The sequence below is a fragment of the Telmatherina bonti genome (assembly GCF_933228915.1).
Source record: "Telmatherina bonti genome assembly, chromosome: 2".
In the NCBI taxonomy this organism is placed as follows: Eukaryota; Metazoa; Chordata; class Actinopteri; order Atheriniformes; family Telmatherinidae; genus Telmatherina; species Telmatherina bonti.
Window position 1 is genome coordinate 24,610,003 of NC_136620.1, and position 72,089 is coordinate 24,682,091.

General features: G+C 39.9%; 3 protein-coding genes across 3 annotated transcripts; 2 read left to right on the forward strand and 1 right to left on the reverse strand.

Moving 5' to 3' along the window:
* Positions 1 to 20,453: 20,453 nt before the first annotated feature.
* nuak1b (NUAK family, SNF1-like kinase, 1b) lies at positions 20,454 to 36,450 on the reverse strand. The gene is made up of 7 exons (XM_079250279.1): positions 35,211 to 36,450; positions 30,828 to 30,948; positions 26,758 to 26,909; positions 25,541 to 25,606; positions 25,318 to 25,437; positions 23,712 to 23,844; positions 20,454 to 23,320 (listed from the first exon to the last, which is right to left on the reverse strand). Exons 1-7 carry the CDS (start codon positions 35,511 to 35,513, stop codon positions 22,227 to 22,229), a joined length of 1,989 nt encoding a protein of 662 aa, XP_079106405.1. The 5' UTR covers positions 35,514 to 36,450; the 3' UTR covers positions 20,454 to 22,226.
* A 14,314-nt stretch (positions 36,451 to 50,764) lies between these two features.
* mov10l1 (Mov10 like RNA helicase 1) lies at positions 50,765 to 66,721 on the forward strand (the record flags this gene model as incomplete). The annotated part of the gene is made up of 20 exons (XM_079257001.1): positions 50,765 to 50,921; positions 51,041 to 51,189; positions 51,449 to 51,557; positions 52,227 to 52,339; positions 53,706 to 53,893; positions 57,759 to 57,953; positions 59,691 to 59,805; positions 60,228 to 60,405; positions 60,494 to 60,564; positions 60,649 to 60,740; positions 61,932 to 62,010; positions 62,332 to 62,442; positions 62,736 to 62,882; positions 63,490 to 63,636; positions 63,811 to 63,984; positions 64,286 to 64,435; positions 64,636 to 64,743; positions 66,072 to 66,212; positions 66,326 to 66,417; positions 66,685 to 66,721. The coding sequence occupies 20 exons, from the start codon at positions 50,765 to 50,767 to the stop codon at positions 66,719 to 66,721; spliced, it is 2,553 nt and encodes an 850-aa protein (XP_079113127.1).
* A 3,608-nt stretch (positions 66,722 to 70,329) lies between these two features.
* Positions 70,330 to 71,602, forward strand: szl (sizzled; the record flags this gene model as incomplete). The annotated part of the gene is made up of 4 exons (XM_079257013.1): positions 70,330 to 70,610; positions 70,791 to 70,957; positions 71,087 to 71,179; positions 71,292 to 71,602. 4 exons carry the CDS (start codon positions 70,330 to 70,332, stop codon positions 71,600 to 71,602), a joined length of 852 nt encoding a protein of 283 aa, XP_079113139.1.
* Positions 71,603 to 72,089: the final 487 nt, after the last annotated feature.

A 72,089-nucleotide genomic window follows, 5' to 3' on the forward strand; every position in this document is an offset into this window, starting at 1 on the left:
CAAAGTAAAACTGGAACTAATGAATTCTCTTAACAGAGTAAGAGGACCTCATTCAAAATACACCCAAGTCTAACTTGGTCATGAAAAGCAAACTCTAAAGTGGTTTTGATTTTCTCATAAACATATGGAAAGGTCCCAGGATCTAACCTTTTTCATGTAGCAATCTTGATTGAGGCACAGATTCAAGTAGGATTTAAGAAAAGGGCCAGTGTTGGCATGGGTAAGATATTTTACTGCCAGTAACTAAGTACAACATTGATTTGACCATGTCCATGAACTTTGGCAAATGCCAATAAATTGTTAACTTACTTCAGTTCATGAGATCTGGCATATTAATAGAGTTTAGGCTATATTTAAATGAAATGGGTGCGCTTCTCACCAGGGTTGACTCTGACCTATGTTTCTTCTGTCTTTGTGTGTGTGTGTGTGTGTGTGTGTGATGTCATATTTGCTGACCTTGACTTTTTTCTTTCTTTCCTGAGCTTTACTTATATTTTCCACTCATATAGATGATTAGCCCCTTTCCACAGGTCTTGTGGATTTCAAGCATAGACTGTATTTAAAAGACTGACTAAGCCTCTGTGAGCTGGGGGTGGATGATTGACATCTTTCAAACTTTGACCTACCTATAACTAAAACCTAACAGGAGCTAACCTGAAGCTAACAGGAGCTAACCAGCTGACAAAGGTACACGTAGGTGGGTTATTAAACCTAAGTTACACTGTTAGCTTGCTAAAAACTACACTCTGTCCTACAGTCTGCCTCATTGCAGCTGGACATCGGCTACCTGTAAATCAAAAAGACACACCCCCAATCATGCCAAATTTTGAGATTAATTTGCTCTGTTTTGGACCCAGTCCCTACCAGAGAAGGAGTAAAATACCATTTTTATGCACCTTCACACAGACTTCACTTTTAACCGCTGGAGGTTGCCACTTGGTCACAAGATAGAACTTGTGACATCAAGGGCTATAGGAACGACTATCCAAGAATATTTCTTTCCATATTGAGATCTTTTGCAGTAAAATGTGAGCAAAAATTTGTTATAGAATGCAATTCTGTTCGAAATATTTTCCAAAAATCCGCTCCTGGTTCTTGGCTCCACTTCAGCACCATGGGGTCACATCAAAAAAGAAAATAAAGGTCTCATCTATAGATTCATGCCAACAGCAGGACACAATTTTCCCATAACTTATAATGGAGATTTTTCCTCAACCCTGTTCATCATGATAATATAGTAGAAACTAAACAGAGTTCCAGTAGGAACTTCTAAAAGGTATGCTGAAGTTGTCAGATTTCTCAACGACAAGTAACTCATTTACACCACCTAGATTAGACTAAAGCAAAAAATTTTTATTCGGTTTTGTTAGACACTGTTGCTCGTTACCATAGCAGCATAACATCCCTTTAAAATACACCAGCCTCGTTGTCACAGAAGTATATGGTTACATGGTTTACTGCAAGCTTTTAAAGTCACTGTAAACACCACCTTTTTATTACAGTAAATGCCAGCTTATAAAGCCTTCACCAATCGGCTTTAACACAACTAAAGGCCTGCCGTTTGCTGCTACTATGAGAGCTACAGTTCCACTAGAGGAGTATAACTCAATGTACGTTAACTGTACTAATAATGCGATGCAGTTTGCAATATTTGTGAAATCCGAACCACTTCAACAGAGTGAACACTTCATGAAGTTGGGATGGCATGGTTTCATCAACGTTGTTGAGGCTTTTTGATACATGGTGACTACTGTTGCAATAGGTTCCTACCATCGCCATCTTGGCAGGGGCATGCACGTCGTCTCGCCCAGAAAATACAAATATGGGCAAAGAAGTAGAGCTGAGAGCTGAGAGCTGAGAGCTGTAAGCGTTATGGTGGATGATTGACATTTAGCGAACTCTGAGCTGCCTGTAGCTAAGAGCTTACCGAGCTAACCCAGAGATAACAGGAGATAACCAGCTAAGGAAACTAAATGGGCTAAAGCTAAGTCACGTTGTTAACCGGCTAAAAACCATGGTTGTTCTGCGTTCTTCTTACTGGAAGCGGGTGATCGGGTACCTGTCAATCCAAAGGACATGCCCCTAAATATGCAAAATTTCGAGGTTAAATTACTGTTAAATGGGTAAGTTAAAAAAAACAATTCAATCACAGTTGTCATGAAGGTAAAACTTGACCTATTAAACAGAAAATGGATTTTTGAACAAGGCTGTAAACATTTTGGCCTTTTTAACATGGGAGTCTATGGGGATTTGCTCTGTTTTGCAGTCAGCCCCTAGCAGATGAGAGGGGAAATGCAGTTTTATGCACTTCTGCATAGGCCACCAAAGGTTGCCGATTGGATAATATGCATCATGGTATGTACTGCAGCACCAGCGGAACCATGTGGGATCATGTGGGACATGACTGAGACCCCAGTTTCTTTTGTTAAACTACTTGTGACCTTTTGAAGTTTAATTTCTCTTGATTAAACTAAACAATTTTATTTTATATATTTGTTTTCAGTTACCCTTATTTATGCATTTATCATATTCACTAATATTTTTTCATTAATTTATGGTAATTAATTAATTTAAGAATGAATTGTCTATTGTCTATATATGTAAACAAATCTATGTGTTAAGGGGTTAACATATAGCAACACAAAGACAAAATACCCCCACACCCACACATTGTTTTGTTATCATAGATATCCCAGAAGTTTCCCAAAAACAAGCCAACATGCCAGCACACTTCATTTTGTCTACTACCCACAATCCTTATCTGCAAAGAAAATAAGGGTTTCTGTACTGGCTGCAGGGGTTTTGCCTCTTTGTACACGCCACTGTGTTTGCCAACAATCATTAAAACATGGACAGCGGGAAGAGGGAGGTGGGATGCTTGAGGTGATTGGGAAGGAGTCAGAAAAACTATACATCTTCTACAAACCAAACAGAAAGTCACTGTCAGAGCATTCAGGATCATGGCCCTCATTAATAAAAAGACAGATGATGTTTTCTGGGAAGGATTTTCCAGGATTTTTCTATATAGAAAAAGACCCTGTATTCTTTGATACTTTGGAAAGATATATGTATTTGTCTCAACAGCTGTTAGCTGTCTGGCCTGAAGTTGGCTGCAAAACATGCTCACAAGAATAGGCTAAAGCACCACAAACCTATCATTCATGCTCAACTTTTTTCCTTGTAACTTTAGCTTGCAGTCTTAATGGAAAGGTTGTAGATTTCTGAGCTGAAATACTCCCAGACAAAGGCATCTATAGTACAAACCCAACCACTGATGTAAATAGGTATTTCTTTTTATTGTTTGTTTATAGAGAGTGGAAGCAAAACATAAATTTAGTTGCCAACTAAATGAACTGTAAACACTTGCATGCTTTTCATTTATTCAGATTCTGATTTGGATTGCAAGATAATAGTTTATTCGATCTTTGGCAAAGTCTAGAATGACTGTAAACTATGGCAAAACACACACACACTCACGCACACACACACACACACACATATATTAAGAGAGGGAAGATGAATTTGGAAAAATAAACAATGATTGTTTAAGAAAATGTGCAATGGAAGCATCCTCCCAGAGACAAAGGCAATATAAACAGACCTACTGCTAAAATATTAGCAGGGAAAACATCACTGATCAACTGTGAGAACCTATCGGGAAGTACTGTCTACTAACAAGGGGTGCCAGACAAACAGAACATGAGTATATGTAAGGGTGTGGAAGCTTGGATCCTCGTGAGTGAAATGTCAATATAAGAGTAATTGCTACCAGTGTTTAACAAAACCTCGAAACCCATGGTAATAAAGTTCTAAGACCTTTTACATGCTGAGCTGTTACTATCAGTAATTAATACAGAAGCTTTAATTAATTGTGTTTCTTTATACTTGTATCCCATGTAATATCTTCTTTACGCTGTATTTATAATGTTGTGATTTTATGTTATGACACCACATCTTAGTAAGCTGAGGCAGTAAAACCAAATAAGCACCATTGCTCATCGTTTCAAAATCCAAAACCCCGATACATAAAAGCTATGTAACTTGCATGCAAAGTGTAGCACAGTCCAAAAAGTAATACCTCAAGAAGCTTTTTTGGTTTTATGTGTTCAAACAAAATGCTATTACACAGTGTCATGGAAATAAATTAAGGTAAAAATAGTCCGGGTAAAAATAACCCATTCCTGCCGACTGGCAGATCAACATTTGCCTGTTTGCTTCAAATGTTGCTGTACTCCTGCGACTGGAAGGAGAATTATTGGTGGGAGGCATGTTCCGAGAAAAGTGCCTTTTTTGTGTGTGTGCTGAAAAGGATAATTGCTCATCTGAGCTCACACAAGATGCCTCTCTGCCTTTCCAATGACAACATAAACTTCTTCTGCATTCTTGAGAGAAGAGTTATGTTGACCTCCTCTCTTTCTTCCCGGGATGTTTGTGTGTGTAGGAGATAGACTGAGTATGAGGGAGCATAATGTGTGTGCAAAGTATGTGTCTGTGCTCACGTACACGCTGTGTAATGTATAACATAATATGAAAGAAATGTATAGTGTGAATTCCGTTTTTTTTTTTTTTTTTTTCAAATAAGGGGAAGAACAAAAAGAACTTTTCTGCAGTGTGGAGCATAATTATGGTAAAGGTTGTAGAGAGGGGTATTTCTGTACTGTTTGGATGTTTTGTGAGTCAGACTTTAACAATGAGGGAGTTAGAGAGGCCATGAATGAGAGGGGTTGTTTATGTGGGCCATTGGGCTTCCATTTAACCTCTTCAGTCTTTACTGCTTTTGCGCAGGAAGTAGTCGTTTTACCTCAGGTTGTGCCTGAATGAAAGACAGACCATGTGTGCGGGAAAGGAAGTCAAGCACACCACCAGTGAGATGAAACCCTTTATAGTCCATCTTTGCAAAGGGCTTTGTAGAAAAAAGCCCTCCAGTGATTACCATGTTTACACTGGGGATATGAGGCTTGTGTTTCGTCACATGTTCTGCACAAAGCTGCTATCTCCATCCACAGAAGGCAGAGGTTAATTAGAGTGAGATTGTCTTTCTATAGCCCACCCTACAATGAAACCCTTCTCTCTGCAGGAGAGAAACTGGTTTAAGAATGGAACTCTAACCTGTCGCTGATCTTTTACTGAGAGCCAAATGTGTTGGAGGAAACCCTGGCGCTCAGGGTTGCATGCACGCAAATTGCTTTTCCTGTTTATGCAGCTGCTTTATTCAGAGAAAAATCCAGATAAAACAGTTATCTCAGGATGTCAATTAGATGGAGGAAAATACCATGCCTAAATACTGTATGTGCACCTGGAAGACCTCAATCAAAGCTCTGTGAGTGCTGACCCTTGGGGAAAAATTCAAGATGGGAGAAAAGGCTGTTTAACTGACTTGGCAGATTTGGAACGATATCCACTGAATGTTTTGTAATGAAAGGAGAAAGAGATTTTATATTAGACCCATTACTTTTGCTATACTGCAATTTTATTTAGCATTACTACATTGTTGCTATTTGAAAATGCTCTTAAAGAGGCTGCAAAAGAAAGTTGCTTAACGAAAATCACCAACCAAATATAACTTTCCTCAAATGAAACATTGACATGGAGACTATCTGTAATAATTTTTCTTCAATACCAGTTCAACAAGGACAATTAAGAGTAATGGGCAGACCATTAGGAACCTTGTGACCTGCAAGGCAAGGGTCAAGAAGGCAAGAGAGGACACCAAGGATAACTTATTTATGGCAAACTAAATTATTGTCATTGTCTTTTAGAATGGGTTATGTTATTTAGCTGATTCGTAATATAACAATGTTTTAGTGGTATCAGTTCATTCAGCATTTTTATTGATGAGCATTAATAAAAAAGATTAACTTTAAAGCCCCACTACCAACACAAAGCCCTTTAGCAAAAGGATAATGTCATGTATAACCGTCTCTACTCTGAGCTCGGTCCAGTCAGTGAAAGTCAGTTTGATGTTGACTCATCTTTTATTCCTTGCTTGGTCACTTTCTTGATTTTTTTTCCACACTTTCTCCAAAAATGCCCTTTTGGATAGTTTTTGCTGAATGAGCCATAATGTAAATTCAAAATGCCAATGTTTTGTTATCTAGCTTACAGAAATATAAAACGCTGCTATAAAGCAAAATGCAGCTTTCATATGATGTCCCAGGCTGGAAATAAAAGGAAAAGTTTTAAATGATGGTTTTTCAGCAGTGGGGTACTGCATAGTAAAAAGGGTTCCAGGAAAAAAAAGAGACTTCTTCAGTAAAAAATCTATCCAATCAGATAAATGTGCCTATCATTTGCACACAGTTAGTTAAACCTCTGGTCAATTATTACAACCTGTTTCCCATTACCTTGGAGGAACAGCTTATAACATGCTATTTCAAATCCCACTAAGTTAACAACATAGCTTCATACTACTAAAAATAGTAGATAAAAGAGAAACGCTTTGTGTAAAATCTTTTGTTTTTCAGTGAGGCCGTTGTTCTAACATGTAAGTTTGAGCTCTGTTCTGTAGTTGAGCTGACCTGACCTTGAAAGTACAAGCTGTAAGACCTGTGGGGTGTTGAGTTATGTTTCCTGGTCTAACATTAGAGTCTAAATAAACCTCTGACTACGTTTAGATAGATGAGCTTTACAGGGACTCACACAGAGTGATTCACCGGAGTTCAAACCGCAGCAAGTCTGGAAGAGGCAAAGACCAGTGGTTTCAAAAGATAATCTGCCTTCTCTTTGACACCCCCCTTTAGCCACACAGGTTGTGCAAAGGACATCTGCCCTCTGTAAACTCACCAGGACATCACTGTCTTGGGGGAGAATGCTTGGAATGTGCCTTTGTGGTCAACATGTCCGGGAACCAGTCATTTTGGCTAGCATTGCTTTCAGAATGCGGTGATAAAGGCATCCTGGTCCACCTCTCACCTTTGTGGGGCTCTCTTTGGACCAGCCCTGAGGAATTTCTACCTCAGGAGTTATGATTCTGACCTCTAGGTCAGCCAGTTGGGGACCACCCTTGTCCAAACATATCAGCTCTCATATTGAGAGGTTCATATTTTGGTTCGTAACATCCCAATGAGTATATTTTGTGATAGTGAGTTGACATCAGCTGCTAGGAATTTCAGTCAGTTCACTAATCTTTTCCACCCTACTCAGTGCATAACTCACCACCATAGTGTGTCATTAGAGTATGAAAGATTTGTGTTTTGAGAATGAGACATGTGGGAGGAGTGTGTCTGTACTGTCTTTGATGTAGTCAGGTACTGAATGTCTCAGTGTAAGTGGTTTTGGTGGTCCGATGAACAAGTAATGGCAGCGCCTGGGTATCCAATGAAAAAATGTTTTATAGGAGATGTTATAAATGCAAAATTTCAGTTAGAAAGTATGTGAAAAAATGTCTACATTATAATAAAATGTCATCAATTTTTTTTTTTCCGACATAGAATACCAGTCATTTTTCCACAACAATTCAGTATCTATCAATTGGAGATTTGAATCCTCCTACAATTCTTCTGGTGCAGCCTGCTTTTGGTTAGCTGCATATTTAATTGCTTTAAAACTACAATTATGCCCTTTGGTTTCAGCAGCATTCTGCTTAGCCTGCTTGCCCATCAGCTGCCTCTGGAGACCCGCAGGCCAAAAAAAATCCTTATGGAACTCTGTCTTCAGCCTGACAGCATCCCTTATGGTGTTCATCAACAACTTTGGGGATTATCACCATGATGGCCAGCAACAACCTCAAGACCATAGTCCTGGTTGGCTGAATCAACAATAGCGGTGCAGAACACAGCCCACTCACACTCACAGTGCCCTGCCTTATTCAGGACAAGGTTGGGGCTCAGCTGGAGATGGGAGTTGGAACTCTTTCTGACAGGAATCTCAAATGTTATACATAAACACCTACAACAAAACTGCATTTGACCACATTTGACCCACAAGTGGCCCACTGTCAACCCACAACCAATGATAAAGGTGGTGGAGAATGAGTGAGCTAACATCCCGGTGGGACTTCCAGATTCAGACCGGCAAAATGGTGGTAGCTAACCAACTGGAAAACGTGATCATGGATAAGCAGTAAAGGAAAGCTGTTGTGATCAATGTAGCCATCCCCAACGGTGGCAATGTCAGCACAAAGGAACACAGGAAACTGGAGAAATACCAAGGTTCAAGGAAGAACTGGAGAATGTAAAAGCAACAGTGAAACCTTTAGTCACTGGAGCACTGTGTCCCCCACACTGGAGAAGTGGCTCCAAAAGGCACCAGGAGGAATATCAGACATCTCCATCCAAAAGAGCAAAGTCTGATATGCTTATGTCTTTAAAGATTGTTTTTATTTTCCTTTTCCCTTTCAGTTCAGTTATTATGTTTACTGGCTTGCATGTGTTTTTCATATCCACTGTGTTGTGTGTGCACATGTAAATAACATGCCCCCATCACTTAAACATTTAACAAGCCAGGTTTATGTTACATATTTTATTGGGTCCAGCCTTTTTTAAACATTATCTTTGACTTTTTTTTTTCCATGTACCTGGAGTATGTATTGTTTGTCTCACAGTTTTTTGGATGAATTGTTCTGTCCTTTACTTTTTTTCTCTCCATTTTAACCACTGCTATTTTTCCTTTCCCTTTAATTTTCTTGTAAACCACAGCAATGTCCTTCAAAACCCCACCCCTTTCTGATTTTCCTTTGCATAGTTCAACCATTTTAAAAGTCCTAGCTGCCCAACCAAGAACCCTCCACTCTTCCCCTCGTTTATATGACTTCTCCATTTAGTCTTTCTAATCATTTTTGCTATCTGCTCTCCAGCTGTTCTACATTTTTTTTACCATCATGAACCACAGATGGGTTTTCTTTTAACCTCCACTTTCTCCTCATCTTGTCTCCATGATTTCTTCCTCCTCAATTCTTTTTTTCTTTTGATTTTACCCTCCCCTCCCTCCCACTCTGTTGCGTGCGACAAATAGAGGTGTAGTCTTTCATCAAGTCTGCACAAGTGGATGAAGGAGGAGGTCAGACATAAATAGGGAGGTGATGCTGAAGGGTTGGTTGGACAGATCCATTTTCAAAGCGTTATCTTTTGATTTGTTTTTCTTCTTCATTTCATTGCTATCAAGGGTGAAGAAAAGAGAAACAAAAGAAAAAAATTGATCAAAGGGAAAGTATACACATGCTCATATATAGTGAGAAGTGACCTATATGGCTATTACTCATAAAGAGAATCTTTGGGGGCGACTCACCAGCCGTGGCAGGACACTCTCAGTCAATCCTTGCCCCAACAAACCACAGCTGCCAAAGAAAGATTTGTATCTTTGTCTGCAAGAAAGAGAACAGAACCTTCCAAATGTCTCCCTAAGTGAGCATCAAATACGACTCACCTGTAGTTGCAGAACAGTCGGCTTTATTTGAAACTCAATCCTTCCCAAAAGAATTTCCCCACCCGACGTCTTGGCAGGCAGTAAGGGCTTTAATATCTGTCTAGTTTATTCCTCTTTTCTTATATCAATCCAAGAAGCATGCATTCATCCCCCAAAGGCTGCTTTTAATCCCCTCATCATGAAAAGAACCGCAAGATCTCCACAAAGTTGTCTCCGATCCCACAAGCAAAGGTGAAAACACGTTTTTATTTGTCTGTTCGAATCTCTTGTCAGTCACAAACTATTGTCATAGCAGATGAGGAGAACAAAAAGAAAAGAAGAAGCTATGTAAAAGGATGAGACGGGAAGAGGAAGAGGTCCCTGCTCCGAGAGTGATTACCTCAGTGCGTAGCACTTCATTACCTTGTGTCTCATGTTGTTTTATGTGTACTGCTGTGTCTTAGGTGGGCTGTAACGGGATAGCCAATGTCAGGCCACACATACTCCTGGGAAGTTTTTTTTTCTCTTCCTTTTAAAAAGACACAGCGGTAGATGGACCACCCTGACAGAGTTTAATGTGAACTCGGTCCTTGGAATTAAATGCCAATTTATAAGAATGTAGTGAAGGTTCAGAAAGGTCACATAAACAGAATCCTAGATTATGTTTGATCAAACGAAAAACAGTGAGTGGACATTTCCAGCCAAACTGCTGCAAGTTGGTGTTGGGTTCCTTTGCTCCTGTTCCTTTCTCTCCCAAAGTGGTGAAAGTATTCTTCTACCAGAATAAGGATAAAATTGATGGGGAAAGACAATAAAGCAATGACCAGGTGCTTTCAAATCTCAGAGGCCTCCGGACAAAACATAATCAAAAGACACAGGAAGGTCTTTACAATGATCATTTCTAAATGTGGATAAGGGTGAGGTAGCTCTGTACTGGTGAGAAATGTAAAAAGCCAACAGGAAATCATTACATTATCCACCCAAGCCACATGGGCAAATCTTGAACCAACATATAAAGATGGACATATAAGCCCACAAAGTTGATCTCCAAGAACACAGACCAAGAAAAACCTCATTCTAAGATAGGCACAAATCAGACATTTCCTTGACTTTGTGTTATATTGGGTTCATGCAAGCTGTTTGCATAGACAGATAGCTGGACTTCTGTCCTTGAGTCCCATATTGATGCATAAGGGGTATTGGCCAAAATGTCTCCAGCTCAGCTTAGCGGGATGACGACAGGCCATGTATAGGCTTACTGGTATTTGTTTCTTTTTTCTAGCAGACCTATTAGCTTCATTATATGCCACAATATGTGACAAATGATTGGACAATTGACATATTACCAAGAGGTTGAATGATAAATTGGGCAGTCTTTAAGGTCTGTAGCTCAGGGGGAAGTACAGTCATCTTCCATTCAGAATGGCAGTTGACCAATTCCAGGTTTCCCTTGCTAACACACATTTAACCCCAGGTTGCATCTTTAGGTGACAATTGAGGTATGAATGCAAGTTATTGGAGAAAGCACTGAGTATGTTACAACAAAAGTCCTGTGTTTGTGTGTGTGTCATTGGACTAACGCAGTTTCTACAGCTTTGAATGTACATTCCACACCAAACCTCACCATTGTGCTGTTTTTTATTTTCTCACAACTTTTAACAGCCAGTCTTGCACTTTAAGTGTCATCATGCCCCCCTCCGTGTGAAGCAGCTACTTCTGGAACCATCAGAGGAAGAGGAAGCAGGACATGAAGTCTCCACCCATGGTCATATCAATCACTGTTAAATCAGTGTGAGGATGACCAGTCTGCTGGTATGAATGATTAAGTCATGTGAAGAATTAAAGGATGGCAGACTGTGAGAAAGTTTGAAAGTGAAGTGACAACATGTTGCACTGGTGCAGCTTCACCACACCCAGCACCACACAACACACCAGAAACAATATTGTTTATGCTCTTTGGTGTCACAATATATTTGTACATCAGTATAATTGTGAAAGGGCACTCTTAAATTATTACAGTTATGAGATGAAACCATTCTTTTCCTTTTTTTTTTTTCTCCTTTTCTTTTCTTTTTTTTTCCCTTTAGTGTAGTGACAATGGGACGGTTTCCACGATAAAATTTCCAGGCCATTTAAAAGGAAATCATATTGACAAAAAAAGAGAGAATAGAAAATAAAAGTAAAACAGAGAGGACACAGCTATGAATGGAAAAATAGAGAAAAAGCAGAGGGAGGGAAAAAAGAAACTTTAATCACAGAAACACTGACCCATAAAGTAGGAGAAGCAGACACAAGTGGAAACCAGAGGAATGTAAGCCAGCTGGGGGATACATCCATCCATCCAGCTCTTTCTGCTGCATTTCTACTTAAAGCTATGGGTGAATTGGATTGGGGTGGGGGCTGGTAGAAGAAACAGTCTCTCAAACAAAAGCCAAATTGAAGGATTGACTAAAACCAGCAGTGCTAAAACTCTGCGGCCATCAAATTGGGTTCTGGAGCAGCCAGGCCGCACATCTCTGAGCTTTAGCCAAAATGACTTTGCTTTCCAGAGTTTGCTGAGGACTTTCACACTCTGAAGCAACACAGTTCTCACACTGTCATTATTACCTGACTGTCCAGCAAGCTGTATGGCTCAGCCATGGCGTCTGAAGTCTTCTTCCCATTTCCTATTCTTGAATCTGTACGGCCTTGACTTGGCCCCATGGAAGTGGAGCTAAAACCACATCCCCTTATTTAGAGCCAAGACCAATTAGCTGCATCCATGATCACACTGCTGACTGTTCCCTTTTCATTCTTGCTCATGTACATCCTAATACTAATAAGAACAATATGTTTAATGATGGGTATTCTTATCAATATAGCTCACGGTTTTGTTACCATGCGAAGTTCACCAACGAACAATGAAAGGTTTACATAGCACAGAAGCATTTCCTCCTCCTGGCTTCTGAAGGGTCAAAGGGTGGAGGACCATAAGATTAAAAAGAACTTTGCTGAGTCCTGTTGTGTTACTTTTACACCCTCCAGTTCAAACCTTAATCTCTTAGTTTTACGGAAACCACTCCCTGTTTGGATTAATTCTTAAATCCATTTCAGAAGGCAGTGTTTATATCATTAAGTATAATGAATGCATTAAAAAACACTCTTTGGATCCAGATTGTGATCCAAGGGAAAACATCTACATAGCAGTAATTCACTGGAATGACATGCAGCATAATTGTTCTTAATAGCTGTGTTGTGTTTGGGTTGTAAAGAAATGTCTACACGACTGCTGACCATGTCTATTACATCTCCTAGCAGTCGAGGCATGCCTAAAATGCACTTATTGCATTGAATTGCATCGTCTCTGCTTGGGTAACTTGTGGAATGAATGGGCTTGTCTCATTCATTGATGTTGCAGAGTGGCATAGAGCAGGCTGTATCTTGACAAGGCCCGGCTCAAACGGATCTCTGCAATCATGAGCAGCAGGTGGGCTTGGACGGCAGTCCCATCACTGCAAACAATTTTGCTTTGAAAACCCTTAAGCCTGATCCAAGACAGGAAAAACTTCCCATTAGTGCTGCCTGTTTTCTTTTCATGGACCACACACACAAAGTGCACACGAATGCAAACACATTAAAACACGTAAGCAAAGCGGCGTTGCCTTGACTTTCACTCATTTCCCGGAGATTTAACCAAACTTTAACAAGGACCACAACATGTCTAAACTTAACATTAAAGTTATAATGTAATAATTTTGAGAAGATGATTTTTGAGTTTGTTTGGTTTGTCGCTGTGTGACTCTGATGAAATGGAAGGTTACAACATGCAGCTGCTTGCCTGGCTCAGATCAAAATGAAAACTAAAATCCCAGAACCAACACCAAAGACTTAAAATGACGCTGCTGTAAGGGTTTATAAACTATTGAAAACAAAGACCAGTACACAACAGAGCATCGCAACCTAAAAACCTTTTTTATAAAGTTAGGATTTTATCTAAGTTAAACTAATGAAAGTATGTCGCTATAGTTTCAACATTTCTTCTAACCCAAGTTTAAGTGTGAGTGCAATCAACACTTCTTTTTTTTCCAAAACATGCTCAACAGAGCTACTTTCTCCAGCTTTGCGTTGCTGGAGGACGACTGAGCTCTAGCTACAGTGGGCTTAACGTTGTAATCAGAGCCCTGAGCACATCCACCCTGCTCTGGGACTCTGGAGTGGTTTGACAGAGGGCCAGACATTCCTGAAGAGATCACCGCCCAGACACCCAGCAGCAGCCAGTCAGCAACAAATTCCAGAATAGCAGTGCTGCGGCTAAAAATAGTCATCTGGACAGGAGAGGGATGGAGAGCTGGGTGAGCGGAGGGGGCTGCTGGATGGAGAATGAATGATGGAGGAATGGAAGCTGAGAAGAAAAAACAGGGTGGTTTATTCCATTTAGTATCCAGTCACAATGTTATCACAGCAGCGCAGAGGAAGAGGAGTCCTGCAGGGATGTCAGTTAGAAACCTGCATGACTGAGAAAGAAGGAAAGTGAACTTATAAAAATGCTTTCGTGTGAGCGTGCGTTTCTCCAGGTGCGTTTATGTGACTGTTTTAAAACATGGACAGTAGCTTCTCAGACTGTTACCCCTAAAGCATTTTGTCAGCAAACTGAGGAACACATGCTCCACTGTATTCAGGACTTTCTGCAGACCTTGTCTTCTGTTTATTTTTCCTGCAATGAACATACAGCTCAGTTTGCAACGGGCACCCTAAACCTTCACTGTGGAACATCCTGCCTGCATGAGCGGTCAAATGCGCCAAGACAGCATGGGCCTTGCCAAATCTTTCACTGGTTTCTGCTTAATTTGCAGAATATCCCCCTTCTTTCTTCATATGAAGCTTTTTTTTTTTTTTTTGCCGGAGACAAAAGGAGTTGTAAACATGGAGTGCATGTAAATTCTTCAGCTTTCATGTCCAAAATCCCTCTGCGTGTGATGGGTTTCATCCGCTGCAGCTCAAAGGGGCTGCATAAGGAAAGGCCCCTTTTCAAGTCATTGCTTCAAGCTAAAAAAAAAAAAGAATAGCTTATATCCTCCAACATTATGCAGACTTCCATATCTGCAGGGCACTGAGTTAACGTCCATGCTAAAAGAGTGGATGGAGTTTTTGGGAGGGGTTCATAGTGGTTTGAGATGTGTAGTTGATAGGTCTATGTTTTCTCCACATAACCCTCACCCTCCACCTTCTGGAGAAAACCTGCTAACCTTGTGGAGAAGCAGTGAAGGGGAAGGGAGGGAATAGTTCAGAGGGTCTAGCAGCTGGGCTTTATTTAAGGGTCAAAAAGTGAACCAGAAATTGTTCTAAAGACATTTAAAAAAAAAAAAAAAAAAGTCCCTTTGAAACTCAGATCATATCAGTATCAAGGGTGTAGCAGCTGAGGTTTCAAAAGAATTCTTCATTTCTTTTTTAATCTTCATACCACACAGTGTTTGCATTGCAATGAAAATGAATCACTGTAAGCATTTTAACTGTTGCATAATTGTTTCTATCGTTTGTCCCTGACTGGATGTATTACACCCTTGACTGAGATGACAAGAACTTTAATTAAAACAAAACAGATTTGTGGATGAACCAAGGATGATTATTTATCTTTCATTAGGAAAAAGAAACAAGTTTAAGAATTCAATGCAAACAGTTCCAGTGTGAGTGTGCAAAAATCTAAATCCTGCACGCAGATGTATGTTACTATTGTCTTCTTTCAAGGCTCGCAGCCTATGTTTGGCCAGCACACGCCGAGTGTGCTGTCCTACTCATCAGTACCGAAGCCCTGAAAAACTTACAGGGTTCCACCCATCCACCCACTCTTCTTTTCAAAATGTGGATCGCATTAACCCTGCAGCAGCAATGATCTCCCTCGACGATGAATTGACTGTCCAAGTCCTAAAAACAGACACAGTTGTTTCTTCTCCAAGCCAGACACCCATGCTGTCTGCTGCTGTTTGTTTGACTCTGTCCGTTTTCTAATGAGCATAAAATTGCATTTCTCCAGAGAACACAAAATACTGTTAAAGTCTATTCTGAGGTCATTACCAGCAGGAGAGCTGGTTTACAAAACTACCGAAGTTATTCACTAAAGATGTTGTATCAACACTTTCATCACACAACTGCCCTCAGTATTAATTTCATGTTAGTTTTATTCTCCAACCTTATTCAGGTAAGGAGACTGCTACCTGTGGGTTTTGCCATGTTTTGTCACATAAAGTTAAAATCTTTTTAAAATTATTAAATCTTCTTGAACTTGAATACATTTCCTCAGTTTGCTGTTCTTCAGGCCTTTTTTTTAGAAATCAATCCTGAAATTCAAGATCATCCCAGTAAAACCACCGGTTCTTTCTTTGACAGGATTTAACTTTGAGGCTTCCCACTTTTGCTCTGAAATGTGTGTAGTTTTGCTTATAGGACCTGCTAATTTCAGATTGGGAGAGTTATTTCAGAATTTCACTATCAAGCTCAATTTTAATCTAACGTGTGCAAAGTGCATAAAAAATAAGCTTTATTCACAGTAAGTAAGTAAGTAAGTAAGTAAAGTTTATTTATAAAGCGCTTTTCACAGATAAAAATCACAAAGTGCTGTACATAAAAATGGGTACAATAACACAATCAGCAACAATCAGCAAAAATTAAAATCATCCAAGAATCAACCAAAAGCTCTTCTAAACAGTAGAGTCTTTAGCTGCATTTTAAAAGAGTCCACAGAGTCAAGCACACGAAGGGACAGAGGCAGCTCATTCCAGAGTCTGGGAGCAACAGACTGGAAAGACAGGTCACCACGAGTTTTAAAACGAGTTTTTGGAACCTTCAGGAGGTTCTGGCCAGAAGACCGAAGAGAGCGTCCAGAAGAGTATGGACATAGTAAGTCGGTGATATACTGAGGGGCCTGACCATGTAACGCCTGAAAGGTCAATACTAAAATTTTAAAATCTATGCGAAATTTAACAGGAAGCCAATGAAGCCGTGTCAAAACAGGGGTGATGTGGGCTGTTCTGGCTGCACCTGTCAAAAGTCTGGCAGCAGAGTTCTGCACAATTTGAAGCTTATTTAGAGTTGTCTTATTTATGTAAGTGAAAACAGAGTTACAGTAATCAATGCGACTCGAGATGAAAGCATGGATGATCATTTCAAGATCTGATTTTGACAACAACCTCCTTACTTTAGAGATGTTTCTTAGATGATAGAAACTGTTTTTGGTCAGTTGTCGGGTGTGACTCTCCAAAGACATGGCCTGATCAAACACAACCCCAAGGTTTCTGAGACTGGTTTTCACAGACGATCCCAGAGCACCAAGATAGTTTTTGATCATAGGTATCACAGGAGTTGCCACCAAATGCAAAGAAGATTTGTCACATGGGGTAGACAAGCCACAGTGTTAAACTTCATAAGTTTTGGTTCCTAAATGTTGTTAAACAATGATTGTGACTGAAAGAAAACCACCCATCCATTTTCGTAACCGCTTAGTCCAGTTAAGGGAAAGATAAAGTCTATTTCAGCGATCATTGGGGGAAAGGCAGGCACACCTTGGACAGATTGCCAGTCCATCGCAAGAGCAACAACAACAGACAAACAACCATTCATGCTCACACTCACTACAGGGGACAATTTAGAGTAGTCAATTAACCTAACATGCATGTTTTTGGACGGTGGGAGGAAGCCGGAGTACCCGGGGAGAATCCATGCATACACAGGGAGAAAATGCAAACATAAAAGATAACTTTCCAATTAAATTAAGTGTAAAGTACTGAGTCACATAGGTGACAAACAATGCTTCTTAACAAGCTTGTAAGTTATTTGATGCTCCTCTGCTGGATCATCTAGCCTCCAACATACTTCTTCTTACATATTAATGAATAAGTTGTGATAATCAATTCAATGTCCAATTACAACTTATCATTCCTTTTAATGTCCATGTAAACACACGAAAAAGGAAAAAAGTAACGCAGTAATAAATAAACCATTTTCAAAAGGTTTCCCTACAGCATCATAAACTGCAACTGAAACAACAGTCTAAAGCAAAAGTACAGTGAACAAGACTGGAACAGAAACTTCCATGTCTATTAGTTTGCATGTATTTAGCATTTTCCTTGTTCACAGCATTGCACAACCCTACTGGTTTGCTATTTAAAAGGGAGTTCATCTCAGATGCATTCAGTCAAAATAGCACAACAGCAAAACGGAAACTGAGAACGAAGAGATTATTCCGTATCAAACTAATTTACTGTTCAAATTGTAACACATAAAAAAAAAAAAAAAAAAGCCACTTTAGAAGAAAACAACTTCAAAACAGTTCTATTGATTAATGGAAGATAAGATATGACGTTTAAAACCTGATATGTGATTTCTTTTTATGAGCTAGACAAGCCTTTAATAGCTGATGGCTGATGTAAAAGTAAAATATTACTGTAAATATTTTTACAAGATGAGCACACAAAAGAACATGCAAAGGTGGATCCAGCAGAATAGTTAAATCACTGTTTTGATGAATGTTTCATCTGTTAAAAGCTGGTTACTGTTGGAATTCATTGTATATTAAAGCTGACCAGAATTGTAAAGCTTTTTTACAGCCAGCTTTCCAACGCACAGGGAATGACTTTTAAATGCTTGAAAAATAGATTCAGGATGCAGTATCACTTTAACATCCATCATGTTCATTTTATTTTAACTACAGCAGCTGAGGCTGTGTGGAAACTGGCTAATTTCAGCTTCCAAATCAGGCCCGGTTTCATTTGCAGACCAGCTTTTCGACAAGCTGGCTGCCTGTTTTAACAGGCTGTGACGTTAAAATAAATCGTTTCAAACTGTGCCAAAATGGCCAGCACTTCTTTAGCAGTTGACCCAAACCATTTACCCCTAGATATTTCATTTACTGAGTTTGGAAATCAGGACGCTGCTGCTGACCTGTTTTAAGCACCAATGAGGACTTCTGGGTCACAAGTTCCTAATAGGGAAAAGAAATTAGGATGTCTCTCTGGCGGTGGTTTGGCACACGTGTTACTGTAACAGGAAGAAAAAACTGTGGATAAAGTATTTGTGTATAAGTCCAAGTCTAACTTCTGCAGTTTTTCCAAATTCTGACACTGGATAAGAAAAAGAAGTGCCGTAACTTAACTAAAGGTTCATTTAGAAAGTGAACACACATAATTTATTTTATGTTTTTAATATAAACTTTAGGAGTCAGATTTTAAATTTGCAGCCATAATTATATAATTTCAGTGTTTCTTTACCTGCTTGACATCAATGTCCGAATTATGATTTATTGTTAAGTCAGTCAATGGACAGAAGTTTAAAATGGAGGCTGCAGCTCAGGAGGAAGAGCAGGTATCTTTAAAACCAGAAGTCAGGGAGATTGAATCCTGGCTTCCCCTTGACTACATGCTGAAGTGTCTTTGGGCAAGACACTGAACTCCAAAGTGCCCCCCAATGATCCTATGGGGTACGAGTGTGTTGGTGAACATGTAGTGTAAAGTGAGTGGTCGACATAACAGAAAAAGCGCTATGTACTTAACTCCATCTGCCATTCATAAAATGATATATATAAAATACAAACACATGAAACTTTCAAGATCCATTTATTTGAGTTGATACAGTACTACAAGGCCTTGTGTTAACCTGAATGATGAATTAAGACATTTTACAGGATTGCAGGAACTTTTCTTGACTTCTTACTCTTAACAACAAACACTTAATCACTGCCTCTTCGTTGAGATGATACCACTCTGTTTGAACCATGGTTTCTGTGCAGTTTGTACTAAAGACAACACACAGACCACAGCAGGCCAAAGCATTACAACTGAGTGTTTTGACAATTATTTTAAATGGCTTGATCAATAAATACAAGTATAAAAAACCCCACTGATAATACCTTTCATTACCCAAAAAAAAAAAAATCATGAAAGATACCAAAGGCACACAACTTAATAAACCTTGGCAGTCCAGGATGACCCACAAAGAAAATTAAACAAAAAACCGTGGCAATAGCCAGCAAAAGTAATGAGCTGTAACAAAATGAATGCTTAAATAACACAATAATACTATTTATTATTATTGTAATAAAAAAATATCCAGTCAAGTTTTCCTATGATTAGACTCATTGCTAACTAATAGATATGCACCAGTTATTTCCAGTTTGGCAGAGTTTTAATTTCATCATTAGTTTCTTTTGCTTTTCTCTTGGCAGTGTTCAAACATTTTGAGACACTTTGGTAGATTACAAAAATGCAACTTTCTGAGGGGTCAGCTGTTAAGGAATCAGAACAAATTATTTTATTTAGATTTTCCATTTGAAGTTAATCTGACCCCACTGATGCACCAATTTCACATCCAATTTGACACCAGGATTAGTCTCATTTCTGAGTGATATTCTTATACTTCAAGGAAGGAAGTATTTTTCTGCCATACATAAAGCAATATAAAATTTCTTATATTTTGGAAAATCAAAAACAGAAGCATAATAAAACAAAATACTAACATAGTATAATTTTCTCACTGTAAATCCAGTTGACAATAAAATGCAATACAAAAAGGCAATAAAATGAAATATAATACGCGGTGGGTCTTTCATTTGACTCTGTACCCAGGACATTCCTTTAACATGAGCTGACCGCTAAAAACATTCAAAATGTGATTTTTTTTTTTCCCCTTCCAGGTTAATCTGCAGTGGGTTTTTCCATCCACATCATTTGATACTTTGGATGATTCCAATCATTGTTTGCCAGTTTTATTTTTCCTTCCTCTTTTTTTATCTTCTGATGTTTTTGCTGCTGCTATTTGAAAGACAACATGGAACTCTGATCCAATAGGCAAGCAGCATCGCTACATGTATTTAAAAAAAGTCTAATAAAAGAAATGTGCATGGCTATTGCTGAGATGAATTCATTTAGCTATGGTAATTACAAAGTTGTAGAAATTCCCATTGACTATTGGTCAATGGGGATCGCATCACCTTTCAAGAACAGCGCCACCTTTCTCCAGTCCCTGACTTACAGACTCCCCTAAATTATGTCAAAGCCTCATCACATCTTTGGTATAAAACAAAAACTTCCCGTCTACTTTCTCTATTCACTTTCTTTACTATCACTAGTCTACATTACAAATCCTTTCCAAATAACATATCTAACACCTTGACCTTTCCTGTGTTTCACAGGCAAGTCCTTTCTAATCTCTGCACCGCATCTCCTTTTTAAACACTTTTCTTCTGCCTCCGGCTATAAATCTCTACACACTGCCTCACTCTCACGCTCAAATAAAAACAACAGCTGACTAATTGAGCTAGGTTGATATAATGAACTAGTATACACAGCTGGAGGGCTGAGCACGGACCGCAGGTCCCACCTGTGCTGAGTTGGTTTGGGGCTGATAAGAAATCTCTTACACCAACATGTCTCCAGCTTTTGTCTCAGGAATTTGCTGTGTCATCAGCAAGCTAAGACAAAACACCTTGCTTAGCTCTTTTCAAAAGCTGTGGGTAAATACTAACTAGTCCAACACTGGAAAAAAAACTCATATCTTTGGCAAAAAAACAAAGAAATAACATAAAAAAAAACAGCACCTCTCACAAACATTGAGGTTAAGAGAGCCGATCACGTTCCAGGACTGTTAGGTGGTGTCTGCATCTTTACAATTTACAAGGTGAGCCCCTCCAGGCCTGATGTGCTGCCAGCATAAGTGTTGTCAACCAAGCCTAAACCTGCTGACAAACCAAACTATGGGCTTAAATATGGGTGAATAACACAGAGGAGGCTTTTTTTCCTGCAAAGTGGCCTCCAGATGCCGGTAAATCTGCTTGTGATTGTACATGGAAAGAAGAGAAGGGAGATTGGGGAGGGGGGGTAAGACTTTTTGATCTTGACTTGCAGATTGCCCTTTAAACCTTAAAACAAGTCAAATTTGTCAGCTATGTTCCGACTGCCCTGGGTTTTCTCCACATTCACAAACAACATGATAAAAAGCACAACTGGTGACAGATTGGCCCGGCTTTACATCCACTTTCAGGAAATGACATACATAATTTGTATCATGAATCAAAACAAGGCACTTCCTACATATTCCCTTGTATCATAAACATATAGGACATACACTTCAAAGTTTTTTTCTTTTCTTTTTTTTTTTTTACCTGCATACTGTATGTTAAATGCACACTTAGTTATATATGTATCCTCATTGCTGTAAAAACATAAATTATATATGTCATGTCCTCTCAGAGATGGAAACAAGGAGCTTTGGACTCTTCCAGTAAAAACCAGAACCCACCAGTTTTGCAATTAAAAACTAAAGCTACAAAATATTAATAAATAATCAGTAATGTTGTTATAGATATATAACTTTTTTTTTTTTTTTGGAACAAGACCCTGGTTTGTTACTTCGTTTTAAAGGAAGTAAAGATCACAAAAGCCATGTGCTCTGTGTGAGTTTTTAAGGTGCTTTTGTAAACTCATATTCAAAATGTTTGGCGTACAGGGAGAGCCAACCATCATCTGGTTGCTGCGTTTGTGATTCTAACTTGCCTTCTTGCTGAATATGTAAACATGTTGAACGTAGCGAACTCTCCAGGCGGGCGGAGAGAGCAGACTGGGTGGCACTCTCTGTCTGTTCTGGCTCTCTCCTGTTCACAAAACCTTGACTGAATTTCCTCTGGCCGTAGAAGTGTACCTAAGTGTGTACATCTGTGTGTGCATGTGTGTGAGCACAGATCTATCTTTTCTATCAGGATCTTTACCTATTTGAAAAGCCACAACCTCCTAACAACCTGTATCCCAGTGATGCACTGGTCGTTAATGCCATACATACACTTCAGTGCACACACAAACACACACACACGCATGTAGTCGTGTCTGAATCCCTCTGCTTCTTCTCTCTCTGCCACCTGTCTCTTAGGTGAGGTTGCTGCTGATGTCCAGGGCTTGCTGGTAAACCTGAGTCATGTCCTCCAGATCCCCCAGCAAGGAGAAGCTGCCATTGTCCCCTGGGGAACCCTTCGTTTTGGGGCCACGGCTGAACTTGGGTCCCTGGAGAGGGGGGGCTGCCTGGAAGCCCTTGAAGTTGGCAAGCTGCAGCAGGTTTTCAGCTGAGACACAAGCCCTGATGTTTGGGCGAAGGTGCGATGTAGATGGGTGCCACTCGGCCCCACTCAAGGAGCTTGGCGATAGGGACAGAACAGAGCTGTCCTCCCCTACGATGCTGGAGGGCCGACTCTGACTACGAGACAGACCGGCGTCAGTAGGGGGAGGGGGCTCACTGAGGACTCCTGGCACTGCAGCTGATGAGGGTAACCCGCTGTAGGTGGAGTACTTGCCATTTCGCTTCAAGATGCCCTTTCTCCCCATCAGCCTTTTGGGTGGGGATGTGGCTAACAGAGACATACTGGCACCCCCTAGAAGCTCCGAGGACTCACTCCGCTCTGGGGAAGAGTAGTACCCTGATTCCCGCTGTTGGTTGTTCTTCAAAATGCCTTTCTTAGGTAGAGAGGGCACCATCTTGGCTGGAGAACCGCCTCCCAGAGTCGGCTCTTCTTCCTCTCGATCTGGACTTGAGGCTTCCTCTCCACCTTCTGCTTGTTGAGGCAGCGCTGCTTGACCCAGCTCCAGTTCTTCAAGACCAGCAGACGCCTGCTCCTCAGTAACCCTGGTCTTCAGGATGCCTTTGGGTCTCTTCAAGCCTGGCTTGTCCTCTACGCCACTGTGGGACTGTTCTCCCTCGACATTTTCCTTCTTGGACTTTTTTGGCCTTTGACGCAGCAACTGGGGCTGGGCTGCAGCTTTGGCTCCAGTACCACGTGGTTCAGTGCGGTTTTGCCAGTCGATGAAACGGGCCAGCATGGGCGAACCTCCTTGATCACGCTGAGTGTCGCAGTCGCACACACTGTTCTTCCAGCCCCAGTTTACCCACCAGTGATTGGCTATGTCTTCCACTGTGGCCCGACGCTCGGGGTTCACCATCAGCATCCAGCGGATCAATCCACGGGCATCTGACATCAAACACAACCATCTGTGAGATCCTTCATGTTGCTTTAGACATAAAAAGGATGAAATTATATCATGCTGCAGCCTTACATGGAGAGGCTGACACATTTAGGACCAACTGATATCACAATGTAAAAAAAAAAAACCCACTGGCACTCTAATCGCTGATGTAGTGACCATATTTACGACAAAGTAGTTACATTTAACTAACCATTTGTATTAAGTTTAAACAGATAATGAACAAACAAACATAATTTTGCAGATTTGGCTGAACAGTAGAGCACCCTCATCCCTGTTCCAAATTATGGCTTAAGAATAAGCTTTGACTGTTTAATATTGGGAACTGGGTTTGTATAATCAACATGAAAAAAGAAAAGACAAAGTTTGATCATTTACCTGAGGACTGCGTAGGCTCTTTGTACTCGCCATTGCTAATCTGGCGAATGAGGTTCTTGTGGTCTCCCCCGTCAAACGGCATTGTTCCATAGACCAGGGTATACAGCAGCACCCCAAGAGCCCAGCTATCAACCTGGTAAAAACAAAAACTTGGTCAAACAAAAGCCCTAAGGGGTCTTATGCAAGTTGTAGTCAGTCTTCAGATCCCTGTTTTGATTTGTGATTTGTGGCATTAAAATGTGGAATGCGAGTTTAACATTAGATTGGAGTTTTGCAGCATCATATAAGCACATTTGTTCAAGACCTTTTCACATAATGTATGTCCTTCAAAGAAAAAATGAAGATGATTGGCAGTGATATAGTAGGAAATGTCTCATTTCCATGCAAATAAGTTGCACCTATCTTTTCCTGTCCCATCAGGCAGAAACGGGAACTTTCTGTACACCAGTCTAATGCAATGTGGCACTCTTAAAAAGTTACATAAGACTTTGTGTTTTGAGGCATGAGGAGGTAGAACCACTGGGGGAATTGGTGGAAGAGGAAGAAAGTATTAAAACCAGGAGAGATAGCAGAGCCATGATATCCTGAGCCCCTCACAAGTCACTTGAAGGACTTTTGAAGTCCTTCAAGTGAGCGTTCATGTGAGTCATAGAGAGGATTTGACAGAAGCTATGTTGACTGTATATCACGGAGAACACATAGATGTTAAGAGGAATGTGCCTCTGACTGGGGCAGCTAAAGCTCAGAGACAGTCTAGGAAGAGGAAATCAGATAAGGCCAGTTAAGGAGCTGGTGTACTTCCCTTAAGACTCTGGACCCGCACCAAGAATGCTTCTCTCTTCAGTTGCTATTGGTCAGTTTTTGAGAGGGAGACAAGGCACACTCTATTGTTTTGCTCTATTTTTGCTGCTTGAGTTTGCTGTAATTTGCGGCCTCACCCCAACTGTGGTTCTGTCATTTCTGTAGCAATTGGGTTTCTGTAGCTTTTAGCACCCTCAAGTAAATTATAGTGAATCACAGTTAATTGAATGGTTGGATTTTGAAAATCTAAAAATGCTACATTTTTCCCCCCTGTCTGTAGCTGTGTTTTTTGCAACGCATGCACTTGTAGAGTGACAGTTAAAGGGTTGTTGGGGACCTTTTTTTTTATTGCTTTACCAAAACTATTTGGTCAGATGCTAACTTTGACCATGAGTACTCTTTGAGGTTGTGAAGTTCATTCTAAAACCATTTAGCTCAAGAGAAAGTGAGGCAACGGCATCCTTCGGTTCCTCACTTCAAAGGGCCCAAACACGGTAGGAAGGCACGACAGGGGAGCAATCCAGACAGCGTCTATGCTGACCCACTGTGAAGATGTAAGAGAGACTTCTCTTTGACTATGGACTAATCCCATCAAAGAAGCTGAAGCCTTCCCACTACTTTGTGAATGGACTGCATGATGACACTAATAACTTGTGAGGTAATAGTGCTGAAGGTTTTATAACATGAGAAACATGTTGGTTCGAACTAAAATTAATGCTAAAGGTGGACAGCCAATGAATTATTAAGCTTGCATCATGACAGATGAGTATTAGTCTGCATCATTGTTCAGATCACTGAGCCTCACCTCTGGGCCACGGTACGGTCTTCCATTGACGATCTCTGGTGAAGCATAGAGCGGGCTGCCACAGAATGTTTGCAGCAGCTTGTCCTTATGGTAGAGGTTGGACAGCCCGAAGTCAGCAATCTAAACAAACATATTACATCGTCAATTGATCTTAAAAAGAGGTTAAGCATTGTAGTTTCATGGTTAAGACATCCCAGATCAACAGATCAGGGGACAAACTCACCTTAATATTACAGTTTTCATCCAGTAGCACGTTTTCCAGTTTCAAATCTCTGTGCACCACGCCATTCTGGAGAGAAAGAGAGAAAACAAACTGACTGGAGGATCTATGAATTAATTATCCATGAACAGTCCATTGTGTTGCAAAATGATTTATTCTGAAAAAGATTGTGGCTCTCTGGGGAAATCAAGACAGTCTGTTACTCAAGTAGCCTTTAATTGGTCTTGCCCCCTCTAGGGTCTTTATGTTCACATCTGCTCGGATTTTCTTTTTAAATCAACTCACATGTGTCATATAAACATGAGTCTCTAATCACCACCCTGCATGGATGATGTTCTCATTGCATTTTGGGATTTAAAAAATAACAACAAAAAGAAAAACAGCTCCACTGTTAATGTCTGGGTTGAAAAATGAAAATAAAACATCTTGAAATTAACATGTGGCATACAGACAGGCGAGAGCTCAGCTCAGATGTGGAGAAGTGACTTCACCCATCAAACCCCTGCCTGTATGCTCTGCTCTGCATGGCATCTCACTTAAGTAATTGTCTTTTGCAGAGCACATGTTCACATGACTCTGATTGGTGGATACAGGAAAGAAGCAGTTGCTTGCTTGCTTGTTGTGTCAGTGACTCACACCACCCCACCCGGCAGGCGGTTGTGCTTGGTGGTGATGATTCATTGCTCATGGCTGTCTGGGACTCTCCTATCTGAGGAGAATGATGTCATTCCTATCTCCAGCTGGGACGAGTGTGACAAGAGGGGAGCCCATCCAAACAGGCCCCTTGACTCTGGGGTTTTCATGGGATTCAGTGAGTTGTGGAACATGGGCTGACAAGGGTGTGGCTGCAGCTAAATCCCAAGGGAAAAGCCGAGAGGGGTATCTCGGGACATCTATCAGTGTGTGAGCGTAGAATTAATGTGGGGCCTGTTCGCTGTAATCAGAGAGCATAAGCCTGAATGAAACTGGCCTGTGCTCCTTCTTTACTCAGAAACAGATAACTCTTTAACACCAGTGGGCCACGGAAAGCATGCTGCGTAAAGCCTGCACATTAACCGGCTGTATGGCTAACTGTGTGTGTGGTAGATGCTTTATATTATAATAAGCCTGGAAAACAAAGCTTGGATGTGTGTAAGAGATGTAAAAAGACATCATTTGATCCGTAAACGGATGAATGTTTTTTTTTCTCTATTCAAAGCTGTGTGATTTCTTTTGCTCACCTTGTGGCAGTGATGCACAGCAGAGACTATCTGTCTGAAGAAGTGTCGCGTCTCTCGTTCGCTCAGGCGCCGACGCTCGCTGATGTAGTCATACAGCTCGCCTTTGCTGGCGTACTCCATCACAATCACGATCTTGTCCTTGTTTTCGAACACTGTTAAATGATGCAAAAGTGATTAGTCATTAATATTCACTTACATTAAGTGTGCATCAATTAACTGCAACGGGGATGGAAGGATGACTTCAAAAGTCCTTTGAGTTTTCATTTGAACATGTTTGAAACAAAAGACAGCTTTGTCTTGTAGTAAGGAGAGAAAATCACTTCGATCCCCTTCAGTTTTGGAGCAGGATTTTAAATTCCAGAGCAGCACACTCGATCTCTACACTTCTCTCAAGGTTACATCAGCCAAACCCCACCTCATGTGTCTGGCTTCTACACATCATTGAAGGGAGGGGCTGTTAACTCAATCATACCCACTCTTGAAGTCCCAGAACAAGTGCAGAACAGTAAAAATGTTTGTTTTATTTCCGTCAAAAAAGTGGCAATATACAGTATCTACCATAAAGCATACTTTTGTTTATTACCTCTGGCTTTGCTTTTATTCCAACTGGCTGATGTTAAAAGACTTAAGCAAATGTGATGTGTGTACTATGTACCTTGCATCAAAAGTTACCACTCGTCTTATGATGGTGCCTGATTTCACATCCTCTCATGTTGAAAGGGAGTTTATGGCAGCTGCATTAATATTCACCTGAGATTCACCAAACATATCATTCTGTGCAAGTCTAGCTTTCTGATACTTAATTTTAGCGTGGCAACATACTTTTTGCCATGAAGGGACTGACAGTATTTAAGTATAGAGAGAAAGCAGATGAAAAAGATAAACACTGAGAAGATGACAACATCACAGTCAGCCATGTTCCTACATACCAAGCGTGTTGATTTTCCCACACAGCGGGGTCACCGGGGGTGAGGGCCTCTACTTTCTACACCCTTGAGTGAGCACCTTCATCGTCTGTCACACTACTTGCCTTGGAGCTCCCCTCTTTCCCTCCCAGGGCTCTTTTAAAGATATAATCCTCTACAAAAACACACAGTTGCTGAGTGATGGTAATGCTCCCTGATTGTGACTGTCTGGCTGCTTGGGAAATAGCAGACGGGACGTAAGCCAAGTATTCTGGAGGGCAGAGAAGACCTAGCTCACTGATTGGTGGACACAGTGGTGACCTGGGGTGACATTCACGCTGATCTTCGTTGGGTTTGCGCTTGGAGAGCCAATTCTCAGCTTGCACTCCCATTTACCTTTAATTCCTGGTGGTGAAGTAATTACCTGGCTTACATAAGTTGGGTTTGTTTTGGTCTGCTAGTTACCACCGCTGCAGCCCCTCTGTCACTCACTGGGCTTTGTTCACAGGTCAACCGCTCATATCTAACTAATTATGGTCTATTGAGCCATTGCTTGCACTAATGATAAACTGCTGTTGCACACTTAGAAAGGAGGAAAGAGTAGTGGAAGACTGCTGATGCAGTCAATAAACAAAGAACCCCATGAGACTGCTCATTTTTTGGTTCAAATGTTTCAATATTGCGTAATTTAGGGTTATTTGGTCTTGTTAACCAAACAGTTCTTGCAATGAAGCAGATGGGATCTATACTGCACCTTTTTGTAAAGTGTGTTAGTGTTAGGGAAGCAACATCAATATTCCACAAAATAAACAACTGCATCTAAAATTTTAACCTAAGTTGGAGTCTTCAAAAACCAGTAGATCTTTCCCATCATCAGATTAGGTGGTGATGCTGGTTTTCCTGCATCATACCCAGGTTTTAAATACTGCAGACTATACGACAGAGAAAGCTTGCAAAATTGTGACCAGCATGCAAAAGCAGCTTGACAAGCTGGCAAATTTCAGTGTTCAAATTAATTTAAAATTTCCAGCTTCAATTGAATTATAAAAGCCGATAAATCTCTGATGTTTTTAATAAATATCTTAAAGGGTACAAGAATTCCCAGCATTGCTTTATGAATAATTCAATTTAGCAAGCTCGCCAAATAAAGCTAGCAACCAATTAGCTTAGCTTAGCATAAAGTATGGAAGCAGGATGGCTCTGTGTGAGGTCAATTAAATCCACACAGACACATCATCTAATTTTTACTTATTTCATACAAGACTTTTGATGAAAAATCCCAACAAAATGTGTTTTTTAGTGGATTAGGTCTTGGGCTAAAGGCTTCATAAAATTCCAGTTTGGCTGTTAGCTGTAGCTTCATATGTCTGACACAAATGTGCAGATATGTCAACTATAGCAAAGTAAATGCTTTTCTTAAGCCTCCCTTGAGTTATTTTTCCATTTTTGGGGGAGTTACACTTTCTGCCTGTGTATACAGAAGCATGGTAGAAACATTCATATAATTCCTTTGTATCATTTTTTTTTTTTTTTTGCATTTAGAGCAATTTTTGGGTTTATAATTTGTTTGGAAAGAAGGACCGTAAGATACATAGCAACGCCTAAAAAGCAAAGAGGAAAAAAAATCTGCTTTTAAATGCCCCACATAAGCATGCTGACTGATGCAAAATGTGAGGGAGTGGTAAAATTCAAACTTCATGCTCACATCTGGTTCAGCTTTGCTTCACACAAGGCAGTTAGCAGGGGCTGTTGAAGAGGGTGTTGCCGGATACACAAATCTCTGGGCCTCCTATATATCTCTAAAGCAGAGCTGGGTGGAGGCCAGGCCACAACAGTAAACGCTGGGTTTGAGGAGAAACACCAAAGAGTGAGAGCAAAGAGTCTGGCTGAGTCTGTTGGTGGAACTGTCTGCTTATAAAGACGACACACAAAGGCTCATCAGAGTATATAAAGCTGGGTGTTCTTTTAATCATTCTCTCACAAATCAGTGTGACCCTCTTGCTGATTACTGGCACGTTCCCATGACAAATAGTGATGTTTGTTTATATATACTGGTGATAATGATCTGTGGACTTGAAACTGAACAAAGGACTGAAGGTGAGCCAGTTTAGGCCATGGCATGTGTCCTACTATAATTGTGTCAGGGAAGCAAACCTAGAAAGGGCACCAAGTTGTTGCTATGTTGACACAAGCTTAAAAATAGTTACAAGTCGCAAATCATATAAAGCCAACACACTGCCGTGCATTGTGACTTTTAATGCCTACGCATGAGCCAGACTATACTATAAGTGATGATTAACTGCATGCGATACTTCACAAATTCAATGGTAATTGTTCAGTCTTCACGGTGAAGACTAATTCTAATCTTTGTTTTCCTCCTGTGATTGTTAAGGTCATGCAAAAAGGGCTTATAAAAAAAAATTTGGTTTCGTAGAGTTAAAATGCAGGTTGTCTGAGCAAGACTTGAAGTCTTTGATATTTCGAGTTGCTTCCTGAGGTAGAATTATGTTGCCGGTGCTCCAGGGAAGGCTTACGACTTTCCTCCCACCACATAGCACTGGACCAGAGTCAGACAGGGTGGAAGCCTGGGTGACTGAGGATAAGTTAGTGTCTCCCAACTTTAACACATGTACAAACACACACAAATGTCCACAAAGGCTCATACGCTGACACGTATAGTAGGACTACAAACACACGTGCACAACTGCAGTCTGGTTCCCAGCTGCAGTTGCCTGTAAGTATCAGCAGATGTCTGGCCCTGAGATCAAGACCGGTGAAGACAGAAGATGAGACCTCTTAGATGTGGGAGAAGCAACCCCTTAGAATATCACTCTGGTTATAAATATAAACTTTCAGCACATACACGATCTCACACACACACGCATATATTCACAGAGATTCAGACACACACTGTCAAATCCATCTGTACTTTACTGACCCAGGCAGCCAGACAGAGAAGATGAATAATATCCCTGAGTTGCAGTGTGGGACTTATTATGACATCTGCATGTCATATTATGACAGTCCTCCAGCTTGGTCATGAGTGGTACATAAGTTGGATGAGCTGAGAACTTGGGACGTGTGTTTTTATTAATGTGCATTTGAGCTGAACAAGTGTCTGTGATTCATCATCAGTGTACTTCTAGGCAAGCACCAGATTCTCACCTTCATATATAGAGATGATGTGTGGGTGGCGGAGGGATGACATGATCTCAATTTCTCGGCGGATATGAACCATGTCCTGCTCATCCTTGATCTTCTCCTTCCGAATCGATTTGATAGCCACCTTGAAACAGACAGAAAACACCTAATAAGCTGATTTACAGCAACTCAACGGTGACATTTCAGTTTCATATCATGTACTTTTTAAAAATACTGCTTTTTTCATACAGTATTCATATCTCAGTTTAATTTAGAAAGAAAACGACTAAAGAACTGCTAGATATACAACGTGTATACGTCACATGCATCATCTTATCAGTGAACTTTAACTTTTACACAACTCTTGCACAAGTTCCACATACATATCATGTGATGTCTGTAAGTCTCAATAAAAAGATGATAAAAAACGAGCTCCGTGGTCATATAAAACTAAGTGCTAGATACCAGCCTTAAGCCTTATTGGGACATTTAGACAAACATTGATCAGCATTACAGCTGCAACTACAAACTGATAAACCTTGTCTAATGGAAACACAGAAGTGCAGATTGACATGGTGAAACATGATGGGAAGCAACCATCAACATGAGAGCCACAATTAGTTGTGTCAAAATCCTCCTCCTTGTTTCACTCGTTCATTAGTCCATGTGCTAGCAAGCTCTCTGCTCGTAAAGCACACTTTTTTGGTGTGCTAAATGCTAAATGCCAACTTATTAGATAATGCTATTGACTTTACAAGGTATAGTTCCTGCAAAGACTTAGTTTTCAGAAAAGATCTATCCTTAGCAGTTAACAACTATATAACAGCTACACTGAACTGAAATAGCCTAACAGATATGAAGTGCAATATCTTTAGGAAGCAATACTTTATTAAGATGTTTAATGTTAGAAAAGACATTCTTCTTTAATTCAAAGAATGGGGGGGAAAAAAACAATGCTTGTCGTGTACTGAAATCATTTCTAATAAACATACTTGACAAACCACAACCAGAAACTTCATGGTGGCACCAGTGGAAAAGTGACAGGAGGCAGTGAGGTCAGTGAGCTCACCCTCTGGACACAATGTCTGTACAGAATTAAGGATCATGCACAGACAGAAAATTAAGGGGAACAGGATGTGGAAACCCTGGAAGTATGAAGGCTCCTCCATCATCCACACAGTCCCTATTCATATACAGCACTGCTTCCACATCTGTCAAAAAGTTCTTCAGAAGATACCAATCACAACCCAGCCTCTTATTTTTAGTGATTCTGTTTGAGAACAGCTAATAGTCTCCATCTGAAGGAGTCTGAAAAGCTGTCCTGCTGTGGCTTTAATGGGGAAAATCAGGAGATTGAGCAGAGATTGAGGAAGTTTCTCAGTCTACTTCCTTTGTTAAATTGCTGTTATAGGAAATTCGACAGTTACCAACAACACTTGATTTGCCAATTTTTCATAGTCATGGCAACAATACCAGCCGCAAGTAGATGCATTCAAACCACTAGCATATGCACTTCATAAATGGGAGGTTAGTGGCCTTCTCTAAATAAACCAATTGAGAGTACACAGCCTAGCACATCACACTAATTGTAGCCTAAACATTCTGGATCAAGTCCTGGATTTCCTTTGATCAGGCCTGAACAAAGTCTGCTCACTCTGAATACTGTTAGTTTAAACTTTTGTCCTCTCCTAGCTAAGCTGCAGCCTTTTGGAGGAGCCCAACTTGACTCCATGCATCAGAAACCACAAGCGGTAGCGAGTGCCAAGCTAATTACCGTGTACATCAATAAAAATAACCCCAAACCGGAATAGCTCCCTTCCAGAGCATGCCTTGATTACGCCGAATTTAAAGAAATTAAGCTATAATAAACAAGTCAGCGCATTCACATGCTGTGTTCATGATTGGTAAAAGCTGTTTGTGTCTTAACGCTGATGGGTTCCTTCATTTTGTGACAATGGTAACATTCAGAGCGGATGCCCAAAATGAGATGTTTTTAAACTTCAATATTTAGACAGAAACTGAATAGTTTGAATGAACTAGCTCTCCCACATGGGGTTTGAAACAAAGCCAGGTATCTCCTGTGTGCCTGTCTTGCCCCAGACCCTGATGCGGATCATTAAACAGGACTGTAGATCAGCCACTTGCCAGCTGACGGGGCTGCTTTATACAGCTACACTTGTCCTTAAGTGGATCCCTATTACTGTCACTCACAGTAAACAGGCGCTGCACCACTGCCCACGGTGGCTCCTGCCAGGTATGGGGCCGCCTTGTCTGCTCGTCCGACTATTGCTCTCACAAGGGCTTGTCTGAAATGAAAGCCATGCTTCGCTTCAGTGGAGCCTGACAACTTCAGTGTTTTCTCAGGCCATTAAAGCAGATGAAGAATTCATCGCAAGCTGACCAGTCTCTGTGCTGTTTAAAGATCATGATCATCTGTTGTGTTGACTCTGCATATGAGTCAGAGGTAGAACGGGGAGAAAGCGAGAGTGTGTGGGATGAAGAGACCCCTCACTTTTCCAGAGAACTTTACTCTCGAAACACAGCCGGGAATCATAATAACTCATCAGCGCCACCGCATACAGCAGTGGAATGTCACTGTTTTCACCTCTTGCGTACCTCCCCATTGAAGCCATTGTTAGAGAATGATGTAATCTAGTGCTTTAAGCTCACATTAATATGACTCTGGGAGTTCCTTTCTTGTTGTTGTGATGGGCTTCCCTGTACTTTTCTTATCATCTTCTCCTGCCTGTAACTGATTTTCTATACAGGATATTAACCTTCCCCTCCTATCTCATTTCCGGCTGTGGAAGGCCTTTCATGTGTCAGTGTCCATTTTAGGCCTTGCTGTCACCATAACCTTTTCACTGTAGTCCTCTAGATGTCATATTATACACAGGAACTCATACAATGCCTTTCTGTGTCTGTAAGAATACAAGCATGAAACCCATCTTCTAGAGGCACACACATACACACAAGTATGATACACTCTACGATCTCTGCGATCAATTTGCACTTCATATAACATTGGTTTTTGGCTGAGCTGCCAAGCATTGCAACATATGGCTATCCAGATTAAAACAATCAGTCAGTTCTACTTTCACTGATACAGCAAATGTGCCCACATCTAGTCAGTCTTCTACGACTGCTTCAGTTAATTCCACCACACGCATGCTCACAATCGCACACACAACTTCCTCAGTTTATCTCCTCAATTCTCTCCTCTGATAGGGTTCGTAGAATGAGCCAGGAAAAGGCGAAGGGAGCCGATATGACTGCATAACAGTCTCACGCGCTGTTGTATCTGCCATATGGACACAAGGGACTTCCTCTGGGTCAGAGGTCAAGTAAACTCTAGCAACGCTGTGCCAGACACACGTGGCCCATGAGGCAGTGATGAACTGTACTCAATGTACAGACACTGCCTTTCTAAGTACTTCCCAGTACAGTCACACAAAAATTATGTGAGTTGATAAGAAGTCCTAAACCTTTCTGTTTTCATGTATGGATATTATGCTCAACGACGAACACGAAGAAGTATCTGTGTGTTTATAGTTTAGGTTTCTGGCTGGTAGTTAAACTTGAGCATATTCCTGTGACAAATATTTTCGGTGTTGAAAAAGAAAATTAAAAAAAGGGGGGGGGTTATTCCAAGTCATCCATGTGAGAATAAATAAAGTATGACCTGATCACAAAGTCAAATATTTCATACGTGGAACAGGTCTATCTCTCTCTGTCTCTCTCTCTTTAGCATTTATTTGCCAGGAGCTATGAAACCATGGGGGTGCATTGTTGACCGGTACTGAGTTTCACGGAAAGTTCCACATGCCCTGCCAAAGAGGGAACAGGGGTCATGTTTTGCCACACGTGGAAATATTTTGAGAAATGCACAGATCTACAAGGACATACAAGTATGAGAGGATGCATCCAGCAAATCACTTAAAAAAAAAAAAAAAAAGTATAGACAGGAAGTATTGTATTGTGCATCTTGCTGGTAATACCCTGTTATAAACGATGTGTTAATTGTGTTTTCACCAGTGAACCTCAAACACACAAAAGAAAATGAAAATTGATAACTGATGAGAGCACACTTCTCTCACACGAGTCGCATCACTGTCAGTAGCCGGATTTGCAGTCCTGCATCCGGTCGTGAGGCCCAACACAGGACAAGGCGTGTGCAGCACAACTCCCTGACCCCATGGGCCTTGTTTTTTAACGTGAGGGGAATTCCCGATGCCGGGGGTGCACACACACACACACACACACACACACACACACACACACACAAGCACGCTTCTGAGAGCAACAGGCTGCTACCACAAGCATGCATGTAAAACAAGCGTCTAGGGTTTACTAAAAGCACCATGACAGATGTTTACAGCTGCTTAGAGCGTCCCTTAAGTGGCTCACCTCTCTGCCGGAGTGCCGCTCGATGGCCTTCTTGACTTTGCCATACGTGCCTCTTCCCAACGTCTCCAACAGCTCGTAGCGGTGTTTCAGGTTGTGCTTGTGGTGGTGTTTCTTTACGCCAGAGTTTCTCCGTCCGTCAACGCCTGCCGGGGTCTCCTCAGGTGAGTTGCCGGCAGGTGGGGGCGGAGCCACCGGAGGCGCAGAGGCAAGAGCACCCGCCGCCGCCCTGCCCGCTGTGCCTTGGCCTCTCTGGGACTCTGGACGGGTTGCCCCCCGTTGGGGTGATAGATAAGCCGTTTCCATTTGACTAGGGAAGTGTTTGAACAGCCTTCCCACTGTTAAATATCCGTAACTACTTACTTAAACAACTGATACAATAATACTTATAGGCCTAATAATAGTAATAATAAATAAATAAATTACAAGGAGTAACGCTAGTGATATTATCACTTGTGGAAACTAACATTTCCAGATTGTCTTGGTTGATCAATTGGCTTTGATCTCACCTATTCATGTTATTATCGCTATATAATCAATACTAGCTAATGGAGCACGCTGGTTTAAAATGATCACTTCATAATAACCTGGTATAGAGCTCCTTTATGGCTGCATAAAAATAATTATAGTGGCAATAATATAATAAAACAATATAGCCTTCGTCAGGTTTCGACAGCAGACAGCATGCCGGAACCTAAACACTTTCGATTCCAAGATATTGACTGCAATATAGCCTACGTGCAAGCTCTAACCAATTAAATAAAATAAAAAAAAATTTTAAAAAAAAAAAGAAAGAAAATATCTGCTCTCCTCACTCCTTAATTGTCTGGCACAATCTAGCTATGGTTAATTCTATCTCGTTCACATCATCTGTCGTCCTACACACTACCAACATCACGAGAAAGGCGAAAAAGCTGCGACAAAACCGGCGTTTTGGATGAAGATGACCCTCATTTTGTCCGCGGCCCAGGTACAGCTCCTCATTCATCATCAGGAGTCTGTCGACGGTGGGTCTGCGTGCTCCGTGCAGTGCTCGACCGGGGTAGAAGTGCTCTGTAGTCGGACACTATCTCATGCTGAGACGCTGTGGATATTGCCATGGTCGTTGCACTGCTGCCCTTCCCCTTCTTCTTCCGAGTGGCCGTCTTGCGTTTCTCCTTCTCCTTCTCTCTTTCTCTCTCTAGCCACAACGTGAGGAGCTGTAAAAAAGGAATGCGAGATGATACAAGACCGTGGGCGGAGTTAAGGCAGTCCTCCTCCTTCCCTGTCTTTCCTTTGCCTCCTTTCTTTATGCGCTCATCCCCTTTCACGTCTGCGATATGACTGCCTCTGATCAGGGGCGTTGCCAAAATAATGTGCGCAGGAGGTGACCCCCCCTCATATCGAGTCTGAGCATCTGTTCCTTAAAAAGAATAATTATATAGAAACATCTAAGAGCTAAAACCATATAGGTCTGTTTATGATCTGACCAGTCACACACTCCTTTTAATTGTCTGGTCCACCATTAAAAACAAATGAACAAAAGAAAACAACAACAACAACAACAAAAAAAACCTGACAAATCTTATAGAGACATTTTCCTTTATGAAATATTAGCATTGGGGAAAATAATTTTTTCCCTATCTATTCCATCTAGTAAATATTAAGGTATTTGCCAGCTTGCATACTATGAAGAATGGACTGGAGAAAACAACAGACCTGAAAGCAAAATAAAGCTCAAAGTAGAAACATGGTTGAAGAAGTATTTATATCCTTGGGCCTCTGATGTAAAAGTGACAGTGTGCTGTAAACAAGATTACAAGTCTTCAGCAATTTTCTCCTTGAAAAGTAGATACTTAAAGTATATAAAAATGGTTGCTAAAATAATAGCAAATAATATCTTATATGAGCTAACAATAGACCGATGAAAGCTTTGACATATTTTTTCTATCATTCCCTGATTTTTGGTGAAATAAATGCTCATTTGACAATAAATTTAAAGTATACAATATGAGGGTTATGGTGCTTCTGTTAACAATTCATACATGTTAGAAATGTGAACCTGACTACTTCTTGCTCTTTGAAGCCAAAGAAATGGAAACCAGTGGTTTGATCTTTGATGTTGTGTTGAATTTGTTTACGGCTTGTTTTTTCCCCCCAATTGTTTAAAAGCTTAAATTTTATAATAGTAAGTAGAAGTGTCAAATAACTGGTAGCAATTGCAATATTTTCCTTAGAAAATAAAATGTACTAGAAGAAATGCTTGAAAGAGAAATATCCAAGTACCAGCTGTGAAGTTAGTAGTCTTAAATAGTTGGAAGTGAATAAACATTGAAAACAAGATTAAGTCCAATGAATTTGGAATAAAAACATAATGCAATGGTTCGCAATGTCATCAACCAATTTAAAAATCCACCTTCCTTGAAAAATACATTGTCTGGGTGAGCGAATTATATATGTTCATGTAGAAATGTTCTTTCTGTGGTTTGACCTGGGCATTGCCTGATTTTCTTCAAAGGTTACTGGTCTTTGAATAAAAGTAATGCCTGTTAGAAACAGGCCTAACCAACAATACACTGCATATCAACATTTTTCACTGAGATGACACATCATCATCATGACATAACTTACAGATATTTAACTTACTGAGTTCAAAGATGCCATTACAAGAAAAAAAGCATTCTGAGCAGGCAGGAATAAATTATAAACAGAAACAGAGGGAAAATAAAAAGCAGAAATGTGAATATTTCGTGTTCATTCTGATTTAAAAAAGCTCAACTATATGGTGACAGAAGGCTGGGACTGGCAATTACCCATGATTGCAACATTAAAAACAGAAAAAAGATTTAAAAGATGATATTTACATTATGGTCAATGATATTGTAAGAACAATACTTTGTTGTTCAACCATCATACAAAAAGATGTAGCAGAGGGAAGAAAATCCAAACTGGGGACAAGGAAGTTTGATTACATGGGATTTCTCTGAAGGGCATGACAGATCAAATGGAAGTACACATTTAAATTTTTTCATTTATCCCGTTTAAGATGTGGCTTTGAAGGCCGTTTCCAAAATGTAGTGTCTCAACAGAACTTGCAGTATGTGACTCTTATGTGATTTAACTTCTAATTATGGAAGAAAAGTTAAAGAATAGCTCAAATATTATCTGATTAAACAAGAAAACATGTTTATTCCTATGGGCCTTACGTAGGTTGACACACTTTTGCATGGCATTTGTTTTCAATAAACAATCTCTGTACAGTACCAAGTTATGGCAACATATTCTGAGATAAGCATCTCATCATTTTCCACTCTTGGCCTCATATGCACTCCACTGTGGAGTTGCAGCTGATGGTGAGTGAAAAGTGACACTACTGCCATCTTGTGGTGAAAACTCGAAGAACGCGGCTTTTTGTTCCTTTACTGAATAAATAAATAAATAAATCAGTGTTGAGTTTTGGAGGAAACTAAAAGTTAACGAAGGTAAGTTAAAAAATACAGAAAAGCTAAGCAGTAACATTGACAAATATATAAAAAACATTTTTACAAATCTGGGAAAAATATTAATTAACACATGATGCACTAATCAGAGAGCTGATTGTTTTAAAATTTTGGCGAGGCAGGGCAAAGAATACAATTAAGAGCATTTCAGTGTTTTATTTTTTTTAGATTTGCTGTTGCAAATCCATTAACTAACAAAAATCGTAAATGTGTTCTATGTTATTACATTTTTGAAAAAAAAAAAAAAAAAGCTTGTGACATTTTTACTGATCATTCAGAGACTTAACCCCAGTGTTTACTTGTGAAAAATTGACACACAAAAAATGATATATTTAATAAATATTGCCTGGCTGTACTTTCACACTGGAACAGATGTAGATTCCCAGTGAGTTGCCATATAAATTGCAATGACTTTGTTTTCTTAAAAGTGATTCCATGGTGAGATATTAATTTATAGTTGTCAAATCTCCATTATCGAAAGGAAATTTAAAAACGATCCTTTGTTAATGTCACATTTGTTTCACATGCACAAATTAAATGTGTGAAAGATTTTGTGTGAAGTGTCAAATTTAAAGATATGTTAGTTAAAGGTACATAATGATATGTCTACTATCAGTCAAACACTGCAGTTCATGTTAAAACAACCTTGATAACATCAATATAAATTCAAATAATGGATTTGCCAGGAACTCCAACGATGGACACCTCTGGTATTCATTCCACATCATGAAAGTCCTTGAATCTGTAATTGCTTCACCTCAATAAGCATGTGAGTTCCTAAACCAAGCCATAATGCTTTTTAAAAACAGTTAGTTCTGATCAAAGTGCTGAACAGCAACAATACATGAAGAAAAAAAAATTCAGGACTCCTTAAAGTTTGCTTTTGTAATGGCCTTGGGGTTGAAGAGGCAATCATCTGCCAGAAGCAACCATCTGCTCTTGAACTATTCATTCATTCATTCATTCATTCACTCTCCGAACCGCTTTGTCCGATTAAGGGTCTTAGCAATGAAGCTGGAGCCCAGCAATCATTGGGTGAGAGGCAGTCCATCATAGGGACAACACAGAGACACAAACAACCATTGACACTCACACTGACTCCTAGGGACAATTTAGAGTAACCAATTAACCTAACATGCTTGTCTCTGGACAGTGGGAGGAAGCCAGAGTACCCGGAGAGAACCCACACATACACACGGGGAACATGCAACCTCCACACTTAAAAACCACCGTTTAGAGCCTCCCCCCAGTCGAAGATGGAACCAGCGACCTTCTTGCTGTGAGACCCCTATGCCAATCCAGCCCACTGTGCTCTTGAACTAAACAAAACAAAAAATGGTTGTGGCTTTTGTGAGGAACAGAAGTGAGCAAAGCACATTTTACATCCCAGAAGAGTTGGAGGTGGTGGAGGACAAAAACTCGGGAGTTCGGCTGGTCAACAGGGTAGACTGGAAATGCAACATCCAGGTTGTCTGCAAGAGGGAAGGGGGTAGTAAACTACTTAGATTCCTTAGTAACTGTATCAAGATGGTGTACATTTTTCTCAGATCAGTTTTGGAAAGTGCAATCTGCTTTGAGGCCATCTGTTGAGGCAGCAACATCTGAACCAGAGACTTACCAAACAATTACATTAAGAAGGCTGACTATTTGCTGGGAAAGCTCTGTAGCTGACAGCAGAAAGAATAATGCTGCCCGTGTAACTGAACTTAATGAGCAATTCTTTGCATCCTCCAAAGCAAAGTGAGGAAACAACATGCTAAGTGACAGGTCTTGCTGGTCAGCTGCAAGACTAAAAGGTACAGCAAATCATGTCTCCCAGCAGCCATTAACATGTGAGACAGGGACTTAAAGAGGAAATTTAATTGAGGATTAGAGATTTGTAATTAAAAAGAATAATACATATTAAAATGTATTTTAGGGGAATAATATATTTATTAAATTCAGTGCTGGAAGACTATAGCATGTAAACTGAGAAGTTGGGTACAGAACCACCAGCATGCAAAACCATGCAAGCATGCAAATAAGTAAAGGTCAGACTACAGTATCAGCAATAAAGTTACTTTAGACATTAGAATGTCACGTATTCTATGGTCATAACAGTATGTTTTTGTGACAGTAATTTAAATTGTCTCCACATGTAAGCATCTGGGATTTTCATCTCATCAGATTCATTGAACCAAATCTTTTGAAACACAACATATGAACACAGGTAAAGTTAGTTTGATGTTTGATATTCAACAGATATTCGGACACCCAGTCTCCCGACCCGAAGCCACCTCGTCGTGGGGTTAAGATGCACGATGCAACGGTCTTCTTAACTTCATACCTTCCATCTATATTTGAACACCCAGTCTCCTCGTAATGAATTGCCGACCCTAAGCTGCTTTGTCGTGGGGTTGTGACAGCAAATTTCACCGCAGCGGTCTTCACCACCGGCGGATAGTTAGGGACCGTCAACAAATTAACCATGGCAGAATTTAAACATAACTATCTCCGCAACCACTGGGGCTATGAATGTCAAAACAATTTTAAACAGTTTACGATTTATCTGTGAGTGCTACACTGCCTTTATTTTCTCCATTTTCATCTAGTCCTATTTTATATGAATTTTTAATCAATTCAAACATCAATGGGTTTTTACTCACGTGACTTACACACCTAAAATCACTGCCTAATTACTAGTCCAGTCCTGCCACACATTGCACAGCCTTTTATTTTCCTCATTTTCATCTTGTGGGATTTTATATGAATTTTTTAAGATTTCAAAGTTCAATAGCTTTTTAGTCATGTGACCTACACACTTCAAGCAATGTCTAATGGAGCAGCTAGTCCTGCTACATGTTGCACAGCCTTTATTTTCTCCATTTTCATCTCGGGTTATTTTATATGAATTTTTTAAGATTTCAAAGTTCAATAGCTTTTCAGTCATGTGACCTACACACTTCAAACACTGCCTAATGGTTCAGCTAGTCCTGCCACATGTTGCACAGCCTTTATTTTCCTTGTTTTCATCCTGTGGTATTTTATATGAATTTTTTTAAGATTTCAAAGTTCAATAGCTCTTTAGTCATGTGACCTACACACTTCAAACACTGCCTAATGGTTCAGCTAGTCCTGCCACATGTTGCACAGCCTTTATTTCCTCCATTTTCATCTCGGGTTATTTTATATGAATTTTTTAAGATTTCAAAGTTCAATAGCTTTTTAGTCATGTGACCTACACACTTCAAACACTGCCTAATGGTTCAGCTAGTCCTGCCACATGTTGCACAGGCTTTATTTTCCTTGTTTTCATCTTGGGTTATTTTATATGAATTTTTTAAGATTTCAAAGTTCAATAGCTTTTTAGTCATGTGACCTACACGCTTCAAACACTGCCTAATGGTTCAGCTAGTCCTGCCACATGTTGCACAGCCTTTATTTTCCTTGTTTTCATCCTGTGGTATTTTATATGAATTTTTTTAAGATTTCAAAGTTCAATAGCTTTTTAGTCATGTGACCTCACTACCTCAACACACTAATTGCACAACAAGTGCTGATATTTTTTTTATTCATTTTATTTTTATTTATCTCTTTTATTTAACTATTTATTTTATTTATTATTTGTCTATATTTCAGCATTTTTCTATTGTATGAGCTTACCAGTATATCATATAATTATTGCATATTTATGCATTATATTCCATCCATCCATCCATCTTCTGCCGCTTATCCGGGGTCGGGTCGCGGGGGCAGCAGCCTAAGCAGGGAAGCCCAGACTTCCCTCTCCCCAGCCACATTTGCCAACTCTGCGGGGGGGATCCCGAGGCGTTCCCAGGCCAGCCGAGAGATGTTATCCCTCCAGCGTGTCCTGGGTCTTCCCCGGGGTCTCCTCCCAGAGGGACGTGCCTGGAACACCTCACCAGGGAGGCGTCCAGGAGGCATCCTGACCAGATGCCCGAGCCACCTCAACTGGTTCCTCTCGATGGGAAGGAGCAGCGGCTCTACTCTGAGCCCCTCCCGGATGACTGAGCTCCTCACCCTATCTCTAAGGGAGAGCCCGGCCACCCTGCGGAGGAAACTCATTTCAGCCACCTGTATACGAGATCTCGTTCTTTCGGTCACCACCCACAGCTCATGACCATAGGTGAGGGTAGGAACGTAGATCGACTGATAAATCGAGAGCTTCGCCTTCTGGCTCAGCTCCTTCTTCACCACGACAGACCGGCGCAGAGCCCGCATTACTGCAGATGCCGCACCGATCCGTCTGTCGATCTCACGCTCCATCCTTCCCTCACTCGTGAACATGACCCCGAGATATTTAAACTCCTCCACTTGAGGCAGGACCTGACTCCCGACCCGGAGAGGGCAATCCACCCTATTCCGGCTGAGGACCATGGTCTCAGATTTTGAGGTGCTGATTCTCATCCCAGCCGCTTCACACTCGGCTGCGAGAGCTGGAGATCACGACCAGACGAAGCCAACAGGACCACGTCATCCGCAAAAAGCAGGGACCCAATCCTGAGGCCACCAAGTCGGATCCCCTCAACCCCTCGGCTGCGCCTAGTCTGCCAATCCAGCGGTACTGCCCCCGATGTCCACGTGATGCTGCAGAGGCGTGTCAGCCAGGACAGCCCCATAGCATCCCAGAGCCTTAAGGAACTCCGGGCGGATCTCATCCACCCCCGGGGCCTTGCCGCCAAGGAGCTTTTTGACCACCTCAGCGACTTCAGCCCCAGAGATAGGAGAGTCCACCCCTGAGTCCACCAGCTCTGCTCCCTCATGGGAAGACGTGTTGGTAGGATTGAGGAGGTCTTCGAAGTATTCCCTCCACCGACCCACAACGTCCCGAGTTGAGGTCAGCAGCTCCCCACCTCCACTGTACACAGTATTGATGGAGCACTGCTTCCCCCTCCTGAGCCGCCGGATGGTGGACCAGAATCTCCTCGAAGCCATCCGGAAGTCTTTCTCCATGGCCTCGCCGAACTCCTCCCATGCCCGAGTTTTTGCCTCGGCAACAGCCGAAGCCCCATGCCGCTTAGCCCGTCGGTACCCATCAGCTGCCTCCAGAGTCCCACAGGCCAAGAAGGCCCGATAGGACTCCTTCTTCAGCTTGACGGCATCCCTCACTGCTGGTGTCCACCAACGAGTCCTGGGATTACCGCCACGACAGGCACCAACGACCTTGCAGCCACAGCTCCGGCTGGCCGCCTCAGCAATAGAGGCACGGAACACAGCCCATTCGGACTCAATGTCCCCCGCCTCACTCGGGACATGTTCGAAGCTCTGCTGAAGGTGGGAGTTGAAGCTCGCTCTGACAGGGGACTCAGCCAGACATTCCCAGCAGACCCTCACAACACGTTTGGGCCTGCCAGCTCTGACCGGCTTCCTCCCCCACCATCTGAGCCAACTCACCACCAGGTGGTTATCAGTTGACAGCTCCGCCCCCCTCTTCACCCGAGTGTCCAAGGCATGTGGCCGCAGGTCCGACGATACGACTACAAAGTCGATCATTGAACTGCGGCCCAGGGAATCCTGATGCCAGGTGTACATATGGACACTCTTATGCTGGAACATGGTGTTCGTTATAGACAATCCATGACGAGCACAGAAGTCCAATAACAAAACACCATTTGGGTTCAGAGGGGGGGGGACCATGCCTCCCAATCACTCCCCTCCAGGTCTCACTGTCATTGCCCACGTGAGCATTGAAGTCCCCCAGCAGAACAATGGAGTCCCCAGAAGGAGCACCCTCCAGCACTCCCTCCAAGGACCCCAGAAAGGGTGGGTACTCTGAACTGCTGTTCGGTGCATAAGCACAGACAACAGTCAGGACCCGTCCCCCCACCCGGAGGCGGAGGGAAACTACCCTTTCATCCACCGGGGTAAACCCCAACGTGCAGGCACCAAGCTGGGGGCTGATGAGAATGCCCACACCTGTATACATTTTTATATATATATATATATATATATATATATATATATATATATATATATATATATATATATATATATATATATATATATATATACATACATATAGGTGTGCGTGTGTGTGTATGCCCCGTGATGGACTGGCGAGCTGTCTAGGGTGACCTTTGATCCACTAATTGAAATAAGCGGTTGGATTATGCGGTTATATATATATATGTATTATTATATATATATATATATATATATATATATATATATATGTATATATGTATATATATATATATATATATGTATATATATACACTATCCACAAAAAGTTAGGGATATTCAGCTTTTGGGTGAAATTTCACAACAAGCCTAAAATGCATTCAAACCTGTACAGGTGAACTTAATGTGATCTTCTCTAAGCTTTTAAATGCACATGTCCAACTGTTAAATGTTTCAATAAATTTTGCACAAGTTGCTGTTCTCTAACAAGGAGCTTAACAGCAAAAATCACGGCAGGTGTGTGATCCTTGAATTGACCAATAAATGTCCTGGTTTAATTAGAGCTGGTGTTTAAACAGTTGTCCTCATCATGCTGTTCACATTTTGACATCATGAGACCAAGACGACACCTAACAATGGAACAACAGTCCCTTGCCATTGCGATGCTTCAAACAGGACGTTCTCAGACAGAAGTGGCCACTGACCTTGGAGTGTCACAGAGTGTCATCAGCAGGTTGCAACAGAGATATGGAGAGACTGGAAGAGTCACAGAAAGGCCTAGAAGTGGACGTCCTTTGGCCACATCCCGTGCTGATGACCGCTACATTGTGAACACTGCCCTGAGAAACCGGATGATGAATGCCACTCAACTCCAGGCACATTTAAGAGAGGTGAGAGGCACCCAAGTGTCACGTCAGACCATTCGAAACCGTTTACATCGGCGTGGTCTGCGTGCTAGACGACCTGCACGGGTACCTGACCACACCACCAGGCACAGGCATCATCGTCTTGCATGGGCCAGGGAGCATTTACGCTGGACGAGGAACCAGTGGGCCTCAGTGCTGTTCTCTGATGAAAGTCGATTCACACTGAGCAGAAATGATGGCCGGCAACGATGTTGGAGACGTCAGGGAGAGCGCTGTGCATCAGCCACTGTTGTCACCAGGCGAGCTTTTGGTGGTGGCGGTGTTACAGTGTGGGCAGGGGTGTCCACTTGGCACAGAACTGCCCTACACTTTGTGAATGGTACAGTGACAAGCCCATACTACCTGAATAACATCATTAATCCAGTGATTGTGCCCCTACATGAACAGCACAGGCCTAATTTCATCTTCATGGACGACAATGCTCCTGCTCATCGAGGCCGCATCATCAGGGAACGGCTGTTGGAGACTGGTGTACCTCAAATGGAATGGCCTGCACTCTCTCCAGACCTGAATCCCATTGAAAACCTGTGGGATCAGCTGAGCCGTTGTGTAGAGGCTCGAGACCCTGCACCCCAGAACCTCAATGACCTGAGGGCTGCCCTTCAAGAAGAGTGGGATGCCATGCCTCAGCAGGCAATAAGTTGCCTTGTGAACAGCATGAGACGTCGTTGTCAAGCTGTAATTGATGCTCAAGGGCACATGACCAGATATTGAGACGTTTAAATTTTTTGTTGTGGTGTAACTACCATTGTTGTTACCTTTTGTGTTGAATGAATTTTTTGAGATGAGGAAATCAGTAGTGCATCCTTCTACTTAAATGTCTTACTTTTATGATATTATATCACTGTAGCATGAACATATTGCATTTTCCATAAATTTCACCTGAAAGCCAAATATCCCTAACTTTTTGTGAGTAGTGTATATGTATATATATGTGTATGGATGTATGTATGTATGTATATATATATATGTGTATGTATATATATGTATGTATATGTTTGGATGAGTGCCACACTTTAAATGCCATTTTTTATAATTTTTTTATTTTTTTATTTAGACTATTGAGTGCTTCTTTGAAGTGGCATTGAAAAAACAAGGACCTGGACACAGTATTTATGTATTAAACCACTATAGCGCAGGGGTGATAATGAATGGGACACGAACTGAGATGCATCGACAGAGCCTTCCAAAGGTACATTTAAATTACATTTGGATTATAGGTAGCAAATGGTTTACCGTGATGTATTGTTTATAGGCTAATGTCAGATGCTATATTATAGGTCAACTTTGAGGAATACACTTCAGTTATTAGTTTTCTAAACATCAACAACAACCACTGGAAGTTTCTGGTCAGTATTGTTACATAAATTGTAAAGATCATTGATCCAAGCATTTAAGGCAATTTTTTGTTAAGCTTAACATTTTTTCACAGTTTCTGCATGCACCAACCAGCCAGGTATTTGTTGTGGATCCTACCGGACAAAATGAAAAACTTGATTCAGATTATGCTGCAACCAGATTCAGGTAAAATTAAATATCTCTATGGTGTGGTGTAAATGAGTTTCATTAGTTTTTTAAGTAATACACCCATACATCATTTGTACTAACTGCTATGAGCTCTTGATTTAATTTAAGGCATAAATACATTTAAGACATGTCAATAACATGCAACACCAACACAATGGTCATTGTTTACAATGACAAGCTCAACATAAAAACATATAATTTATTAGGCAACATTATGTAAAAGGAAAGATTTCAAGTCAGAAAATCAACAACAGCCCTGCGATGGACTGGCGAGCTGTCCAGGGTGTACCCTGCCTGTCGCCCAAAGCCGGCTGGGATAGGCTCCAGCTTCCCCGCGACCCTGAATTGGAATAAGCGGTTCGGAAAATGAATGAATGAATGAATGAAATCAACAACATGTATACAATTGTAGTTAAGGTTTAGATTTTATTTTGTATATATTTTCACATAGCAATTCTAATTGATACAGATGGTTGTACAAGCACACTATGTGACAGCTTACCATCACTTGTGTGTGAATAGGTGAAAGAATGCAAAATTGTTAACTATTTGGATAAAAGTGCTATACAAGTGTGTTCCATGTACTTTTTACCATTACGCTCATACAAACAAAAACTAATTTGTGAAAAACATATCTTGTTTATGAGGGAATACTTCAAGATGCGAAGAACCTGCCACAGCAAAAGTGACTGGGTGGATAAAAAGTGGATAGGTGGGGTCATTAACCATACCATACAACAGGACACATTCAGCTGTGGTGTATTGGTGATGCAGGTGAGTTCATACAGTAAGATGTTTATTGCATGTATAAAAATAGCCAGAAAACACATGCTCTTTCACTTCAGTCCATAATACATTTTTAATGAAAATCACAATATGTTTTGTATGTCTGAGCAGATGGCCATGAAGGTCGTGGAACACCACCCCCATATCCCCAAAGACATTAACATTGACACATCAAAACAATCAATGTCAGCCAAGCGGCAGGAGATGGCAGCTGATATTCTGGAAAGCTCAGGTGTGTAGATAAAAGAAAAAGTAAAATAGGATATTAAAATCAATGTAATTACACTGCAACCTTTGCAGTGAATGATAATATACAGGTTTTTTGTTGCAGTTTTTGATGAAGACAGAGATTGTTCAATGTGTGCAACAGACAAGCCCCCTGGAGGTGGCTCAAAGACAATGTGGGTTAGTTATTTTGTTTTATATAACAAGGTGATTATCACCACATCTCTTTCTAAAATAGTTGTGTATATATAATGCAATGCGCATTGATCTAAATAACGCTAGACATGAACAGTATTTTGTATTTTTTTTAATATGTCGACAGTTGGCACATTAGTAAAACTGTCTGCAAGGTTTAATCTGACCTTGATCTTCAATGAACAATGCAAATCCTGCATTATCAGAGAATAGCTAAGATTTTGGATGATATTAGATTATCAGGACTGGGCCAAGTTAGTGTATGAGTAAGACTTTGTTATTCTTATTGTTTGTCAATTACCTTATAGATCCAGTGTGACTCATGCAAAAGATGGTTCCACCAACTGTGCCTTGGGATGACCACAACACTCCTCAAAAAGTTAAAGAAAGGCATTTGGAGGTGTTGTCTCTGTTGCTGATGACGTGTAAGTCTCAAAAATATATTTTATTTTAAAAGAAAAATTTGAGATTGTATTTTACTTTTCACAACTGACACATATACTTGAAATGGTCCATATGAAAATCTGAAATGTTGATCAATCCTTTTTCCTCAGAAAACCAAAGGAGTTGCAAAGCATGTGATGTTCTTGTTGTTCCATATGCTGTTTGCTGTTTTTTTTTTTTTTTTTTATAATTTGTTGTTTTTTCATACGGTTGTATTTTGGTTTGTATGTTCGGAAATGCATGTACATGCTCATCAATAAAAAACTTAAACAATTTTTTTAAAAATAAAAAGCTATTCTCTTGTTCAATATAAAAATTAATATGAAATGACATAAGATGATAATGGAAAAAGTAATGGCTGTGCAACATGTGGAAGAACTGGATGAGCAATTAGGCAGTGTTTTGAGGTGTTTAGGTCACATGACTAAAAAGCTATTGAACTTTGAAATCTTAAAAAATTCATATAAAATAACCCGAGATGAAAATGGAGAAAATAAAGGCTGTGCAACATGTGGCAGGACTAGCTGAACCATTAGGCAGTGTTTGAAGTGTGTAGGTCACATGACTAAAAAGCTATTGAACTTTGAAATCTTAAAAAAAATCATATAAAATAACCCAAGATGAAAATGGAGAAAATAAAGGCTGTGCAACATGTGGCAGGACTAGCTGAACCATTAGGCAGTGTTTGAAGTGTGTAGGTCACATGACTAAAAAGCTATTGAACTTTGAAATCTTAAAAAATTCACATAAAATACCACAGGATGAAAACAAGGAAAATAAAGGCTGTGCAACATGTGGCAGTACTAGCTGAACCATTAGGCAGTGTTTGAAGTGTGTAGGTCACATGACTAAAAAGCTATTGAACTTTGAAATCTTAACAAATTCATATAAAATAACCCAAGATGAAAATGGAGGAAATAAAGGCTGTGCAACATGTGGCAGGACTAGCTGAACCATTAGGCAGTGTTTGAAGTGTGTAGGTCACATGACTAAAAAGCTATTGAACTTTGAAATCTTAAAAAATTCATATAAAATCCCACAAGATGAAAATGAGGAAAATAAAAGGCTGTGCAATGTGTGGCAGGACTGGACTAGTAATTAGGCAGTGATTTTAGGTGTGTAAGTCATGTGAGTAAAAACCTATTGATGTTTGAATTGATTAAAAATTCATATAAAATAGGACTAGATGAAAATGGAGAAAATAAAGGCAGTGTAGCACTCACAGATAAATCGTAAACTGTTTAAAATTGTTTTGACATTCATAGCCCCAGTGGTTGCGGAGATAGTTATGTTTAAATTCTGCTATGGTTAATTTGTTGACGGTCCCTAACTATCCGCCGGTGGTGAAGACCGCTGCGGTGAAATTTGCTGTCACAACCCCACGACAAAGCAGCTTAGGGTCGGCAATTCATTACGAGGAGACTGGGTGTTCAAATATAGATGGAAGGTATGAAGTTAAGAAGACCGTTGCATCGTGCATCTTAACCCCACGACGAGGTGGCTTCGGGTCGGGAGACTGGGTGTCCGAATATCTGTTGAATATCAAACATCAAACTAACTTTACCTCGGTTATTTGGATGCACTCTTCTAATGTTTTCCACAGTTTCTCCACATTCATGGAACTTTACAAATTCTTATGCAGAAAATCTCTGCAACCTATAAAATAGACAAGTTGACAACAGACGGAGACCGTGCGGTGACACTCTTGCTAAGTCCGCCATCTTTCTCCCAAGCGCCGCCCTCGTGCTGCCGTGACCACACGACGATTTGGCGCACAAGGTCGTGCACCTGAACTACTGTTACGAGGCTTGAACACGAACACGTGTTGCCTGAAATTTTCTACTTAACACGGTAACGTAAAATATCTTTTCCTGTCCTTTAAAAACAGTTTAACAATTCACCTTGACAGCGAGTTCTTTGCGCCGTAGCTAGAGTATGTGGTGAAAGTTTTACGCCCATTTTATATAAGGCTTTTTTTTTTTTTTTTTTTTTTTTTTTTTATTATAGTCGGCTTGCAGATATTGAGTAAGTACATAGGATGCAGTATTTATTGAGCAGCGTGCCACTTGTTAACATGACTTTAGGGGGGAAATACTTGGGCCATTTTAGCCACTTTAGCTACTGTGCTGCAGATATGCTGACGGCGGTGCGGTGTTTGCTATCCAAGCTGATTTCTCCGTTGTGGAGAACAGTTGATGCAGATGAGGAAAACTTATTCTCCAGTAACTCAGGTAAATGCAATAACATACAAGCTATCAGTCAATATCTTTATAATTCTGTTTTGTGCAGGGGAACAGCCGGCTAACATAATGTCATATCTGTTTATATCCATTTTTCTCCTGGTGTTCAGGCACCGAGGACATCCGCCACCTGCGGGGCAGTGTGGTGACGCAGCTGTGCGCGGATTATGGCATGATAGACGACACAGTCTTCTTTACTTTTGATGAAGTGTTGGGTGGGATGCCGCTGAAAGAAGGACAAATTGTCAACTGCCTAGCAGTAAGACGTGGCTCCGAAGGTGGATGGAAAGCTTTGAGAGTAAGGAGCCTTTGCTTCATAAGGGGTGGCAGCTCGAATTGTCAGATGACATACAGATCATGCAAAGCTGTCTAGAAAAGGGCGAGCAGTTTCCAGTGTGGATAATTTGTGTTGTTGACACTAGTGGGAGATCCCGAGTAACATTTTTTTGTTAATTTCCATGCAAATAAGTGATAAGATGGTAATTTCCATCTTGCACAATTTAAATCGTGTCATTTAGGTGGAGAAGATTTCAGACGCTTGGGATGATGGAGGAAGAACTTCTCTGGAAGCTGAGACCTTGCAGCTGCGATCTCTCATTGGGACAGTCACTTCGTTTGATGGCAATGGTGGCTACATAAATCAGACCACTTACTTCTCTCTCTGTAGTCTTTCAGAAGGTGCTTATACTTAAAAGGAATTCATACTCTGTCTGTCTGTGCAAACTGAGTGGGACCAGAGATCCTCTCTGGTCATCTGTGCCGACACTTCCCATGCATGGTCATGTGTCCAATCTACTTGTCGAGGTTTTTCTCCTGCCAACTCCCATCTCGTAACAGATGTTCGTGTTATTGCTTTGCTCCAGTTTGGGATATTTAAATGTGTACAGATTAATTCAAGAGCATGCATAAACGGTCTGCTCAGTGGAACCCGGTGGACCCGTGCAGAATGCTGAGGATGACTAAACTTTAATTAAACAGGCCTTGTGGCCAAGTGAATGCACAAACCAGAAACTGCCTTTAACTTTATTTTATGTACTATATTTGTCAGTTTTACCCACACCATACTTTGCATATCTTACAGTGTTGACTGTTGCCTCACTAGCCCCAAAGCAACATCCTTTTTATTCTTTTAATTAACACATAGCTTTACACTGGGTTTTTTACTTGCTTTTAGCTGATATGAATTTAGCAAACCTGTAATCATCTTCAAATATACATGACTACTAAATATTTTTCCTAACCTTGCAGGCAAATGGTATGTTTTATGTTTTTTTTCCCTCTCATCTCTCCTTACAGGTTATGAGCCAATGAAAGGAGACTGGGTCCAAGCAAAATATTTCATTAATCCAACCCAGTGGACCACTCAGGCTCATTCTGTGGCCCCTTTACGTTACAGCCGTCTAGACAGGGTAATGATTTAATTGTTTAATGATGTACCTGCTTATTACAATGAAGTTCCTTTTGAAGTACTTTCATTGTTCAATATTGTTAGCCTCACAGCATAGTTGCCTAAATCATATTCTCATATACTTTCCTAATGTTGCAGATTGACAGTTCAACATTGCCAGTTAAACACTTAAACTTTGACTGAAGCAATTATGCTAATAGGTTAACAATAAGTTGCACTTAAGGCTTTGTTCACACTGCAGCTCAATTAGTTGTGTTTGGTTCACATGTGATTCATTTAGTTTTTTTATTGGCAGTCTAATTAGCACATTTCTTTCTTTCTTTCTTTTTTTTTTTGACTGACCCAGGCCACTATGTTATTTGGTCCTACAAGAAATAAGAAGCTGAATCGCATTTTTCCTTTTTAAAGTGAGAAAGTTAACACAAATCGGCAGTGGAGGAAGTGGGACACGCTAAGATCAAATTAAAACAGTGGACAGAACAATGTGGGATCTTTTTGTCTTTTGGCTCTGACTAAAGACAAAAACAAAAAAACACATGCTACAGAGTGTAGAATCTGATTACCTCCATAAGCACAGCAAGCTGTGTGTGGCATAGTGTTTTTCTTTGTACATGTGTGTCACTTCAGGGCCACCTACCATTTACACTTAACTGAATAATAGTAATGATAATAATAATTGATTTAAAACACACTTTTACGTTTGAAATCTCAGAGTGCTAGTATGATGTCTAAGTGTGATGAAAGTCTCATTTAGGGTTGCAGCTATTGATTACTTTAATGATAGATTAATTTGGGATGATAATCAATAAAGGGATTAATCAGATAAGCTTTTTTCCTTTCATTGAAGATCTTGTGAGTAAAATGTAACAGTGAAGTAACTGTATACAAGTCAGTAAGAGTAACATATTTATATACTACAGTAAATTGGATTGCTTTTTAACTTCATTTGCAGCTACTTCTCTAGATTGTGACTTTAAATAATGGCGACAAAAATACATGACTTCACCATTATTGACATTACCTCGTCATGACAGGATAAGCTATAACAAGCTTAAATGTTGCTTAATTATAATAAACATAATAAGAAAATCATCAAATAGATAAATTAGTAATGCGTTAGACTGATAGTTTTTATTTTTATTTCTTGTGAAATGAAGCATAGATTGAGGTTTTTTAATTTTTTTGTAATCGATTTTAAATTGAATAATTTGATTAAAAGTGACAGCATTTGTCCCACTGAAATGATGTAATCAGTAATGCAAAAAAAAAAAAGGGATTTTGGTAAAAACTTGGATTTTAGGGTGATTAAAGATAATCTGATTATTTTTCATGTCTCTACTCTCACCATAATGATCTCTTGCCTCTAGGTGCGCATAACCAGTATTTGTGGCAGCATTGGAGTGGTGGAGGACACTGTTTTCTTCAGTTTGGACTCCCTACTACTCCCTGCTAACTATCAGCCTTTGCCAGGACACCTGGTCAACCTGGTAATGGTGGAGAGTAGTCAGTCCTTCTTCTGTTGGAGAGCCCTGTGCATGGCCCCCTGTTTTCAGAGGTAAAGTTCCCAATTAGATATACAACTTTCATTTTGCTGATGTAGGTTCCTAGTAATCCAGGTCACGGTAATTCTGAATGTTTTAGTAAAAAGCAGCTGAAAGGCAACAAAGGCCTTTATTTGTGCTTTTGTACATTAAGTCAGCATTTCTGAACATGCCGTTTGAGATGTCATGATTAAAGAATCTCTTGGTACAATTGTGAAAGAAATAATCACAATGTTACCATTATGATTATTATGTTTTAATTAATTTCACATCACTATAAATGGGTAATATCACACTAACACTTGATGTAAGTCTAAAAGATTTATAACGTTTTGTGCCAACATAACAAAACAGAATCAAAGAACGAAGTAGTGTCATTCCAGCTAAAGGCCCATCTATACTTGACACTTAAGACAGTTTGGTCTGTCTCCTGCTTTAGCTGTGCATGTAATTTGGTCTATTTACTTATTTATCTGGCAATCATCAAAGTATGAGGGTGGTGATGTTTAAAACCCACACCCCCATTCCAATACAAAAGGGACCTTTAATCAGCTCTGCTCTGTAAAAAATGAAGAAATCATGCATATGGATTTTGGTTTTCTTTCAGAGAAATTGAAAATATTACAGGACCTCTAACTCTACTTTGACTTCCAGCTGTTTTTGTTTAGCAAAATAGCTTCTGTTTGACACACAAGTAAAACTGGAACAGTGAAAATAACTAATGCCAAATAATCTGGTATCAGTTACTGGTTTGTTTAGACTGAGGACTAAAAGGCATTTACCTCATATTAATTAGGTTATTTTTGAAGAAAGAAAACCACTCATCAAAACGACATTTAGATTTTTCTCATCCACAAAATGTAACTTCAGGTGTAAAGGCCTTTACATACTGAGACCGATGGGAATAAACGACATGGAATTATGAATAACTTGGTGAATTATCTATGTTTCTGTCTATGCACACAAAGTGCAATGCAAAATTTTCTGACAATTCTAAAACAAACTTGCAAGGTGGATACCACATCACGCCACGACAACAGTGTGCTATGCTGCTAAAGAAAAGACGAAAAGAGGCACTGTTCTGGAAAAGAGAGAAGAACTTGTGGACTTTCGTTGTTTGATCCTGGAGCTGAAGCTGGACCATGGCTGCTTCAGACAGGACTGTCCCAGTGATGCAGCCTCTTATGCTTCTCACACTGACCAAAAAAAAAGCAACATAAGCGGCACGATAGCTGTAGCATAGTTTTGTTTTCATTATGTGTGGATATTGCACCAATCTGCTGTTATTGTTCAGAAATATTTGATAAAAAATGAAAATATTGAGGATTCATAAAGATTAATTAATAGGGGTGTTTAATATCACAGTAACTATGAAATCAAGCAATCCTAACATCTCTTCTTGCTATTCTAACCAACACTTCTGTTGCTAATTGGCTGACTTTGCCACGTTAGCCTGGTTTGTGTAAGGACATATTTCCACTTTGACCTCAAAAAACCTCATTTTCCAGGAAGGATGTAGCAAAGGAGGTTCATAAGGTTGTTGCTGGTCTTGGCCTACTTTGTTATGTAAGAATTAGCTGAAGAAACGGTGACAGGTTAATGAATTGACACTGATTTGTGAAAAGAGCTTAAAAAAAAAAACTAAAAGGCTTCAATTCTGACTGACTAGTGGGGAATTCCATCTTATAAAATATTGTGACATTCAGCATTTGAAAACTGTTGAGCTCTTTTATTTTGATAAACCTGTGATAATTTTATGCTTATTTTGTTTGTCACAATCAGGTTTTGTTTATTAGTACTTTACATACTTGACATGTTTTGATCAAGATCCAAAATGTTAGGAGTCAGGAAACTTATAAGGGAGGAGAGTCAAGGTTGTGTTTTAAGTATTTTTAAGGTGAAAGCCAAGGCCACTTTTGTTTGTGCTCTTTCCTGTTTTGGTTTATGTTTGCTCTTTATCTTATCTTAAATGACCCATTTTTCCATTAATACTATGAATAGATCTGTATATTGGGGACAACTTTCTGAGGAATTCAACTGTAATGATCATTGGTGCTTTTCTGTTTTGAGAAAAAGATGCAAAAATATGGAATTCATGGTGTGCTTTGGCCTATTTGCGTCTAGTTTATCATATCTAAGGACATTTTTGACCTGTAACTGCATTATCCAAACTTGTCTTCCTGTCCATAGTTTTAATTTTTGTGCAATATAAGTGACATTAACATTTTTTTCATGTATTTTAAAGGCCTTGTTTTTGGCAGAGTTACCACAATAATTTGCATTTTTGTCTAGTCTTGTGTGTTAGGGCACATTAACATCAGCCTTTTGATTAGAATTCGAGTGTTTGCTCAGAAAGTCTGCTTCGTTTGGGGAGCTGTGAATGCGCCAAACGAATTCTGATTCGGACTGAAGGCACATACTCGGTCCGCTTACAAAACACAGGTCTTCGTCTGTTCCAAGCAGACCAAATACATGACGCAGACTACAAAAAAGTTATTTCATGAAATTGATGTAGCATTGCATTGTGGGTAAATACATAGTGATCATGTTTAAGGGTCTTCTGCCTCGTCTGTTGATCATGCTGCGGTCATTGTTGCAGTGCATTTCTGCAGTATACTTGCATAAGATGAAATTTTTAAAAAAAAACTAAAAAAAAACAGGGATAGTTTTGTGCTCGTCATTAACTTGCATATGGGGCAAATGGAATTTTTCTTCTTCAGTTGGGTCCTCTCCTCTCTTGATAAATACTAGTACAGCGCCACCTTTGGTGGGAATGTGAATATATTATTGTACAAGTTTGGCACGTTTGACCAAAGTGCAGCTTGAATGCAGTGTCGGTCGGCATGGATACACCACCCTACCACTGAGTCGAGTCCCCAATCGGACCGAGTCTGACAGACTATCCTGATGTGCAAACTTAATACTGTACAAACTTTTCAGATGAGCAGTGAAATGTGTTCTAGAACCAAGAAAATTGGTCAATTTTAGTTAAAACCAATATTGGCATCTCGATTTAAAAGAAAAAAAAGGTTCTAACTTGTTGATGGTCATACATTTGTAGCAAATTTGATTTTCTTTTTCACAGTTAATGTTTAGAAATATTACAAAAATTTTTGTTTTGTTTTTTATTAGTGAAAATATGAAATTGTCTGTGACACCCCTCCCGGAAGCTGAACTCCAGAGGATCTTGGAAAACAAAGGAGGGCTGGATGTATCAGACTATGGCCAGTTTGGTGATGTGATGATTGGAGAAAGACGAGAGCTGGTGTTGTGGATACAGTGAGTTCTTTTGGCACCATAGTAATTTTAGTGTTTCCAGTCTGGGAGAAAATGACCCTAACTGTCTTTTGGACTGCAGTTGCCATCTTTATCTTTAGCATAACATACTACACTGTATAACCTTTATCTTTTTCCTGCAATAGAAATAAAAGTGCTGTGACTCACACACTCAAGTGTTGTGAATTTGCTGGCTGGGACTCTGAACAACAGTTCACCATAGTTACTGTCAACAAATCCATATCATCAAGCCAGAAACAACAAACTTTGCAAGAAAACTGTGACTCTTCTGAAAAACAAATCAGGGATGGAGAGGACGTAGACAAAAACAATGGTGTGATGCAGGAAGACGCTGTTGTTTCCCATGGTGTGAGACGGGAGGACAGGGAAGTGGAAATCTCACCTGGACAGAGAGTTTCTATTGTCATAGCCTGTCATACAAAGTAAGTTGTTTCTCTAACATTCTTTTATTTGAGTTTTGGTTTATCAATTGACAATAAACTTCGTGTTGTTATTTTTTGTTTTTTTTATTGTAATTTTTAAGGCATTTTGCATGAATGTGCTGCATGAATAACTAAGTTTAACATTTTGGAAATTCTTCAGGTGTCTAGGCAGCTGTGCTGAGCTACTTTTGCTGCATTTTTCTTCTTTCACTATTGGGAGGCGCCTGGACATCACAGTGGGCAGTGAGGATGAAAACCTGCTGCAGCCCTCTGAGCCCTACCTTCCAAGTGATACCCGCCAGCTCGCAACACCCTCTCATGTGATCACTGTGACTGCTCCAAAGGACCCTCCAAGGTATCAAAAGAAGTCCTTTTAATTATTCCTAAAGCTTGTTGCATATTCCACAAGAAGCAAAACCTTTATTCTTGTTTGTTAGGCTGCAAGAACAAGAAAAACGTTTGTTTTGGTCTGGTCAGTTCATACTTTGTGAGCAGCTTTACTGTGCATTTTTATATGCAATGAACAGTTGATCTATTCTACAGTCATTTAGCAGACGCTTTTATCCAAAGCGACTTGCATGTGAATGAGAACAACACAAGCATAAAATCAAACAGTAGAGGACATCATAGGAAGGTGGACTTCTGCAAGTCCAGTTTGACATCTGTAGCTGTGTTTCTTGCTCTTAAAAGTAAACAAGGACTCTGCCGGTCAGACAGCGTTTTGCAGGCCATTCCACCATCGTCTGGCTGGTGATTGAGTCCTACGTAGTGGTGGTAACATGAGGCGTCTTTCATTGGTAGAGCGTAACTGTTGAGAGGTAATGTAGCTCTGGATTAAGGAGTGAAGGTCGACAGGAACTATTTGAATTATTGTTTATAAACCAGAAGTACAGCTTTGAATTTAATGTGTGCTGTGACCGGATCTTGTTGTTTAATTTTTCTATTCCATTTACATTTAATAAAAAAACACTTTTTCTCCTGCAATGGACTGGTGACTTGTCCAGAGTGAACCCCGCCTATCACCCAAAGGCTGCTGGGATAGGCTACAGCTTCCCTGCAACCCTTAATAGGACAAAACAGTTCAGATAATGAATGAATTAAAAACACTTTTTCTGTGACAGGTCAGGGTTGTGCGTGAGACTGGGTCCATGTTTTTTAAATGAGTGAAGCAAGAGCTGTAAGTTGTCTCCAGTCACGTCCATGAGAACAAAGTGATGTGATTGCTTTGCAGCTTAGGTGCAGCGATTTCTCCGGATTCTCTGAATCTTTTGATATTCTGGACAGTAGATGATGAAATTTCTAAATTCCTTGAAATTGTATGTTGAGAAACGTTCTTAAACCGTTGGACTATTTGCTTATGCAGGAGATTACAAAGAGTTTACAAAGCTTGCCCCATCCTTGCTTGTGAGCTTTTCGGGGATGCTCACCTGTTTCTAATAAACCTATGGAATGCTCCAAAAAGCTGTTTTTCTGAGCATTCCTTAACTTTCCTGTGTTTTGTTGCCCCTGTCCCAGCTGTTTTTTAGAATGTGCTGCAGGAATCAAATCATGGCTGAATATTTGCAAGAAAAAAAGTTTAAAGTTTTGCTTTTACTAAACAATCTAAATGTGAGGTCTAAAACACAAACATTACACAAATATTAATTATTTGACTAAATCCTTGACTCTCTATTACCCCTCTGAAAAACAGTGTGTATTCACTGGAGAAATGGCCATTCTTAGTCATTCTTAGTCAGTTTTTTCCACAATGTGCTTTATTACAAGTACAGCGGCTAATCATAATTCAATTTTTATGCAACATAACTTCTGATTGCATCTAAACAGAAAAATGACAGAAGAATCTCTGAATTACCCTACTTGGACTTAAACCATATCACTTTAGGCATGGAAGAATTTTTGTCTTTGTCACTTAAATCATATAATAAGTTTTTTTAAGATTGAGTAAATTAATTGAAGGAATAGATAATTTACAAATACAGAGGTTTGTATTTAATGTTAGCATAACCATTGTCGTCTCAGGGCTCTTTGCATGTTGCATTTACAATGAAAGAAAATGTTGCCTTTCTTCTGAGACTAACTTTCCTACGTCTAGGCTTAGTAAACGGCGGCTGCCAAACTTCCTCCCAGGCTATCCTGTGCCTCAGGCTCTAAAAGAATGTGTAGAGGCACAGAATGATGTGCTGGTCGTTATGCCATGCCTAGGAGAGGTGAGCATGCTAACTCTGTGTGAAATTTAAAATCACAACTGCATAAATTTCTGTTAACACTTGGAGTAGGGCTCCCAGCAATTAACTTAATTATTATTTAATTTATTTGATTTAATTATTGATTAATTTGATTAATCCCCTGTGAAGTCGCTTTAGTGTTTCCAGACAAGTGTCAGTGTTTCTATATTTGGCATGATTGTTTGCATAGAACAGTTACCAGTAGCAGGGATCAGAAGCTAATAATGGAAATAGGCTTTTGAGCGTTCAGCTTTTACAAAGTGTTTTACAATGCTAAGACCTTTTTTATTGAGATAATAGAGGGTGACCAAATGTTTGCTAAGGTGACGGTGGTTCTGCTTTAATCCATTATTTGTTTGAAATTTCAAAGAGATGGGGAATTTAATTGTCTTTCACTGGCTTAGGTGTTGTCATCAGTCAACATGCATTCACGATTCTCAGCTCTTCTGTGGCTGGAAGAGCTGCATGCAGAAAGAGAAATGAGGGAATTCTCCATCAGTGGAGCCCTTCTCAGGAAAGGAGCCGCCTCCCTACACCTAGAAGTTGTTGGGTTAGCCGAAGGCAGGCCTAATGTTAATATAGGTAATGTGACCTGTGGTATTTTTCACAATGATTGTTTAATTACTCTCCAGGTTCATTTTGTAATTTTATTTAATTTCTTTTTTCACAGGTGACAAAATAATACTGAAAAAACCAGAGTGTAATGGTGTGGTCATGGAGTATGTTGGCTATGTTTCAGAGGTATGAAGATGTTTAATACTTTGGGGGATGTCATTGATAAGACTTGGTCTCTGAATATTTTATGAATTTTAATGCTCTGTTTAGATTCATGATGAAGATGTGAGTTTGCGAGTGAATCCAGACTTTCAGCGAAGCTACCTCGGGGAACCACTTGATGTTGAATTCACTTACAACAGGTGTGTAGAGGGGGAACAAAAGGGTTCTTCGTGCTCTCATCTTAAACTGCATCTATTTATTTAATTTAAATGGGACTTTAACACAATGGGCCATGGTTGTTCTTCATCTTCAGGTTGACCATCAGACGGTGTCACAATGCACTTGACCAGGCAAAGCATTTTGGTGAAAGTAAGTTTGAATTCCTGTAGGATTTCTTTGAGTTTTTGTGGCATCAGAGAGATAAGGTAAGGACCAGGATTTTGTTGCTAAACTGTAACGATTCATTGTGAAGTTGTGGGTAAGGGCAGTTCTCTACAAATCTCCCCTGACAACGAGGGGTTTTCTTTTGTTGGGTATGTCTCCCTCCCAGATTGGAGATTGTTGCAGGTACACTCGTCACTATGAATCGTGCAATATCTGGGTTACTCAAGTGGACGTGCAAACTGTGGCTATATTGTCATTACAGTGAACCTGCACTAATATTGAAGTAGGTTTCTGATGGTGGGATTAAAGAGGACACAGATTGGGTCAAAAACTATCAACTTTTTATAAAAAGTATATTTCTGAATTAAAATTAAAGCCATAAGTGTGTACCAATGTTTGTAAACTTATATACTTGTGCAAAAACAATCTGATGGGCAGATAGATTTTTTTTTCTTTTTCCCTTTGTGACGTTTTACCATGTACATGTTTATAAATGGTTGTTTTTCTTTACCTGCTGGTTGGTGTTGTTTTTTCATCTGGATTTGAATTAGTTGTATTAAACTTCTAATTGGATTACTTTACAAAAATAAATTATTGAAAATAAACTATTATGTATAATGTTAATTAGACAAATTGTTGCGGGTGTAAATAATTTCTGAAAATATCCCTTGATGATGAACAAAATTCTGAGACAGCAAATACAAATGTGAATATCTGGGGATTTAATTTAATGCTCTATTGAGAAAAAAAAAAAACCAAAAAACATTCCGCCAAAAAAATTGACACCAGAGGGTGCTGTTTGTATTCTGTTTCATCTCTCATTTCACTTAGTGTGAAGGGATATTAGGGGGATTGGACTCCTTTTTTTTTTTTTTTTTTTTCCATCTGAGTGCTTGTATTTGATTGATACCAATGCAGCAGCTAAAAAGACTTACTTGTTCACAGTGATGGTTAATTTTAAAATGCGGGCTTACAATTATTTGCTGTGTAGTTCTCTTCCCCTCCAGAGTGATATGCCAGACCCCTCAGTGGACAGGAAAATGGATTGACGAGGCAGACCACAACAAAACTGTGGATGAAAATGAGGTAAAAAGTGTTAAACTTAAGAATTTATTCAGTGTCTTTATTTTAAGTTTTGATTACATGTAAATGCATTTGAATTCCAGCCATCATCCAGTGAAAATGGGAACGTGCCAAGCCTGTCCAATGATATGCAAACAAAGGCCACGCAGACTAAAGGGACAGGTTTGTGATTTTCAGTTTTTCCCTGACTTTGCTAATTTTTATCTGATAACATTGACATTAGCATGAGTTACAAATGCAGCATCTCTTTTAGGTAACACAGTGGGATCCAAACCCTCTCCAAGAAAAGGCCACTTTTTTAACCCAGACCTAAATCCCCGTCAGAGAGAAGCAGTGAAAAAGATCTTGGAAGGAGAATGCCGGCCCATTCCATATGTGCTGTTTGGACCTCCAGGCACTGGAAAAACAATCACCCTTATAGAGACCATATTGCAGGTACATGCACACAAGCACTGAAGAATATGCCTATTCATCAAGAGCTTTCACATTAATATCATAATTATTAAGTAGTTCCCAAGTAGTTCCCAAGCAGGAGAAAGAACATCTTTATGAATGATCTTGTGCTGTATATTTGTACCTTTGAAATCCTCGGCACTTTGTGAGATAATACTACTATTGTTTTGAAGTGTGGACAACCTGAAAACATTTCCTTTACTGTAGCTATAAATGGCCATCAAATTTAATCGCACTTCCTTGTTCGACACTTATATATTGCGTGCCATCCACAGGTGTACCACTTTCTGCCCGGAAGTCGAATACTTGTATGTACTCCATCCAACAGTGCCGCAGACCTCATCTGCATCCGCCTTCATGGCAGTGGCTTCCTGGATGCTACAAGTTTGGCCCGTGTCAATGCATCCTGCAGGGACAAAGAGGTACAAACAGCAACAGGAAACACAAACTCCTTGAATGTTTTCTTTATATGATCAAAGCATAATTATGCCAGACTAATGTTGATTATTTCCCCTTAGTCTGTCCCAGAAGTGTTGCAAATGTACTCAAGGGCTGGAGAAGATATTCGACACGCAGCTTTTCACAGGGTTGTGGTCAGCACTTGCTCCAGTGCTGGCATGTTTCATAATATAGGAATACAGTAAGATCTGAGCTATACAAGGGATAAAGGTTAACTTTTGTATATTTTGTTAAATTTTTGTTGACTGTGAGGTTTTATCTTATTCAGAGTTGGACATTTTACCCACGTGTTTCTGGATGAAGCTGGCCAAGCAACTGAGCCCGAGTGTCTGATCCCGATCAGCTTTGTCTCAGAGAGAGATGGACAGGTCTGATTTTAGCTTTGTTCAGACCAGCATCAAGTCCAGCATCAAACAATTTTATCTAGTTTAGTATTTCATTTAAGTTTTTTATTTTTATTTTTTTTAAGACTGATGTTCTTATTGATATTTAAAAAATTTATAGGAAAACAAAGTGAACCGTGATTGAGCATAAGATACCTGAGCTGAGTTTTCATTCTTGTGTATTTAGATAGTACTGGCTGGAGACCCCTGCCAGTTGGGTCCACTAGTGAAGTCTAAGCTAGCTGCTGCCTTTGGCCTGGGGGTTTCCCTTCTGGAAAGACTTATGTCTAACCCACTGTACTGCAAACATGACTGGGGCTACAACCCTAAGCTGGTAAGTGCAAAAGTTGCATCCCTTTTGTTACCTCCATACTGCTGTTGCTGCATAATGTTTACCACTATCATTAGAAAACTTTAAAAAAAAAAAAAAAAAAGGAAAGTATTTTAATTAATTTCATGTTTGTGTGCACAGAATATGTAACGTAAAGCTGGTCATATATTACAACAGGTAACAAAGCTGATCTACAACTATCGTTCTCATGAGGCTCTCCTGGTGCTGCCTTCCAAACTCTTCTACCAGGGAGAACTGTGTTTTAAAGCTCCAAGGTCTACTGTGAACTCCCTCTGCCAGTGGAAAAACCTGCCTAAAAAAGGCTTCCCACTGCTTTTTCACGGCGTCAGGGTAACAAGGATTTCATGGGAATGTCTGTGCACTGTCATATTTTGATTGTTGGCCTGTCAGCTTAGCTTTTCCAGTACTTTAAATTAAATATACGGCACCAGTGAAAAGTTTAGATATGCCTGCTCATACTCGTACTGGGTAGGTGTGTCCAAACTTTGGACTGGTAGAGCAAATCTACATGAAGTTAGCAGTTCATTTCAGACACAACTGTGTTATGTGTTATCCTGCTTGGTTTAGAATAAATGTTATTCCTTGTTACTGGGAATTTTAATCCTGCATTTAAATTTTTATTCTGCTCTAGGGCACAGAAATGAGAGAAGGAAACAACCCGTCATGGTTCAACCCAGTAGAGGCTGTGCAGGTCATGCTCTACTGTTGCCAACTGGCAAAGAAGCTCTACCATCCTGTCAGCTGCTCCGACATTGGTATCATTGCCCCCTACAGGAAACAAGTATGACTCTTTTTTTCTTTTGTAAAGGGTGGTAAAAATCTAATGTGATATTATTATTATTATTGCTCTATTTTCACTTTTATTTTGCTTATTTAATTTTATCATCTTTTTTAGGATTGAAAAAATTCCAGTGTCAATTAAAATATAACTTAAGTAACTTGATAGGTTCATAAACGTGGGTTTTTTGTGTTACACACCAGTGTGAGAAGATTCGAGTGCTGTTGGGAAAGGTGGGCCTCTCTGACATCAAAGTGGGCTCGGTGGAGGAATTCCAAGGACAAGAGTTTCTGGTCATCATCCTGTCAACAGTATGTAAAATCAAAATGTGTGTCATAGATCTTTCCACCTTAACCAGAGCTTCAATGTTGACAGTTTGTATAAAAAGTTGCCGTAGGACTTTAGCTTACAATGAGTAAATAAGAGGAAAAATTAACTAATTTAATTGCAGTATGCAGAATGTTTGTTACTGCACAGTATCCTGGTAAACCGATTACACTGAACATATGGTAGACCTCTGCAAATAACTTTTTTAGACCCCTTCATCGGCTCTGTTGAAAGAAAATGTGATTATCAGTAAGTCTAGCTTTTCTGTTTTTTTTTTTTTCTTGGTGGTATTGGAGAATTTTGGAGACTGGCATGAAAGCACATATAGTTTACCCTTCTTGGTCAGCAGCAGCAGCAGCTACTGCCGTGCTCCTCTCCCGTCCAGAAGAACACACTAGAAACTTGGTCCTCACGCAGCATCCTGCTTCAAGCTGCAGTTAGTGCAGGAGGTGATCATCTCTGCTGCATGACCAGACTGAAGTTATCACTGGTCCATCCCATCCTGGTTTACTGTCGCATATTAATGTTAATGTGTGGACAAAAACATTTAAAAAGTTAAAATTACTGTGACATGTTGTAGACTCCTGGATAGTTGGAGCTGTTAGAGCATCTAAAATGACACTTTAACTTAAGGTGTGTTAAGTTTCGGCAGGGTTATTTCTAGTTTTTACTGTTTTACAATTAAATGCAGTTTTTCCAGACATTTATAGAGCTTTAGTTTACAATACTGTCTCTGTCTGCAATTATGTGTGTTATTCCATAACATATATGTTGATTATATCATTAGGCCATCCACTAAAATCCATTTACATAAAAACAAAATGTTGCTTTTTGGGCAAATATCATTGTATGAATAATAAAGATTAATTACAAAGCCTGTAATTCATTTTTTTGAGTCTCGCCCCTAATAACATGATAAAGCTGAGTCACCCCATTCTTCTGTTTTTTTTTCTTTTTTTTTTTTTTTTTTTTTTTTAACCAAAGCGTAAATGAAGCTAGATTCCTTCTAAAACAATTTAAATACCATATTTCATCAACAAAATATTAGTTATCAAAGCATCTATTTCTGCTTTTATCTTCATGATAACTTAAACTTTTACTTATACGCTTTAAGGTTTTAAGACATTAACTCATGTTGTGAATTTGTGGGCCTTGTGGTTTTTGGTAAAGCTTTGCTTTGTTCAAGTTTTCATTGACATGTAGCAGAAAGGAAAATAAACATGTTGTACTGAAATGACATCACATATTGATTAGCCCTCAGTTTACTTCCTCCTATGATCAATGGTCAATAAATGTAATCCTTTTATGACAGGTGCGCTCAAATGAATCAGTGCAGAGTGATGATTTTCAGAGTTTGCTCGGCTTTCTGACCAACCCAAAACGATTCAACGTGGCCATTACTCGTCCCAAAGCTCTGCTCTTAATAGTTGGAAACCCTCACATTCTCATTATGGTGAGTGATGAAACTCATTTTATCACTGCATTTTAAGAATATTCATACTTATTGTGGTATAATACATTGTATCCAGCAAATTCAATTCTGTCATTGTCTTAATTTCTCTCCAGGATCCTTGCTTCAGTGCTTTACTGCAGTACTGTTTCATCAATGGAGCCTACATGGGCTGTGACCCCCCTCCTTCCCTACAATACTCTGAGATGTATGTAAAAAAAGTATTTTATTTCTAATTTATATTTCCTGCCTGTTATCAGAAAACTGAAACTATTATGTGAAGAATTGCAATGTACATTGCAGCGTTTTAATATTTGTGTTCAAACAAAAGTTCTGCTGAAGCCAGTTTCCAGTCACATTTAATTAATAAAATTGAGCTGTGAATGACAGATTGTTAATGTAGTTTTAAGTGGAATTTAAAAAAAATACAGTTTCTACTTTAAGTTAGTAATTCTTCTCTCTAAAATGTCCACAGAACTGCAGAGAAGCAAAGCTGTGCAGAAGAAAAATAAGGCTTCATTGATGGTGCGTCTCAACCTAAGAGACTTGTGTTTTTGTTTATTTCCTTGTCTTGTATGTGGATTGACTTTTGTCAAAGTTAACTGTGCCTCTTAATTGCTTGATACAGAGAAATATTTGTTAGAGGCAAACTTCTAATGGGATTAGAAATAAAGATGACACTTGTGTACATTGCACAATTATTCTCATGTCCTGTTATTAATTAGTTTATGTGCTTGACTGTGCATAAATCCCAAATTATGGGTAAAACGTTGGGCAAGCGTCACAACAGTCCCAATGTGTTCGTTAACCCAGTTCGCTAGATAGTGTTTGGGTAAAACAATTTGAACAGCACTGAAATATGTGTCGACACCAGCAGGTATTTAAGAGCTCTTCAGACAACTATTTGTTAATCACAAAGCATTTTAACTTTTACTTTATTAGCCTCTGCAGATGTCTGTAGGTTCTGGGCAGCAAGTCGTCTGCGTGTGTCGGCGTGGCAGCGTCTGCCTGCGAGGCTTGGAGACTGGATGTGACAATTGAGTGCTATTGACAGTCTGCACAGGGACTGTCAGTCCTACTGGAGCCCAGCAGGATGGAAAGGGAGGGGGCATGGGGTAGGGTTAAGAAAAAGGTAAATGGGGTTGAAGTGTCTTAAGGTAATGAGTCTCTTATGTACAAAGGCAGACAGCTATTATCTGAGTTTGCTATGCTGCCAGACACAAAGTCCTTCTGAAACACACCTCTGTCTTTGATGTACGTCTCAGGTGCTTGTTTTACTGTCCCACTCTGCGACAACACACTGGAGGGAAGACTCCGTAACATTCAGATAATGTTGAATGCAATTTTCAGGATCATGATTCCAGCTGAGTTAATAAATTTTAATGGCAACATTGGCTTATACTTGTCCTGTTGAATTGGGCAGTAGGTTTGCTTTTAGCTTTTACACATGCTGAAAATAAATTGTATCAACACAGGCAGTTGTTACCCTGACTAAAAATCCATAAGTTCACTTAACTAATTTGTTTATACCCCCAAGTTGTTTGAACTCTGAAGTCACGCAATTTTTTTCCCGAAAAGAAATCACTGACTCAATTTCATGGAAAGTCTATTCAAAAGACCAGTTCCGAATTAATTATTGGAGTAACCCAGAGCAAACTTGACATATGACTTGGCAATAACTCTTTAAAAGATATTCAATTTTTTATCTTTGCATAACTTTCTTTTATTACCTACTGGAGTTAGTTGCAACTTGCAGAACTTGTATAAAGTAATTTTAAAAAAAAGAAAAACCTTCACTAACCACTGACCTACACCAATGCTGTGTACATACATATACTGGATTAGTTTGTGGGGTGTGGAGACAATTGCTCTCAAGATTATTGATCAACATTAACAGGAAAAGAAATGTTCACAAATTGTTTTGTGAGCAATTGTCACAGAATCATAACTGGTTCAAAGCCGTTGGGTGAAATAAAGTGTGACCTCAGGTCACACTACAAAGGAAATTTTGTATACATATTTTCTGTAGTCCATTGGGTTTTGAAAGTTTTTGTACATATTTTCATAATTTATAATCTGAATGTAAACATGTTTTGGTGTAAATATAGATTTAGCAATCAAAATGTTTTTTTTAAAAATGAGTCATATATCTTTGCTATTATTAATGTGCACTGTTAAAGTATTAGAAACAACTTATTTAGTTTAATGACACTGGTGATAGAAAACATAACAATAGACACTACTAAAAAGTTTATATACAAACTAAATCTAGGTATACAAGGGCATGCTGCCATCAACACATCATCTTAAGGGAAAGCCTTGTTGCTGCAAGTTGATGCCAAATCACATTGTGCACATATCACAAGATTATTGCTCTGTCAATAACATCCATATTTGAGAGAGAAGTCTTCATTCCAGACCAGTCACACATTTATTGCATAATTGAAGTAGACAAGAGTAGGGTGCAAATATTGATTGCTGAATTTCTACATTGACAAGACCACAAAAAGATTTCACTGTCAAACTGCAGCAGTTCTATTTAAAAAAAAAAAAAAAAAAAAAACTAAATGGGAAGAAACATGTCAACATTTTTAAAAAGATTTTGTTCCTTTCAGTTTTGTAATATTTGCAAGTAAAAAGAAGATCTTTTATTTTCAAACTGAATAATGATTTAATTGACAAATCCCCATTCAAACTCTTTTGCAACCAGGGTAGCAACACTTTAACTGTAGTCCAGAAAATATATGAATATTAGCTATAGCCTGCATTGTATATTTGGTTTATTTTCCCTTTAAAAGCTTTAACTGTAACATCTAGTATTGCTAAACAGTTACGTGATGTGCAGGTTGTCGAAAAATAGTTTTGCATCATGCAAATATAAGCTATTTGAAAGTCATGTATTTAGAAATTTACAGTATGCACTAAACATGTTCCTACACCTAGGCTGACTGATCTTGTAGGATTACTGTCAAGGCTGGATTGTCTAGTTGTCTTTTCAAAAGATTGATGTAAATGTATAAACACTCAACGGACCCTTCTATCAACTGAGCTTGGGGTTGGCAACACATTACCAAGACAGACACTGTGTCTACGGGGCAACCATTAAGCCCTATAACAGACCCCTGCTGGGCCCCTGGCAGGAGGATCTTGTTAAAATGTGTAGAGCTATTGTTCTCCCAAATTGGTCAGTGACTAATTGCCCAGTTAGTCCCCTCTTATTGGCTGTACTCGTCTACCCGATCTGGAACCAGCCTCCACTCATCAGATCAGTGTAAGATTTGCCTGCCTAACTTGGTGCATGTGCATTGTCCTTGTTACTGACACGGTCTGGGACACAGCCACATAAACTGAAATGAGACCATTGAAATTGGATTTTACTTTGGTTTCTCAGAAGCCTAAACCTTTCTCTAAGCCTAAAAAGACCCTAATGGGGTGTGTGAAGTAGAGACCTCAGATTCATGAGGCCCAGAGGCATTGGCCCAGAGGCATTTGCTTCAGATACACATCTAAATCTGGAGACAGACAACATCCAAACAAATACAATGTAGTGTAGTTCTGCGGCATGAGACAGACCAAATGAGATGAATGAGTGTCTGCATCTGAAGTGAGGTTGGGTTGGCATGCTTTTCTATCAACATGACTTTACACGTATTCTTCACTCAGATTTATATTGGAAGAATAAGCGATGGGCATGTTGGTAATAAAAAATTTACACAAGTTTTTGTTTTATAGTATTGGGGCTTGTACATGTCAACATTCTTTTCCTTCCCTAAAAAAATGTAAAAGCATATGAAGCAGAGTGATCTTAACTTTGTGAAAGTTCGGGTGTGATTTGTGATTGTCCATTGTTCCCCTGCCCCACACACACTCCACCAGCCTGCTGCCCCTTCTCTGTCTGCAGTGATCACAAAACAAGCCATTGTCTCCAAACACTTCGTCTCTGCGTCTTTTGATAGGTAGTTGATAACAGACTTGGAGACTGATGGGGTTGGCTGACATTGCTGTATATAAAGGAAGCTGCATCAGTAGCAAAGCCATGAAAAGACACCAGAGACAAGACATCTTCAGAGAGAGATCATCTACTCATCTTGTATACTCAAGACTTTGCAGATAATATAGTATGGCTGCTTTCTTTGCTGCAACAGTAATAGTTACGCTCTCTCCTTTACTGGCATTTGACATGGGTCAGTCTACTCGTTGCGTCACTATCCCCAACCAGATGAAGGTCTGCAAAGATGTTGGATACTCAGAGATGCGACTGCCCAATTTTTTGGGCCACAGTAACCTGGAAGGCGAGGTGGTGCCACATTCAGAGGACTGGAGGCCTTTGTTGCAGACAGGCTGCCACCTTCAAGCCCAGGCATTCCTCTGCTCAATCATTGCTCCCATCTGTCTTGACACGTGAGTATTTCTTTTATATTTAATTTTTATATTTGTATTTTTTTCTTCCCTGAAATAGGAAAAAAAACATTCAAACTTCCAGACTTTGTTTTGGAGAACGAATGTCCAGTTTTGAACATGCAGAATAATGTAGTCATTTGAATTGGGGGGGGAAAAAATGATTGAATTTTATCTTTCCAGTTTTATCCAGCCGTGTCGTAGCCTGTGCGTGGCAGTGAGGGACAGTTGTGCTCCAGTACTCGCCTGCCAGGGACACCCATGGCCTGAGGCTCTTGATTGTGATCGCTTCCCTTCGGAGGAAGACATGTGTCTAACTCCCCATGCAAAATTTGGCTCCTTTGCCAAAGGTAAATTTTTAAAATGGTCAGCTGAAGGTTAAACATCCAAATAGAAAGTTACATTTCTAAAAGCGTTTTAGTTCCTCATAATTACTAAAGTTAAACAGTTTGGTTATATATGTCGTCTTCAAATTGCAGGCTTACCTAAACCTGCTTGCCAGAACTGTCCGCCTGTGGAAGAAGGTCCTGCAGTGAAAACAGTCCTGAGTGCTTTTTGCCACCATGACTTTGGTAGGTTTTAAATTTCTTACAGAAAGTTGTGTTGCTTTGATCCAGATTAGATGTTGCTTTTGTATAAATCCCCTACCCGTATTAGATGGTCATTTTTCTTCTCTCCTTTTAGCTGTGACCGCCAAACTTCATCGTCTTCGCCATCCCACGGGAGAGCCAGAATTTCAGGTGGAGGGCCGGGTTGAGTTTATCCGTCAGGGACCTCTGCTGCCCTATGACACCCAGCATCTACTCCAGCAGTGGCTCCTCATCAACCTGAGATGTGCATCTGCCCTTGTACGTCCAGGGCGCTCACAACTTTACGTGCTGATTGGTTCTGTGCACCCTGACGGCACAGTCGCACTAACTCGCCTCTTTCCATGGCACAAAAAAGATGCAGGCATGGCAGTGGCCACTCGCAAATGGAAGCACCATAGATGCTAAAAGTACAAAGGAGAACTGGGGCCCAGAATCTGTTTGAATGTGTAGAATCACACGAGAATGACTGGATGGAAGTTTTCCTTTTTTTTTCTGTATTAAGGGCTGTCTTTTAGGGATGAACTCAGACCACAGCCTTTACCTACCCCTCCGTCACCACCCCATTTCTGCTGTTAGCATGCTGTAGTATAATGCACTCAAACCTGTAAATAGTATTGTGAAAAGTAAATTGATATATTTTGTCATCTGTGTGGATAATGGTGTATTTAAAGCATTTTTGTATTTATGTAGAAAAATATGAAATGTTTGTTCTTTAAACCATTTTTTCTCACTGTTTATTTCTAAATTAAATAGACATTGAAAGCAAAAGCAAAATAGATTAACAATGGGTTTTATTCAGTGCATATCACTTGTACCACCAGAAGGAGGCAGACTAAAAGAAACAGTATTTGCTTGGAATAGCAGAGACATTTCAGGTAATAGAAAGTGTTTA

Bases quoted from the DNA above. Each gene is read 5' to 3' on its own strand.
- nuak1b (XM_079250279.1), bottom strand. From the start codon at position 35,513: ATGGAAACGGCTTATCTATCACCCCAACGGGGGGCAACCCGTCCAGAG. The intron at 25,438-25,540 runs GTGAGTTTGTCC...ATGTTTGTTTAG, and splicing joins ATGAAAACTGTAATATTAAG to ATTGCTGACTTCGGGCTGTC. The intron at 23,845-25,317 runs GTGAGGCTCAGT...TGTTTTTACCAG, and splicing joins GACCGTACCGTGGCCCAGAG to GTTGATAGCTGGGCTCTTGG.